The sequence below is a fragment of the Chlorocebus sabaeus genome, chromosome 6 (assembly GCF_047675955.1).
Source record: "Chlorocebus sabaeus isolate Y175 chromosome 6, mChlSab1.0.hap1, whole genome shotgun sequence".
In the NCBI taxonomy this organism is placed as follows: Eukaryota; Metazoa; Chordata; class Mammalia; order Primates; family Cercopithecidae; genus Chlorocebus; species Chlorocebus sabaeus.
The window spans coordinates 15,192,550-15,264,129 of record NC_132909.1 but is presented as its reverse complement, the minus strand read 5'-3'; the positions used below and the strand labels follow the sequence as shown (position 1 = coordinate 15,264,129).

Here is a 71,580-nt window from a genome sequence, read left to right as displayed (position 1 = left end):
CACTAAAAGAAAAATCCGTCCTAAAATTTATATTAAATCTCATGACTCTAAATAGACAAACAACTTTGAAGAGGAACAATGAGGCTGGAGGACTCACACTTCCTGATCTCAGCATTTACTACAAAGCCCCAGTAACCAATACAGTGTGGTACTGGCATAAAGGAGGACGTAGAAATTAATGAGATAGAACAGAGAGCCCAGAAAGAAATTCTTACACATATGGCCAAATGATTTTCATCGACTGTGCCAAGATCGTTCAATGGGGAAAGGACAGTGTTCTCACCAAATGATATTGGGAAAGCTGGATATCCAAGGGCAAGAATAAGTGGAACCTTTACCTAACATCATATACAAAAATTAACCCACAATAGCTCAAAGATCTAAATGTAAGAGCAAAATCTATACAACTCTTAAAAGAAAACATAGGAGAAAACCTTCATGATATTGGATTTCACAATGATTTCTTGGCTGTAACAACAAAAGCATAGGCAACAAATAAAATGGATAAATTGAACTTCATAAAAATCAAAATCTTTTATATATTGAAGAACATTATCAAGAAAGTAAAAAGGCAACCCATGAAATGAGAAAAATAATTGCAAATTATGAGTGTGAAAAGAAATTAATTTCCAGAATACATGAAAAACTACAAGTCAACAACAGCAAACATCCAGAAACCCAATTAAAAAATGAACAAACGATTAAAATAGAGTTTTCTCCAAGGAAGATATGCAAATATCCAATAAGCCCATGCAGAATTCCTCAGCGTCATGAATACGTAGAGATATGCAAATCAAAACCACAATGTGACACCACTTCACACACTTTAGGATGGCTTTGATAAACAACAATGACAACAACACAAAACAACAAGTGTTTTCAAATAGATGGAAAAATTGGAGCTCTAGTGCATTGCTGATGGGAATGAAAAATGTTATAGCCACTGTAAAAAGTGGTGTGGCTGTTTCTCAAAAAATTAAACAATAAATTACCATTCGACCCAGCAATTCCACTTCTGGACATACTGCCTATAGAATGGAAGGAAATTTGAACAAATATTTGCACATTGATGTTCAGAGAAGCATTACTCACAGTAGCCAAAAAATGGAAACAACAGAAAAGTCCATTGAAAGATAAGTGGGTAGGCCAAATGAGGTATATGTATACATCAAAATGTTATTCAAACTTAACAAGGAATAAAATTCCAATATATCGTGCAAAGTGGATGAACCTTGAAGACATTATGCTCACTGATATAAGCCAGACACAAAAGGATAATTATTCTATAATTCCATTTATAAAAGATAGAATAGCCAGTTACATAGAGACAGAAAGTAGAATGGTATGTGCTAAGGCATAGGGGGAGAAGAAGTGAGAGTTACTGTTTATAGGGTATAGAGGTTTAATATGGTAAAAGGAAAAAGCTCTGGAAATAGATAGTGTGATGGTTACACAACACTAAATTGCACATTTAGAAATAGTTAATGATAAGTCTTAATATTAATACATATAAAGTGTCCTGGTAGTCTTACACTCTATAAATACACACTTTTTTCATTGCCCCTTTCCTGCCATGAAGAGCCCCAGAAGTGAATCTCACTATTTCTCCAAGTGTGCATCACTCACTGTCCTCTGTGCTGTGTCCCACATGCAGTGCCCACAGCCTCATACAGCCGGTGACTTCAGAGCCAGGACACAACTCAAGAGTCTGCCCCGAGGTTCCCTCTCTTCTTAATTCCCTGCAACCTAGGCTTCACTTCAACTGGCAGCTCGATTTAGCTGAATTCAGAACAGGCCACCAGGGCTCTTTCTCCATACATGCTGGTCTCACCCCAGGTGGAGTCAGGCAGGGCCAGTCACCAGAGAAGCCCGGAGCAGAGAAGGGAGCAGTCTGAGCTGCTCCTCCCTCATCCAAGGGGCTTCCTCCTCTCATTTGGGGGAAAAATGTGAGCTTGTTTCAAAACCTCAGATGTTCCCTGTAGCTCATGGAGTAGGTAAAAGAAAACAAAGACGTGGTGGACAGGGATGTGTGGCTGACAGCAAGAAGCAACTTGATCTTGAGGACTCTCCTTCTTGTCCCTCTGTGAAGCCTCTTCCACCACATAGGGCTCAGGGCTGACAAAGCCCCCTCCCTACCTTTCTCAGGCTGGACACAAGGTCAACCATGAGAAAACAGAAAAACAAGGAGAAAAGAGTCTGTAGAGACAAATTGGGAGGGTTCAGGAGGAGAATTTAGGATTTGCTTCTACCTATGGGGCACAGGCTGGGAATAAAAATGTTTTCCTGACTCTTCTCTGAAAGCCAGATAGACTCCACCTAAAACACTGTTGACAATGATGCAGGGATCCACTTACGTAAGACTTTGATCCTCCTGAATCTGTAACGTTCCCTGCCAGTGGCTGAGTTACGAGCAGCGCAACGATAGATCCCACTATGCTCTGTAGTAATTTGGGGGATAGAGAGCTCTGATCCTGATTGCAGAAATTTCCCATTAACCGTCCAAGAATACTCTGCCGGTGGGTTAGAGTCCGCGAAGCAGGACAAGTAGAGGGTTGTTCCTGCATCGTAATAGGTAGTTGCAGGCAAAACCAAGGGGACGTCTGGACCATCTAGAGTAAAGAGAATAAAGCCACAGGTGATGTTGTCCGAGGGAAGGGGATACTCCTGGTCTCTTAAAGGGACACAGTGTCCCTCTGAGTCAAGACGCACCCTCAAGGCCCAGCCAAAACCCTTCTGTCTTCACTGAGACAAGGCCTGAGGTATTCACCTGTTCCTCCCATCACAGGCTGTAGACCCCAAGTCTCCCATGATGAGCAGCCCCTCCCCTTATATTCTTGGTTAAGGCTGTGCCTACCCAGATTTCCCCAGGGCAGGGAGTCATGGCCACCTCGTGTGTCCAGAAATAAAATGTCTGTACTTGAACCTGAGAGACTGAGATGCCTGGCCTCTGGTTGTTTGGATTTTAGCTGGTGGCCTGGCCCACCAAACATACAAAGGACATCTAGGGTGACTGGGTCACTGCAGATGCTACCAACTCGGTCCCATATTTCACATTCATAGGGTCCTGTGTCATTTCTTATGACATTGGTTAGAATAAGGATCCTGTTTTTACCGGGTTCCTTTAGCCTAGGACTGACCGGGAGGCTCTGACCATTTACCCTCCACAAGTAGGTGTAGCCCTCAGTCTTAGGTTCACAGGTTAAGGCTACAACATTCTTATTCTCCATGGGATTGAAGTTGTTGCTGGTGATGTAGGGCTTGGGCAGCTCCGCTGTGTGGATAACAGAAGTTTTTCCTGTGTGGCACCTTTGATTCCTCCACAGGCATCCTTCAATCAGAGTTAACATCTCCCACCTCTCAGCCCACCCGAGTCCTTGAAAGTCAATAGCTGGTGCGTGTGTCACGAGACAGATGCATGATGATCTAAGGGCTCAAAGACTGTGAGGCCACCTGCTCTGTCTTAGGGAAGCACAGATTTTCTCAAGTGTGAATTCATCAGCAGTGTTGGGTCATGGACAGACACTTCAGTGGGAGTCACAGCCCCTGGTACCCCTACCAGTCCCTCTCCAATGAACTGACTGGCTGGCTCACCTTGGGTTCCTTACCTGGAATGTGCAACTGCTGAGTCCCTTCCAAATTCCATCCTACTTTGCCCCCCTAGATGTGATTTCTCTACGGCTTCCATTTCCAAGGACATTCTAGAGATGAGTAATAATGGGACTTCCCATTGGCCTGAAACCCTGAAGATACTGAGCAGCCTGGCCTGGGACTGGATGTTTCAGCAGAAAGAAGACAGGAGAGACTAGAGTCAAGCCTGGAGGTCAGTTCAGTCATCAGGCCATGGAGGCACAAGGTGGGGCAGTTTTTTGCAGGTGTTTCATGATGACTTACTTGAGCCAGTGACCTCCAAAGATAGAGCAGAGTGCAAGGAATGATCTAGAAAGAGTGAAGGGGACAGACAACAGCTGGTGACCCTGGAGCAGAACCATGTTCCCTGTTCTGGGTTCTTTAAGTTTCCTCTCCTTCTGCAGAGGGCAGGTGAGGACTATGTGGATCTTTCCAGAAATACATGTGGATATTTGCAAATGCAGAACTGACTGGTGGAAAGGGTGGGAATGAACTGCTGGAAATCTGGTCCTCATGGACCATGTGTGTTTGATGGATATGAGACAAATTTGGGGAGAAGTTTTGGAAATATTTTCTTTTATTGTACGCTCTACTCTCTGATTCCATGGGTTTGACTACTCTAGGGACCTCATGGAAGTGAATTCTAGAGTGAATCTGAGAAGAGACTGCTGGTTGCCAGGAGCTGGGAGTGGGGAGAATCAGAAGTTGTTCATGGGTGTGCAGTTTCAGTTATGCATGACAGGGAGGTTCTAGAGATCTACTGTACAGCTCGATGCCTACAGTTCACACAGATTGAGTGTTTCTTATGCATAAGGCTTAGGACAAAAAGTGTTTTGGATTTCTGACATTTCTTGATTCTGAACTATTTGTCATATACTTACTCGTTTAGCATCCCAAATCTGAAGGATTCAAAATCTAAAATGCTCCAGTGAACATTTCTTTTCAACATCAGATTACTATGCCAAAGTGGGAGGTGATAGGCCAAATACATTCCTGCCCTTTTTTTTCTCTCACCATGATTGTAGCTCGGTAATTAGTTTTTGGTCAGTTCCATACTGCCCAAGCTGCACTCATATTTTTGAAGGCTTTGGGATGTGAGAGAGGCTGAGTGCTACTTTCTATGTCATGAAAACTTTCCGACTTTTCATGGTTGTATCTTTTTCTCAGTAACTCTGTTGTGGCCATCATTAATAAGAGCCTGTCAGGTCAGATTTAATACAGATGTTTGTAATTCTGCAAAAATTGTTACTGGGATTCGGGTAGGGGTTGCATTGAATCTGCAGCTCACTTTGGGTAGTATTGCCATCCTAACAATATTGATTTTTCCAATCCATGAAAGTGAAATATCTTTCCATATATTGATGTCATCTTTAATTTCTTTCAGTAATGTTTTGGAGTTATCAGGGTATAACACTTTGACCTCTTTCGTTAAACTTATTCCAAAATATTTTATTCCTTTTGATGTTAATGTGAATTGAAATTCTTTTCTTAATTTCCTTTCAGATTGTTCACTGTTAGTGTATAGTCTAAAGAATGATCTAGAAAGAGTCAAAGGGACAGGCAAAAGATGGTGGGTTTGAAGTAGAAACATATTCCCTGTCCTGGGTTTTTGATTTTCCCTCTCCCTTAGCAGAGGGCAGGTGGCTCTTCCCTGATAGGCAGATAGAATTCACTGGAAAACATATTGCCAGTGCTCCAGGGATCCACTTACAAGGGACTACGATCCTTTTTATTATGAGATTTGTCCCACCAGCGGCTGAGTTATGGATGAAACAGACATAGACCCCTGTATGTTTTAGTGATCTGGGGGATAAAGAACACTTGTGCTGATTGCTGGAACATCCCATCAATCAGCCAAGAATGCTCTGCCAGTGAGTGAGAGTCTGTGAGGCAGGAGAGCTTGGGGACTTCCCCTGTGTGCTAATAGGTGTACGAAGAAGAAATGGTGGGGGCATCCAGGCCATCTGGAGCAAAGAGAATAAAGGCACAGCTGATGTTGTCAGAAGGAAGGGAAAATCCTGGTGTGTGGAAGGGCCACAGTGACCCTGTGAGCTAAGTCACAACACTGAACTCCCAGCCAAATCTCTGCTGTGTTCACTGATCTGGAGCCTGAGACATTCACCTGTTTTTCCCATCGTAAGCTGTAGACCCTGAGTCTCCCATGACAGGAGCAGCCTCTTCTCTCCCATTGGTGATCAAGCCAAAGACTAGTCTTAGTAGTCATGGCCAGCTTTGATATCCAGGGGTAAAGGTCTCTGTACTTGCACCTGAGAGGGACTGGGAGGCCTGGCCTCTGGTCATGTGTATTTGGGATGGCAGCCTGGCTCACAGAGGAACAGAAGATACTCACAGAGGAGATTCAGGGTGACTGGGTCACTGCGGCTGGAACTCACTGGGTTCTTCATTTCACATTCATAGGGTCCTGCAGTATCCTTTGTGACACCAAATAGACTGAGGGTCCTGTTGTTTTCGGACAGCTGCAACTTGCGACTGATAGGGAGGCTCTGACCATTTATCCACCACAGGTAGCTTACATCCTGAGTGTCAGGATCACAGGATAAGATCACAGTCTCCGCGCCCCCCTTGGGGTTTAAGTTGCTGCTGGAGATGTAGGGCTTGGGAATATCCACTGTGCAGATAACAGAGAGAAGATTGCCCTGTGTGGCACCTTTGATTCCTCCAAAGACATTTTTCAATCAGAGATGACATTTCCCACCTCTCAGCCCACCCAAGTCCCTAAAAGCCCACAGCAGGTGTGTGTGTTACAAGACAGATGCATGGCAATCTGAGGGCTCAGAGATTGTGAGGCTGCCTGTTTTATGTGGGAGAAGCACAGATTTTCTCAAGTGAGAATTGAGCAGCAGCATTGAGTCATGGAAGGACATATGACCAGCAGTCACAGCCCCTGGTGCCTCTCTGAGTCCTTCCCTCTCCAACTGCCTGCCTGGCCCACCCTGTGGTCCTCACCTGCAGCATGCAGTGCTGGAATCTTCTTAGTTTCAGTCTTACTTTGTCCCCAAGGTATGCTTTCTCTGCAGTTTCCCTTTCAAGGACATCCTAGAGATGGATGATGGAACTTCCCATTGTCCTTAAACCCTTTGGGTACTGGGAAGCCTAGCCTGGACTGGGTACTTCAGCAGAAATAACACAGGGGAGACCAGAGTCAAGCCTGGAGGTCAGTTCAATCATCAGGCAGTGGAGCCACAAGGTGGGGCGGTTTTCCCAGCTGTCTCATAGTGACTGACTTGAGCCAGTGACCTCTAAAGATAGAGCAGAGTCCAAGGAATGACCTACAAAGAGTGAAGGGGACAGGCAAGAGCTGATAGCTTTGGACCAAGACCATGTTCCCTGTTCTGTGTCCATGATGTTCCCTTCCCCCTGTAGAAGGCAGGTGAGGACCATGTGGATCTTTCTAGAAATACATGGGGATGTTTGCAAATGCGGAACTGACTGGTGGAAAGGGCGAACATGAACTGATGGTGGAAGTCTGGCCTCCATGGACCATATGTGTTTGGTGGCTATTAGAACAATATTTGGGAAGAAGTCTTGCAGATGCTTTCTCTCATTAGACGTTCAATTTTTTGATTCTATGAGTTTGACTACTCCATGTACCTCATCTCACTGGATTCCAGAGTGAATCAGAGAGTAGAATAGTAATTTCCAGGAGCTGGGGTCAGGGGAATAGGGCATTGTTCCATGGCTGTGTGGTTTCAGTTAGGCAGGTTGAGGATGTTCTAGAGATCTCCTGTACAGCTTCATGCCTATAGTTCATGCAGATAAAGTGTTCCTTATGCAGAAAGTTTAAAACCAAGTGTTTTGGATTTCTAAATTTTTTTTTTTTTTTTTTGGGAATATTTGCAGTAGATATACTGGGTCAGCATCCCACATCTGAAAAATTTAAAATCCAAAATGCTCCAGTAAGCACTTCTTTTTAGCATCACATCAGCGGTTAGAAGTGTTGGATTTTGGAGCATTTCAGATTTTGAATTTCCGGATTTGGGATGCTCAATTTGTAATACTGCAATTTTCCCGAAAAAGTTCTCTGGAGTTTAGACCTCATGTTATGTTCTGACTCTAGTAACAAAAAAAAAAAAAAAATTGGAGGAAACATTAAAATGTTGTCATAAGTGGAAATTTTTACTGATGGTCCAAACATCTAAGATCAATTGCTGGTAGGAGTATTTCTCTTGACACCCAATTAAGGTTTAGGTGTGGGGTGAATTCCAGCAGGATCACATTATGCTCAAAGAAAGATACCAACCATGATTTGAAATTAGCAACTCCTTAAGTAGAGAGAATCCCGTTAAAAGGACAGAACTGGTCAGTGTGTCAATTACATAAAGGAGGAATGATGCCGAATTAAAAGAAGTGATGTGTGTTATGGTAGTAAATATAGAAGGAACTTCCTGTTTCTAATTTCTGTGCAGAGTTAGGAAAAATGGGGAGGAGCCCAGAATAGGTATGTGAGATGCTTACTTCATTTTCTATTCATCTCAGAAAATACAACTCGAGTTTCAGTTTGTGTGAATTAGGAAGAGTCTAAGTGAGACGCCAATGGCTCATGTGTCCCCAACACGAAGAACCCCACCTTATGAAAATGGCATCATCATGAGGAAACAGTTGTATGTGGCACAGGCAGTAAAAGCACCAGATAGCACCCACCTGGCCACCTGCAACAGCTCCCCGAAACCACCAGTATTCCCATTACGTGTATTTTAGAGCCTTGGTAGTAATCCCACAACTACAAAGTTTAAATTGTCAATACAAAATGTTGAATATGAAGTAGAACATGTCGTTCCACTTTTTTCCCCCACACTTTTTGAACTTTCCTGTTTCACTTTTGGAAGTTTCTATTGACACATCCTCAAGCTAGGGATTCTTTCCTCAGCTGTGTGGAGTCTACCAGAAAGCATCAAAAGCATTCTTCATTTCTCTAACAGCTCTTTTTTTTTTTTTTTTTTTTTTTTTCTGAGATGGAGTCTCGCTCTGCTGTCCAGGTTGGAGTGTACTGGCATGATCTTGGCTCACTGCAAGCTCCGCCTCCCTGGTTCAGGCCACTCTTCTGCCTCAGCCTCCCGAGGAGCTGGGACTACAGGCGCCTGACACCACGCCTGGCTAATTTCTTTGTATTTTTAGTAGAGACGGGGTTTCACCGTGTTAGCCAGGTTGGTCTCGATCTCCTGACCTTGTGATTTGCCCGCCTCAGACTCCCAAAGTGCTGGGATTACAGATGTGAGCCACTGTGCCTGGCCATCTCTGAGGGATTTTAATGAGTTGTTGACTTTTGAGATTGTTCAGCTTTTTACTTACTGTTAGAACCGAGTGACAAATTTCAAGCTTCTTATATACCTGTTAGGAAAGCAGAAGTCTCTAGGAAGTGACTGGGAATGTGAGCTCCACAGTAGGTTGAGGATGGAGTCACGAGTGAAATGGGTGAAATCAGCCCATGGGCTTTGGAGACTGCAGGCCTGCCCAGCCTCTGACACCCTGGTGAGTCAGTACAAAGATTACAACAGTAACAGCAAACTGGCATGGCTGACTCCATCTGGCATCTAGTCTCGGGCTGGCTGTCCTCACTCATTCCTGGACATAGGCCAGGCTAACCATGGGAGGAATTTAGTCTATGGCTTAACTTTGAAGCAACAATAATACCAGTTCCTCCATAACACTAATTCCCTTATTTTGCCCAGGGATTGCCTTTGTAAAACTGGTGAAAGACCATGAGACTAAGATTATAGGAGGGAACTGAATTCTGTTAAAATGGAGGCACAGTTTCTCTAATCCCTTACTGCTCAAATGTCATTTGACCAGAGTTTACAAAATTTGTAACTCATTGCTCCTCTAGATAACATCACTATTGTAGAACCTGAGATTGGTCTTCTGAGATGTTTCTCATTCTTTGCATTCTGGTAACCCACTGACCTCATCCATACCCATGACTAATGGCCCAGCCAGTCACATGGTCCCCACCTAGAGTCAGATTTGAGCACAAACAGATCATTTCCCTCCGCCCGCATGATTCCATCCCCAAACAATCAGCAGTACATATTTTTTAGTCCTGTGCCCCTGAAACTATCCTTGAAAATCTCTAACCCCTGATCCACTAGGGAGGCTGATTTGAGTAATAATAAACCTCCGTCCTCCTGTTTGGCAGACTTGGAGTCATTAAAATCTTCATTTACTGCAAATCACCATCTGGATAAATTGGTTTTGTTTGTGCAGGAGGCCAGAAGAACTTGTCTGGGAATTATAAGAGTGGATGGAGGAGCTGCCTATCCCTGTCCCATGGTCTTGTCCACAGATCAGCCTCACAAAGGAAAGAGCCCTGGGTGGGGATACAGTGGAAGCTCATTCTCTTAGCGACCTGGGGACATTGGCTTGTGATGAAGCCTGGCAGGAGTGCAACTCAAGGTGATTTCTGTGTCTTTCCTATTTCCTGGGAGGTGGGTCAGGCCACAGTGTTAGCAGGAAGGGAACAGAACAGTCAGCCTAGTTAGAGGGAGTGTCTGGGGGAGGCCTAGGGGTGGAGGAAGAAGCTGTGCAGGACAGGGTTTGCCAGTTAGAATGAAGTGGGAGGAAGATGAGGGACACAGAGAAGCAGAGAGAGGCAGAGACAGCATGGCAGTGAACAGTGGGGCCTACAGTGACTTCAGAGACCCCAAGGACCAGGTACCCCCAGTTCCACAGTCCAGGACTAGGGAATCCAGAAAACCCTCCAGTGACCAAAGAGCTTCAGAGTTACACATGAGGTGGGGTGGCTTTAGGGGCAAGAGGTAGTGGGGGCATGAAACATGGGTGTCAGCCTCTGAAGGACAAGGGACAGGTGTGGCTAGAACTTCCTAGGATTCTGCATCCAAGATTCAGCCTCTAAAGAGGTTATCGGTCATTCATTTCTTCATTCAATTCCTTCATTTGTTATGTGAGAGCTCCTGAGTGTGTGTCTCTCACTGGGCCTGTGCTGGTGCGGGGTGTGAGTGCGGAAGGAAAACAAGGTCCTGTCCTTTATCCTGTTATGCCAGTGACATGGACACTTTGGTAAACAGAGGATTTCGGGTTCAGTGATAGGAGTTAAGATCTGAGGGGGAGGCCTGGACATTTTTTGCACTGACTCTGACAGTTGAGGCAGGTAATTTAGTTCTGGAGTGCAGACTAATCAGCTGAACAATTGCTCTCACTCCTCTGAGGTTTGGATGCCGAACATGAGAGGATTTGAGCCAATAAATGACTATGGGGTCCTTGGAATCCAATAAGCCCTCACTTCTGGTGGAGGAGAGGATGGGCCTGTGACTGCAGACAGACCTCATGTGACCCTGATCTGCCTTTTGTGTTTGTGTGACTCTGGTTCAGTGACTGTATCTTCCTGTGCCTCAGTTTTCTCTCAGTCAAATAAGCTAAATGGCAAATGGACTGTGGCTTTTCATGCTATCGTTGAATAAATTGTAAATTCTTCACAGTCATCGGACCTAATGCGTGGCACAGTGGAGGTGTTCACACAAACAGCATTTATTATTATTCACTTTCATGAGAGAGCACCTTTAGGTCAGATCCCTGTGGACAAACTGCTGCCAGGTACATTTTCTCTCTTCTGTTTCTGCTTCTGGGGACATTAGAGTTTCTATGGAGTGTCCTAAGACTCATAAAGCAGTTGGCTGATGGCCTATAAAGCTTGTCTTTCTGTCCTCTCCACTCTGAGTCTCAGGTGAAGGAAGCCCTGTCCTTGCCCAGATGAGGCTCTGAGGGCTGAGCCCTGGCAGTGAGCAGCTCCAGGAGACACAGTCCTCAGACAGCTGGTAAATGCTTGGTCCCAGTAAGCCCTGCCACAACTGAGCCGTGGCACAGGCTCCTCAGCTTTATCTGGAGTAGGGATTTAGGGACAGGGGTCTGGGGTTGAGGTTTCTAGGGCTGAGCTTTTCTGAGAGTATCTCAGGGGGCCTCTTAGGCAAAGCCCTACTCAGTTCTCCAGGGTCTTTCTCAGGGTCAAGTTTATGAAGAGGACATGAGGTGCTTGGCTGAGACTGGTCTCCTCCTGCTGAGCACCCCCCCCCCCCCATCAGACTGTCCTTCCTGTGCAGCAAGTGTCTGCAGGGTCTGGAGGCAGGAAAGGAATTCTGATCTGTTGAGGATTGTCTCCTCTGTGTGTGTCCTGCACTAAATGCCAAAATCCCAACATGGGACATAACGCAGAGAGGGACACAGGCACAGTCCAGGCCTGACTATCCTGTGTGTGCAAAGTAGAAGTGACCCCCACCCCCCAACACCCAGGGATCATGTGGAATCACTCACCGTATAAGGTGAAATGTCCAGTTACTCCTTTAGTCTCATCACCTTGCTTTATGATTTCTATGGTGTAGGATCCTGTGTCCTTCTGGGTGACATTCTGGATCAGCAGGGATGCATTGGAATATACTGTTTCTCGTCCACTGTATGCAGGCCCAACTGTAATATTTTTACTGTCTATTGCATATGCAATAATGAATTGATGGTAGTTCGTTATTTGCCCTTTGAACCAGACGTAGCCAGTAAGATTCTGGGGCAAATTCTGGACAAGTAGAAGAATATCTTTCCCCTCGGAAACTTTGGTTGGCTGGGCTTCAATCGTGACTTGGGCAGTGGTGGGCGGGTTCCAGAAGATGAAAAGTAATACTAGGAGGTGGAGAGAGTATCAGTCAATATTGAGAACTATGTATTGGGGTGAAAAGATGGGGCCCTGGGTACTGAGATGATCTCTTCAATCATCAACCTTGAAGACACACACATACACACACACACGCCCATTTTGTGTGTGTGTGTTATTGTGTTTGTGTCCTACTGTCCTACTTGGTCAAGGTCAGTGGCACCACCCTCATTCCTTCAATGCTTCTGACCTCGGCATTTTTCTCTTTGGAAATCCTCTTCCCCAGAGGTCTGCACGGCTCCCTCCACACTGCCCTCAGGTCCTGCTCACATCAGGACATCCTCAGACTTCTTTCCTGACACCTCCTTCAGAGATCCTGGGTCTTCCCTTTCTGACCTTTCCCTGCTCTGCTCCCTCCGGAACTCTTGTCAACACCTGACCTCACATTCTAGATCTCTTTGCTTGTCTGTCTTCCTGCCCATGAGAGCGTGAGTTCCGTGAGGACAGGGACTTTTGTGATCTTCGTTGCACCCCAGTGCCTCAGAGAGACTGTAGACTCCTGTACATGTGAGAGGGCCCTCCATGCCCAGGGTGTTTTGTTTGCTTTTCTTCTTTGTTTCCCCAGTTGTTGAGGTTTTTTGCTGTGGACAATGTTTCATGCCCTGCTTATATGTTCATTTGAAGTGTCATCTGATAATAGTTATTATTATCATTTTTCAAAATGTGGTGACCAGTGATGATCAACCAGCAAAACAGAACACTTGAGAATTTCCTATCTCTTACCAATTCCCAGTTCAATGTGATTTTCCTGTTTTGACCCCTATCCCTCTCTGGCATATTTTCCCCTATCCAGGCTCCAACAGTGCCTTCTTTCCTTTTTTTTTTTTTTTTTTTTTGAGACGGACTCTCGTACTGTCGCCCAGGCTGGCGTGCAGTGGCGCGATCTCGGCTCACTGTAATCTCTGCCTCTCAGGTTCATGCAATTCTCCTGCCTCAAATTCCCCAGTAGCTAGGATTACAGGAGCACACCACCACACCTGCTAATTTTTTGTATTTTTAGTAGAGACTGGGCTTCACTGTGTTGAGCAGACTGCCCTTGAACTCCTGACCTCATGATCCACCCACCTCAGCCTCTCAAAGTGCTGGCTTATTTCATTTTTTAGAACCCCATCCTCTCCAGGAGACCCCATCCAATCATTCTGCTTCCTCCTCCTGTCCTCTCCCAGGAAGTTCTCTCCTCACCTGTGAGCAGGAGCTCCTTCCAGGTGATGTGCAGTGTGCAGGGAGGCGCTGACAGGGGCCCCATGGCTTGGGCCGCCTGCGTGTTCTCCTCTGTAGAGATGAGCCTGAGATCCAGAAACTTTCTGAGCACGGCTGTCAGCTGTGCTGTCCTTCCTCCTTCTGTGCTGAGCCTCTTCCCGGGGCAGGAGCACTTCTCAGGCTCATGGGTGGGGTCTGTTCCCAGGGCATCTCTCTGTCCCCTCCCCTCTCAGTCCTGCCTCCTTGTCCCTCCTTCTCTTTTTCCTTTTGTCTGTATATCAGGTCCCCGGGAATTGTGGAGGCCTCTGTCTTTTTCAGCACTGATTCTGTCACCAAACCTCGGCACACACTGTGTGCAGAAACACAAACACACACACAAAAGAGACACGCACAGACACACACAGTCACACACATACCCTGTAGGTTGGGCAAGCGCAGTCCTGGGCCTCAGCCTCCTGTTATCCCCATGGCTCTGGGTCGCGTGAACATTCACGCCCTTTGCCCTCTTCAATCCCATCTGGCTCTCCCCTTCAGTGAAGGAGGCTGGAGCTCTACCAGGTCCGTGTCACAGTGACACCCCATTGTGCTGTGGGTGAGCTGTGTGTCGTCTGGTGAGAGGGACGTTTCCTTTCTCTAATTGTGTCTAGCTTGGCTGCAGCTTCCAAGGATGGACATTCAGGAACTGGGTGTCTCAGAGGAAAGTGTCCTTCCTGGAGGTGTGCAGGGTGAATCTCTCATGCCTCTTAGGAGGAGAGGCCTGTGCTGGTTGCTCAGTGGGGGCTGTGAGTCCCACGGTCAAAGGGACAGTTCTCAGTCACTCTATTGCTCCCTGGGGACTGGTGGCTGAGCTGGGGCTCAGGGTTTCTCGTTTCTTCCTGACCATCTTTGGTGTCATCTCTTCTCTGCCCATCTGATTGACCCCGTGGTGGTGCAGGAGGAAGTGGGGAGTTACCCAGGAACCCCGTGGAAGATGGTTCCTTGAGACACACGAAGGAGAGCCTGGGACAGAGCAGGGGTTCAGAGCTGGAGAGATTCATCCCGACTTACTCCGTGGTCGTGATGGGCTCAGCCCTCCATGTGCTGACATACCCAGGGGTCTGTCCTGAAGGTTTTCACCCGGCCAAGATGTTTTCTGTAGAGGAGGAACAGGCAGTCACCAGAGAGCCTGTCTGGAGGGACGTTCCTCAAACCTGAGAAGGCGGGTGGGGGTGAGTTGTGCCAAGAGCAATAATACCCCCCTTCTACTGGCAGGGACACAGGAGATGTCTGTCTTCCCAAGGGACAGCCGGGGGCAGGCGGCTACATACTATGTGGTGCCTGTGTGATCATCATACGGGCTCTGAGCCCCACGGGGTGCAGCGGGCAGGCAGGTCACAGGGTGCCTGACTGATTCCCCGGAGGCTGTGGGCCCTCAGGCAGCCGCTGTTCTGTGTCAGCGCTAGGCTTGGCCTAGGATGCCCCACAGAACAGGACAGATGGAGCAGAGGCGGACATTTAGGGAGCAGTGACAGAAAGAGTTGATGAGGATGGAGGGAGGTCACGAGGGGAAAGTGCGCAGTGTGGCGTCGCGTGCACCAGCGCTGCCCTGGGAGATATCTGTTTAACTGAGCCCAGGGAAGGAGCAGGTGTGTGGGGCAGGAGCTGCCTGCAGAGGGAGTGGTGTTAGGTTGGCGGCCGCCAGGTCAGGGAGGAACTGACAGAATCCGTGTGGGGAGTATGGAAGACATTGAGGACTTGGGCCGAGGTGACCCTGGGGAGCGTGGACCCTGTTTGCTTACAGGTTCTGCTGAGGGAGGTCGGCATCCCCTGGGAAGGCTCCAGGCTGGAGGGACTCTGCCGCCCTCTGGTGGACTGGAAGGGAAGTGTGGGTGGTCGAAGTCCCTGGCCAGGCTACCTGTTTTATTCCGCAAGGATCTGCAAGTTTCAAACGAGGTCATACATATGTTATGTTACAGCTCCATCACCTTCCAGTCATGTGAGTCCCAGTCTCTGTGACTCTACATTCACTGTTCTCCCTCTTTCACGATCGGATGTCCCGAACGCAGATGTTTGTCACCTTCTGTGAGTTTGTGTGTGTGTGCAGTAGGCGGCACTGTGTATACCCTGGGGACAGCGATGTCTGGGTCTGAGCACTGCACATGGGCTTGGGAACAGAAGACGGAGCAGCAGGGCGGGAGGGTCAATGCCAGGGGAGTAGGGATAAGTCATTTTCATTTTTTCACTCCCAGGAACTAGAACCCAGGATTCTGACTCCAGGGCAGAGTACCACACCCTGCTGGTGTCCCTGGATGTCAGGAGTGCTCATAGTGTCATGCTGCCTTGGCATTCATTTTTTAAGGTCTAAATTTATTTGCCTCACATCAGAGGCAGGCCTTGCTCACCATGGCACTTTTCAATACTGTATCTGGTTCAAGTGGCTGCAGTTGGTGGCCAGCGATAAAATCTAAGAAGCATCTCTCCTGCTTGGTGTGCTGGGCTCCTCTCTCTCCATCTACTTTCTTTAAACTTATATTCTGACATTTGCTCTTACATTTAAAGTGACCACTTCTCAATCACAGCATGATCTCCTGATCCCAGTGTTTGCTGCTTGCGTTAAACACGTCCATTAAAGCTCCCTGCTGGAAACCTGTCAGATAACACCTGGACTTACTAAAGACATTGGCTTACCATTCTCTTCTCTCCTCCCTGCCAGGGGTCGCTGACCTCTGTATCTGTGGTCTCCAGGTGTGCCGAGTGCTCCCTAGTGTCTCTAAGTACTAAAAACACTTACACTTTCACATTGTGGTTCTATCATTATAGCCTCACATGCCATCCAGGGCCTCACATCGAGGCTGCTCTGTGGGACCTGTGCTGGTTGAACCCCTGCTGGAGCTCTTGTTTCAGGACCTGCAGTTCTTCTGGGGAGAGGAGCTTCCAGCTAACTTGACTGAAAAAATGATATGTTTCATGGAAAACACTGGGTCAGATGATGTATTCATGGGCTTCAGCTGCCATAACGAACACCTTAGCCTGGGTGAATTAAATAATAGAAATCCATTTTTCACAGTTCTGTGAATAATGTGCTATTTTAACCACTTTAAAATGTGCAATCAAATGCAATTAACCACAAACACAGTGTTAAGTTACCATCACCACTATTTTTCCTAGAAAATTTTTATCATTTTAAACTGAAACTTTGTATCTTTGAAACTATAATAACTCCCTGTATTTTCCACCCTAGACCTTGATCATCTCTACTCTGTCTCTGTGAATTTGCCTATTCTTGATGTTTCATATAAATGGAATTATATATACATATGTTATTTAGTTTCTGACATATTTCACTTAGCATAATGTTTCCAAAGTCCATGCATCTTCCAGTGGATGTCAGAGCTTCATTCCTCTTTATGGCAGATTAACATTCTCTTATATGTGTGACCACATTTGTTTATTCATGTGCTGATGAACACTTGGATTGTTTTTATATTTTATCTTTTGTGAGTAATGCTACAATCAACATTCCCATGTGAGTACCTGTTTCAGTCCTTGGATTCAATTCTTTGGGTATATACCTAGGAATGGATGCTGTTACACATGAGCATTCTTTTTTTTAATTTTTTTTTTTTTTTTTTTTGAGATGGAGTCTCGCTCTGTGGCCCAGGCTGGAGTGCAGTGGCGCAATCTCGGCTCACTGCAAGCTCCGCCTCCCGGGTTCACGCCATTCTCCTACCTCAGCCTCCCGAGTAGCTGGGACTACAGGCGCCCGCCACTGCGCCCAGCTAATTTTTTCTATTTTTTAGTAGAGACGGGGTTTCACCATGGTCTCGATCTCCTGACCTTGTGATCCGCCCGCCTCGGCCTCCCAAAGTGCTGGGATTACAGGCGTGAGCCACCGTGCCCGGCCTACACATGAGAATTCTAAGATTAGCTTCTTGAGGAACAGCACAACTATTTCTCCTAGTGGCTGCACAGTTTTATAATCTCACCAGCAATGTATGAGGATTCCAAATTCTACATAAGGCTTTCACTTGTTATTTAACATTTGAAAAGAATGGTAGCCATATTTGTAGGTTTAGTGTGGGATCCCATTGTGGCTTTAACTTTATGTTTTCCTAATGACTAATGATGTTGACTTTCTTTTCATGTCCCTCTTGATGATTTGTATATCTTCTTTGAAGAAATGCCTATTTGCGTCCTTTGCCCATTTATATAAATTGGGCGGTTTGTCTCTTTGTTATTGAGTTGTAGCAGTTCTTTATATATTCTGGGCATGAAACCATTGTCTATGTGATTTGCAACTGTTATGTCTCATTGTGTGTTTGGTCTTTTTATTATCTTGATAATATCCTTTGATGCACAAAAGGCTTGCATCTTTAGCCCAATTTATCTATTTTTCCTTTTTCTTTCTCATGCATTTGGGTCATACCTGAGAATCCACTGCACATTTGAGGTCATTAAGTTTTTCCCCTATGTCTTTTTCTAAGATGTTTTTGTGGTTATAGATCTTATAATTAACTCACTCATCCCTTTTTAGATAATTGTTTGATATGGTTGGAAGCATAGTGCTCTAAGTTTATTGTATTGCATGTGGTTATCTAGTTGTTTCTGCACCATTATTTGAGAGAATGATTGTTCCACCATTAAATTATCTTGAAACCCTTATGCAAGAGCAATGAACCATAAGGGTGAGAGATTATTTCTGGACTCTCAATTCTATCCCTTTGGTCCCTATTTGTATTCTTATGCCAGCAGTTTCTGTTTTTAGTACTTGTAATGTTTTGTGAGATTTCAAATAAGAAAGTTCAAGTTCTGCAATTTATTTTGGCAAAATTGTTTTGGCTCTTTCAGGGGTACTTTTTTTAACAGCAAGGAGGCCAATGTTTTGCAATTGGAAAGCTTTTTCTGTCATATTTTGCAGGGGAATTTTGCAGTCTAGGGATCTTTTCAGGAACTTTATCACAAATAGGTAAATTATCACCACTTCCTTTGCTGAGGTACTGGGTTAAAATGTGTGTTGCCTCCCGTTGAGGAATTGAGAGACCCTGGAAGCACTTGCTTATGTGGTGAGAGACAGTGAGCTCCTTAATGAGGGGCACAGAAGACATTGCTTTGGGACACAATGTTGTCAGGGGAGCTGTGTGCATCTCTACTTCTTTATTTTTTTGTGCAGTTTAGATTTCTGCTGGACACACTAGATATTGAAATCTTTGTTGATTCTATTGGACACACTAGATATTGAAATCTTTGTTGATTCTTTGGCTGACCTGTCAGCTGGAGCTGGAGGACATGCCTGGAAGAGAAGTGACCCCCATGGGAAAGAGCAGGGCTCAGCAGAGTAAAAGCAGCTGGGACCCAGAGAAGCCAGTGAGGTCTGACTCTTAAAAGCCAGAGACCAGCAGGTGGGTGTCCTCAGGGGCAAATGGACTGCACTGGTACCCATTCAAGCAGACTGGAGAAAGGTAAGAGGCTTTGGATATTCCATTTTCTCTCTCAGCTCTTCAGCAGGAGATTTAGGCCCTGGGCTGGTACTGTCCTGCAGCAGGGGCACGGTGGACAGAAATGGCTGCATATCAGGCCTAAGTCCATGTCATCCTCTCAGGCATTGCCCCTGAAGATGGAGAATTTTGTTCAGAGTCCCAGCCTGGGCACATGGGAGGAACCACCTTATTAAAATTAATTTAATAAAACAGTATGCATGCTTTATTCTTCTAGAATAATTATTAATGTCATGTTTTACTATATATCTTTTAAAAGAATGGTGAGAATCATCTACATAATGTATGTTTTACATGGTCTTTTCTATAATTGCCGCTTTCACATGTTCTTATAGAATCCATTTCCTTTGGGAACACACAGGCAGTATCTCTGTGTTAATTTCTACTGGGAAATCTTTATGCAGGGTGGAGAGAGTCACATTTCCTAATGAGAGGTGGAAAGCATCTGATTACCAGAAAAAGTGTCCAAATTCTGCTCGTATGATCATGGTGCTGCAGGTGGAGGTCAGTTTAAGGAGGATTCAGGCAAAGCAATTTTGAAAGTCTTTTTCATTGTTTCTGTTTGTTTGTTTTGTGTTTTGTTTTTTTGCTTTTTGCAAAACCATGGGCAGAAGCCACCACCTGGACCCACCACATGTTGGAATGGATGAGGGACAGAAATGGAGCTCAGTAAATTGAGAATGAAATTCAGGAGTGGGGAAGAGGTTTGAGAGGTCAACGGGTGTGAGAGGTGAATGGGTGAATGATGAGAATGTTCAAAACATCTTTCTCCATAATAAGAGAGCATTTAGACCCCTGAGTCAGACAGTGTCCAGGCCAGGGGGAGCAGGATGTTGTCAGCTCTCCTGGGCAAAAGTGAGACTCCAGCAGAGTCCAGTTACCTCATCCAGTTTGGGATTTATTCCTATTTTTAAAATGATCCAACAGTATACCATTTTGGAAATATACAAAAATCTCTGTGCTACCATTCATAGATAGACAAGATGGCCCTAAGATGGTGAGAGAATCAGAATGGGGTTTGGGTTTACATTATGTATTTTTTTCTCCCAATATCTACAGAATTCCCTACATCAATTTTTTAATGTAACCCAGTGGGTGTCATTCCCTTTCACAATTACAGACATTTCCAGTTCACAGTTAAAACCCTCGGAAAACCCACACCCTTTCTGCTGTGAGGTGCAGGCAGCCATGTGGCATCACCGCTAAACATGCCTTCTGGGACATCAAATTGCTGATTAAGTAAAAGTCATTTCAGTAGATATTGAAGACTTCCATTTTACCCCCTCACACTTGTAATTCTTCTACCAAGAGGTGATGAATTTTAGTGGTGATTTGCTTTTATAGATTAGTGTAGATTAATGCTTCTGCCAGGGTAAAGTTTTTCATTGGGAAAAGCATTCCACAAAGTCTGGAGACATTGCTGGTTGTCAGAGCTGGGGGAGGGAGTCCTGCTGGCCTTGAGTGGGTAGAGTCCCCAGATAGTGTTGAACATTCTAGAGCTCATAGAGCCCCACCAGCATGACCACTACAAAGTTCAATGCTGAGGAGGAGTGGAGAACCCTGATGTGCCTCCCCTAACTTCCCTGGAGCTTTTTACCTTCTCCTTCCATCAGTCTCTACCACTGTCTCACCTCAGCTTTCTCCTTGAAACTTAGTGCCCTCCACTTGAACTTTCCCCCAGTTAAAGACCTGCTGTAATCTCTGGACTTCCTTGGCCCCTTTCTGATCCTTAGCTGGGTGTCCTCTAGAGGGGATCCTCACCTTTCCTGGAGCTTCCCAGGATCCAGATGCCCCTGCCCTGTGTGGGCACCAGGGATATGGCCATGTGCCTGTGTCCCTAAACGTCCTGTCACTCAGGACTTTTGTGTGAGAGCAGCTGAGGTGATATTACCCTCCCCTACTTTTCTTGGAACATAAAAATATGTACAAACCTTGGAGAGTAAAATTTCTTAATGCATGTCAAAATTTTAAAAATATATATTTTTGCCTCCCAAACTTTACTGGGAAAAATTTATCACACTACCAGCCATGAAAAATGACACCTAATCAGGGTTATTCACTGTATTGTTTGTTTAACAGCAAAATGTTGGGAACAACCTAGACTTTCACCAGCACGATGCTAATTCAACAGATTACCTTATATCTACACAATAGAGTATGATGCAGCTGCATAAAAAATGTAGCATCTGTCAGCTATTCATATGGAAACACCTCCATGTTCTATTTTAATTATAGCATCTAAACATCACAGAATAAGATGCAGTTTTTGTACTAGATCTCACCTTAGAACATTATTGTTACTGGTTTTTTTTGTTTTTAATTTTAAGAGCGATTGTCTCACTCTCATACCCAGGCTGAAGTGCAGTGGTGGGATCATAATTGACTGCAACCTCAACCTTGTGAGCTCAAGCGATCCTCCTGCCTTGGCCTCCTGAGTAGCTGGAATCACAGGCACATGCCCCCATGCTTACCTAATATTTTGTGTTTGTTTCTGTAGAGATGGGGTTTCACCCAGGCTGGTGAAATCCCAGGCTTTTCTCAAACTTCTGGGCCCAAGTGATCTATCTGCCCACTTTCACTCCCAAAATGCTGGAATTACAAGCAAGTGTCACCACACCTGATTCTGCCTTTTCCTTATTTAATTGGACTGCAGTCTACTCATGCGTCTCTTTCCCCATCAGGTGATTTCTATTTTTCCTCAATGTCTCAACCATATGTCCATGCCAAAATCCACATGTATTTGCTTTTGTTTAGAATTAGATATTTTTTTTAAGAGAAACCTTAGGAATGGTCTCCTAGCTGATTTTCAGGATTCTAATCTTCACTGTCTAAGCCATAGGTTTGCATTTCCAGATATTGATTACAGTCACTTGTAGAGCATTTAAAGCCTACCAATGCCTGTACCATCCCTCAAGCCTATCTGATTTGGCTGATGGGTGGTGTAGCCCAGAGATTGGTTGTTTAAAACTGCTTTGAAGGAAAAGGGTCATTTTGCAGTGGAGGAACTTTAACCCAGTGATCAAAGTTAATGTCTCCAGTAGTCAGAGATAACGACATATTAGGGCATTCTAATATAATGGATGGAGAAGGTGCAGCATCATCCCTGTGGTATTCTTCTACAAACTGTATAACCTGAGTTTAATCGGGAGAAAATATTAGAAAAGTCCAAAATGAGGGTCATGCTACAAAATAAGTAAGCTCTTAAAGGTAAATGCTAACTTTCCCAGATTAAAGAAGACTGAGAGAACAGTACAATGAAGAGCAATATGTGATACTAGATTGTATTCTGGTCCAGAAAAAGGACATTAGTCAGAATATAGAGGGGATTTGGATAAGGTCTTTACAGGTATTCATTTTACAGTGTTAATAATCATTAATTGATTTTGATTATTAGGTGCATATCTATAATGTTAATATTTGGGGAAGTTGAATGAAAAGCATATGAGGACTTTGCCTATTTTTTGAACATTTTAGAAAGCTTGAAATTATTTCAAAATTAAACATGAAAAGGAAAGTAAAGAAATATAGATCTTTTAGATATTTCTATTAAGTGTCCAAAGTTGAAGCTCATTTCCCAACTTCTCTTGCCTAGTGCTGGTCACAGTAATCTTCCTGGAAATGCTGTTTGTCATGTTTGTGACCTTCTCAAAGCTTTCCAGTGACTTTTCTTATCTGTGGGATGAAGTTCCCATTACTTAGGCTGCCATTCAGTGTCCTCATAGCATGGCCCTAATCTCCCTTTTTCTTTTATCTGTGTTGAAAGAACTGACCAACATTTTACGTTCTTATGGCCAAACTTGTTCTAATTTTTTCAGGCTTGTTTGATGCCCTTCCCTGTCTTCTCAACTTGGGGACTTCAGTCAAGGTGGTGGGAAATATTGTAGAAGAAATATTATAAAGATAGTTATAGGAAATAGTCACAAACCTTCTTGGAAGTCTGGGGTTTGCATAGCTTCAGTAAAAGGTGTGGCTGAAGGCAGCAGAATTATCTTAAAAGCTTAGGGCGTACATACACAGGAATGTAGAGGAGTTTATCTAAATAGCTTGTTTACTCAGTCTGTCCTAAAGCCAACATTTAATCTTATGCTGGGGGAACTACACTCCGGGAGGTCGGCAATGTCAATTACCTTCTAGAGGTGTATACTCTAGACCTTTGTTATTTTATCTGTACTAAATAAATGCGAATTTCACTGGCAGATCAGGGCCACTGCTGTTAACTCTTTAACTGGCCCTTCTAGGTATCCGTGAGTGACTTGGCCACCTAGCCTGCTCTTTCACTGGATATTAGTGTCTGAGTATATTTGTTCATCCATTGCTGGGTCAGGGTCTGCCGGATGGACCCAGACAGTTGGTGTCCAATGTGAGGACCTGGCATGTTGGTGCCCAGGTCTGAGGTATACCTGCAAATAATCATGACAGAACCTTTGAAAACTAAGGAGGAGACTGTGTGGTTGGTAAGCCAGTAAGTCGATAAGTCAGTAAGTCAGTAGGTCATCGGTGCCCGCTTGGGATGTCCAATTTCGAGGGAATTGTTCAGGATAGGCTTTTGTCACGGGACAATAGTTATCAGCACAACAGGAGCAGTATCTAAAAGTGTTCAAACAGCTGCTTCAAGCCACTGGAGCCTCGGTTTTGCAGACTCAATTAAGGGACCCAATGCAAATTGTATCACTTAACCCATGGTTCCCGAAAGAAGGTAAGCTAGACATAGAGCTTTAGGAACAAGGGGGGAGAAATCTTTTGTTTTGTTCTGTTTTGTTTTGTTTTGAGAGAGACACAAGAAACAGAAAAGCGGGAGATGTGGGAGTTCAGTCAGGGTGGTGGAAACGATTTTAGAGGAAAAATTATAAAGATAGTTATAGGAAATAGTCACAAACCTTCTTGGAAGGCGGGGAGGTTGCATAGCTTTAGTAAAACATTTGGCTGAAGGCAGCTGAATTCTCTTAAAAGGTATAGATACAAAGGATTGTAGAGGAGTTTACTCAGGTGGTCTTAAGAAAAACATTTGATTGTCTGCAGGTGTATGATTGCTCTCTACTCGGGAGGTCGGTAATGTCAATTACGCTCTAGTGGTCATATGTCCTTGAGGACTTGATTTGTGACCAAATCAGAGCACTCACTCTTGGTCTCCACCATCAGGGGGAGGAATCATTTTTGAGTCACATTAGGTGACCAGCCTTAACATGGCTGAGAACCTGAGGTTTTTTTTTTTTTCTTTTGTTTTCCAAATGTGTTAAGCTCCCAGGAGGGCTTGTCATAAGAAATCCCATCCATCTTGGACTTTGGTGATCCCAAGTCTTTTTGCTTGGATAGGGCTGTGGCAACAGGAGTCTTTTGCTTTCCTAAGCCTGTTCCTGAGAGTACATATTTTATTTTGTTGGGGTGGGGGAAAAGATCATTGGGGTTGGTTTTTCACCAAAGAGGCTGTTGGATTGAGTCATTTAGACTCAATACATCACTGGAAATTCTAATTGTCCATGGCCAGAAGATGGATTCTTTACATTGAGACTTCTAAGTTAAAAAATATTTTAGAGCTCTCTTATTCCAAACGGTTGATCAGAGGATTCAATTTCAAAGAAAGATACCTACCTAATAGTGTTATGGCTAGCCTTAAATTTTCTTTAACGAAATTACAGAGCAAAAATCTGACCTAAAACAAAGTTAATTTTTTTTATAAACTCAAACTGCTTGCCTTAGAACCTATGAGAAAATAAGAATAAAATCCACTTTACCTTGTCATCGAATAGTTAAAAATTTTATACTTTTACTGCTGTATCCTGGATTTAATTTCAGATGAAGGAATCAGCCTTATTTCTTTTGATATTTGTGTGATTTTTCAGTTTTTGAGGTGCTCCTTCACCTCTTTGGAGAAGCCTCATAGATGCTTGGCTAAGACATAATCTTGGTTAAGGCTTATTACTTTCATTTGGGAACTAACATTTTTGGTTAAAAAAAAAAATGAAAAGCCAGAAATATCAGCTGTTTGTCCTACCTAAAATCTGATAATAAGAAATCTGAGGCCCAGTGCAGTGGCTCATGCCTGTAATCCCAGCACTTGGGGAGGCCGAGGCGGGCGGATCACTAGGTCTGGAGATGGAGACCATCCTGGTTAACACAGTGAAACCCCGTCTCTGTTAAAAATACAAAAAATTAGCTGGACATAGTGGCGAGCGCCAGTAGTCCCAGCTACAGGGGAGGCTGAGGCAGGAGAATGGTGTGAATCCGGGAGGAAGAGGTTGCGGTGAGTTGAGATTGCACCACTACATTCCAGCCTGTGTAAGAGAGCGAGACTCCATCTTTAAAAAAAAAAAAAAAAATCTGAAAGCATTGCAGTAGGTAGCTGGTCAGACATGAGCAGGGCAGGAGAGATCCTTCCACCTTCACACACTAGAAATGTCAAGTGTTCATCACCAGGTGATGGCCAAGTAAAGTGGTTGTTAATTCTAAAGTAATATTGGTTGCAGTTAGGTACAGGGAGATATAGTCTCACAATAGATAGAAAACACCTGAAACACGTGATCAGCAGCTTCCTGATAAGTTCTCAGAAGTTGAGGAAGTGGGCTCATATATACACATTAAGAGGCAACATAATAGAGTTTCTGGTATATGACCTTCAGGAACTTTTTTTATTTTTTTTATTTTTTTTACATTTTCTAAGAATTTTTTAGTAACTATGTTTTTAAATTTTTTATTGTTTTGTTTTATTTTAAATCTTTTCTTTCCATAGGATTTTGGGGATTTGGTATGTAATTACATAAATTATCTAGTGGTGATTTGTGAGATTTTGGTGCACCCATCACCAGAGCAGTAGACACTGAACTCAATTTGCAGTCTTTTGTCCCTCACCCCCTTCACACCCTTTTCCCCAAGTCTATTTTATCATTCTTATGCCTTTGCATCCTCGTAGCTTAGCTCCCACTTATGAGTGAGAATATTCAGTGTTTGGTTTTCCTTTCCTGAGTTACGTCACTTAGAATAATAGTCTCCAGTTTCTTCCAGGTTGCTGTGAAATGCATTAATTCATTCTTTTCATGGCTCAGTAGTATTCAATCGTATATATACCACAAATTCTTTATCCACTCATTTGTAGTTTACATTCCCACCAGCGGTGTAGACGTGTTCCCTTTTCACCGCTTCCACATCAACATCTATTATTTTTATTTATTTATTTTTGAGATGGATGGAGTCTTGCTCTTTCACCCAGGTTGGAGTGCAGTGGCAGGAACTTGGCTCACTGTAACTTCTGCCTCCCAGGTTCAAGCCGTTCTTCTGCCTCACCCTCTGGAGTATCTGAGATTACAGGCATGTGCCACCTCACCCAGGTAATTTTTTTGTATTTTTAGTAGAGACAGGGTTTCACCATGTTTCAGCATGTTGTACACGCTGGTGTCAAACTCCTGACCTTAAGTGACCCGCCCATCTTGGCCACCTTGGATTACAGGTGTAAGCCACTGTGCCCGCCCAACAACTATTATTTTTTCATTTTTTGATTATGAACATTCTTGCAGGAGTAAGGTAATATCACATTGTGGTTTTCATTTGCATTTCCCTCATCGTTAGTGATATTGAGCATTTTTTCATATGTTTGTTAGCCGTTTGTATATCTTCTTTTGAGAATTGTTTATTCACATCCTTAGCCCACTTTTTCATGGCATTGTTTGTTTGCTAATTTGGTTGAGCTTCTTGTAGATTCTGGATATTGGTTATCTTTCAGATGTATAGATTGTGAAAATTTTCTTTCCCTCTGTGGATATATGTTTACTCCACTGACTGTTGCTTTGCTGTGCAGAAGCTCTTTAGTTTAATTCTCACCTATTTATTTTTGCTTTTGTTGCATTTGCTTTTGGGTTCTTGATCATAAACATTTCGTCTAAGCCAATGTCCAGAAGGATTTTTCCAATATCATCTTCTAGAATTTTTATAGTTTCAGGCCTTAGATTTAAGTCCTTGATTCATCTGGAGTTCATTTTTGTATAAGTTGAAAGATGGGGATCTAGTTTTATTCTCCTACTTTCGGTTTGCCAATTATTTCAGCACCGTTTGTTGAATAAGGTGTCCTTTACCCATTTTATGTTTTGGTTTGCTTTGTCAAAGATAAGTTGGCTGTAAGTATTTAGGTTTATTTCTGGGATCCGTATTCTGTTCCGTTGGTCTATGTGCCTATTTTTATACCAGTACCATGCTATTTGGTGACTATGGACCCAGAGAATTATTTGAAGTCAGGTGATGTGACACCACCAGATTTGTTCTTTTTGCTTAGTCTCACTTTGGGTATGTTGGCTCTTGTTTGGTTCCATATGAATTTTAGAATTGTTTTTTCTAGTTCTGTGAAGAATGATGGTGGCGTTTTAATTGAATGTGTAGATTGCTTTTGTCAGTGTGGCCATTTTCACAATAATGATTCTATTCATCCATGAGCATGGGGTGCATTTTCATTTTTTGCGTCATCTATGATTTCTTTCAGCAGTGTTTTGTAGCTTTTCTTGAGGTCTTTCACCTCCTTGCTTAGATATATTCTGAGTTATTATTTCTTTAAAACTGCTGTCATAAAAGGGGTTCAGTTCTTGATTCTCTGCTTGGTCACCGTTGGTGTGTAGCAGAGCTTCTGATTTGTGCACATTAATTTTGTATACTGAAACTTTGCTGAGTTCATTTATCTGTTCTAGCAGCTTTTTGGAGGAGTCCTTAGGGTCTTCTAGGTATGTAGTTATATCATCAGCACACAGTGACAGTTTTATTTCTTCTTTACCAGTTTGGATGCCCTTTATTTATTTCCCTTGTTTGATTGATTTGGCTAGGACTTTCAGTACTCTGTTGAATAAAAGTGGTGAGAGTGGCCATCCTTGTTTTGATCCCCTGCTGAGAGTGGATGCTTTCAACTTTTTCTCACTCAGTATTATGTTGGCTGTGGGTTTGTGTGCCAATTTTGCTGAGCGTTGTAATCATAAAACGATGTTGGATGTTGTTGAGTACCTTTTCAGTGTCTACTGAGAGGATCATGAGATTTTTAAATTCTGTTTATGTGGTGTACCACATTTATTGACTCGTGTATGGGGAACCATTCCTGCATCCCTAATGTGAAACCTACTTGATCACGGTGGGTTATATTTCTGATTCAGTTAGCTAGTCTTTCATTAAGAATTTCTGCATCTGTGTGCATCAGGGATTTTGGTCTGTAGTTTTCTTTGTTATGTCCTTTTCTGGGTTTGGTATTAGGGTGATACTGGCTTCATAGAATGATTTAGGGAGAATTCCATCTTTTTCTAGCATATGGAATAGTGTCAAATGAATTGGTACCAACTCTTCTTTGAATGTCTGGTAGAATTCAGCTGTGAATCTGTCTGGTCGTGGAATTTGTTTTGTTGTTAATTTTTAAATTATCTTTTCCATCTTGTTGCTTTTTGTCGGTCTGTTCAGGGTTTTGAATTCTTCCTGATTTAATCTAGGAGGGTTTTACATTTCCAGGAATTTATTCATCCCCTCTAGGTTTTCTAGTTTATGCACATAAATGTGTTCATACTACTTTTGAATGATCTTTTGTATTTCTATGGCATTGGTGGTAATAACTCCCATTTCATTTCTAAATGAGCTTATTTGGTTCATCTCTCTTCTTTTCTTGGTTAATCTTGCCAATGGTCTATCAATTTTATTTATTTTTCCAAAAAGCAAGCTTTACATTTTATTTATAGTGTGTATTATTTTGTTTCAACTTCATTTAGTTCTGCTCTGATCTTGGTTATTTTCTTTCTTCTGCTGGGTTTGGCTTTGGTGTCTTCTTGTTTCTTGAATTTCAAGAAATGTAACCTTAGACTGTCTATTTGTGCTCTTTCAGTCATTTTTATGTAGGCAATTAAAGCAATGAACATTTAGCACACTCTTTGCAGAATGCCAGAGGTTTTGATAGGATGTGTCACTATTGTTCAGATCAAATAGTTTTTAAATTTCCATCTTTATTTCACATTTGACCCAGTGATCATTCAGGAGCAAGTTATTTAATTTCCATGTGTTTGCATGGTTTTGAAGGTTCCTTTTGGAGTTGATGTCCAGTTTAATTCTACTGTTGTCTGATAGATTACTTCATATGATTTCAATTTTCTTAAATTTTTTGAGACTTGTTTTGTCGCCTATTCTATGGCCTAATTGAAGAAAGTTCCATGTGCTGATGAATAGAATGTATATTCTGGGTTGTTGGGTAGAATATCCTGTAAATATTTCTTAAGTCTCTTGGCTCTAGGGCATAGTTTAAATCCCTTGTTTCTTTCTTGTCTTTCTGTCTTGGAGACGTGTCTAGTGCTCTCAGTAGAGTACTGAGGTCCTTCACTATTACTGTGTTACTCTCCATCTCATTTCCTAGTTCTAGTAGTAATAGTTATATAAATTTGGGAGATCCAGTGTCAGGTGCATATGTATTTAGGATTGTGATATTTTTCTGTTGGACAAGTCGTTTTATTGTTATATAATGTCCTTCTTTGTCTTTTTTAACTGCTGTTGCTTTAAAGTTAGTTTTTTCTGATATAAGAATAGTTACTCCTGCTCACTTTTGTGGCAATTTGCATGGGGTATCTTTATCTACCCTTTTACCTTAAGTTTGTATGATCCTTTATGGTTAGGAGAGTCTCTTGAGGGCAGCAGATACTTGCTTGGTGCATTATTATCAATTCTGCAATTCTGTATCTTTTAAGTGGAGCATTTAGACCACTTACATTCAATGTTAGTATTGAGATGTGAGGTACTGTTCCATTCATCCTGCTATTTGTTGCCTGAATACATTGGCTTTTTTCATTTATTTATTGTGTTTTTGTTTTATAAGTCCTGTGAGATTCATGCTTAAAGAGGTTCTGTGTTGATGTATTTCCAGGATTTGTTTCAAGATTTGGAGCTCCTTTGAGCAGTTATTGTAGTGCTGGCTCGGTAGTGGCAAATTCTCTCAGCATTTGTTTGTCTGAAAAAGACTGTTATCTTTCCTTTATTTATGAACTTTAGTTTTGTTGGATATAAAATTCTTGGCTGATAATTTCTTTTAAGGAGGCTGCAGTTAGGTATGCATGCCCATTTAGGGTATTCTTCCATTATTGAAGATTACTAATATCACATGTGTTGAAAAGCATTTGGGATTATTCACTTAATTGATGAGTACTCATTTCGTTTTACATTAATTTGATACCATGTGCAAACAATATATAAACATAGGTACAGACATATACATATATGTGATACCACATAGAACATGTGCATGTACACATAAAGATAGAGGGAGACAGCAATACTTTAGATTTTTGATTTTAAAACTTTATGCTTGGAACCCATAAAACTCATTTTTTAAAAAAAAAAGTTGTATTTAAGTTGTGGTTTTGTAAATTGAAAAAGGTAACATTTATCTGAGGAAGCGCTTGCTGAGTTTTAGAGAAAGTAGGTAGTAAATTTACATCTTAAATCAGAGGGAGAGAGAGAGAAGGAATTTGGGTGTGTTCAAAGAAGATTAAAAATAGATGCCAAGGTAACACAATAATGATAGGAATTTGTAACCGAATTTTATAAGGAGACCGATTTTGTTGACATACATGGCTTTTATTTTGGTCTGTGTTTTCCAATTGTACTCCAGGAAACTTACTACACAGGCTCCCTTCTTAAGTGCTGGTGGGCCACTACACATGCAGACAGCCCGCTTTAAGGGAAGAATCAAAGGAGAAGAGATGCAGACCCCAGAATTATGCCAACATAGAAAAGCCTAAGTCAAAGGTCAAACCACACACATGAAATCTCATCACCGGTTTGGCCCTGTTTTGAGTATACTTTACTTTCCTTAATTTTTGCTCTAAGGCTTTTAAATAAACTTTCACTTCTGCTGTAAAACTTGCCTCAGTCTCTTCTTCTGCCTTATGACCCTTAGTTGAATTCTTTCCTCTGAAGAAACAAGAGTTCAGGCTACTGCAGACTTGTACAGATTTGCTAATATATTTTAGTGCCATTTTACAGAAAGAATATATATATATTCCTATATGTGTGTGTATATATATATAACATATATGTATTCATAGAGACCTTGAATCTACATTCTTGCTGCACTTTCTGTAAACAATCCAGGTATAAGACTAAAACTTATTTTGGAAATACATTGGTCCCATATGATTTCTATTTCATAAAAATGGGAAACAGGAGGGGGAAGATTATTTTTCAGAAGAAAACAACAGAGCAACAGTTATTATATTTTAGATGTATTCATTTATTTTTTGAATTTTGTTATTTACCTACAATTTGGACTTAATCCTAAATTTCTTCCGGGCTACAAGTTTCAAAACTAATGGTTTCAGAATTTTCTTCCATTTTTCTTCCATTTTGGTATATTATAAATTAAAACTGCTTTTAAAATTTGTATCATTTTTTTAAATTACACTTTTAAGTTCTGGGATACATGTGCAGAACCTACAGGTTTGTTATATAGGTATACACGTGCCATGGTGTTTTGCTGCACCCACTAACCCATCAGCTACATTAGGTATTTCTCCTAATGCTATCCCTCCTCTAGCCTCCCAGCCCTCAACAGGCCCCAGTGCATGATGTTCCCCTCCCTGTGTCCATGTGTTCTCATTGTTCAACTCCCACTTATAAGTGAGAACATGCAGTGTTTGGTTTTCTGTTCCTGTGTTAGTTTGCTGAGAATGATGGTTTCCAGCTGCATCCATGTCCCTGCAAAGGACATGAACTCATCCTTTATTATGGCTGCATCAAATTCCATGGTGTATATGTACCACATTTTCTTTATTCAGTCTCTCATTGATAGGCATTTGGGTTGGTTCCAAGTTTTTGCTATTGAGAATGGTGTTGCAATAAACATATGCATGCATGTGTCTTTATAGTAGAATGATCTATAACCCTTTGGGTATACAATCAGTAATAGGATTACTGGGTCAAATGGCATTTCTTGTTCTAGATCCCTGAGGAATCGCCACACTGTCTTCCACAATGGTTGAACTAATTTACACTCCCACCAACAGTGTAAAAGCATTCCTATTTCTCCACATCCTCTCCAGCATCTGTTGTTTCCTGACCTTTTAATGATCACCACTCTAACTGGTGTGAGATGGTGTCTCACTGTGGTTTTGATTTGCATGTCTCTAATGACCAGTGATGGTAAGCTTTTATTTATACGTTTGTTGGTTACATAAATGTCTTATTTTGAGAAGTGTCTGTTCATGTGCTTCGCCCACTTTTTGTTGGGGTTGCTTTTTCTTGTAAATGTGTTTAAGTGTCTTGTAGATTCTGGATATTAGCCTTTGTCAGATGTGTAGATTAAACGTTGCAAGCTGAAACTAGATGACTTATGTAAACTTCTGGAGAAACCATAGCAACTTATACATAAACAACCTTTATGCCTGTTGATGAGTAGACTACACAAAAGGTACACATGAACACTGGGTTCAGACTGCAATTCAGAGAATTGTGTCAGATTGTAATTGCAATTGGAAGATGCTTCAGAAACTCTAGGAAACCTAGTCTATACACTGCTCCAGACATTACAGGGGAGCCAACATACAACTGAAAGGGTTAGAGTGATGTTTGCCAAACAAATTACTCTAATTGAAGCAGCAGTTGTGTGACTTGAATACGGTTCCAAGACTATACTGTCCCTTTGTTACTGTGACTTCCCTTTGCCCTTTTCTGATTTGTCTTCATCCCCTTTTCCAATGGACATGAATTCTTAAGAATGAGCCTTCCTAGTCATATAGGATCAGATGAAACATACAGCCACAGGGGTCTTCTACAATGCTTTCTCTGAGAGCTTTTGAAGAATTGTGGGGCCAGGTGTGCTTGCACAGGCCTGTAATCCCAGCCTGAGAGTCCAAGGCAGGGGGACCACTTGAAACCAAGAGTTTAAGACCAGCCTAAGCAACAAAGGGAGATCACATCTTTACAAAACAAAATAAATGAAATTAGCCAGGTGCAGTGTACATGCCTATAGTCTCAGACACTTTGAAGGCTAAGGTGGGAGGACCACTTCAGTCCAGGAGTTCAAGGTTGCAGTGAGTACACTCTAGGCGACAGAGCAATATTGCGTCTCTTAAAAAAGAAGAAGAAGAAGAAGAAGAAGAAGAAGAAGAAGAAGAAGAAGAAGAAGAAGAAGAAGAAGAAGAAGAAGAAGAGAAGAGAAGAGAAGAGAAGAGAAGAGAAGAGAAGAGAAGAGAAGAGAAGAGAAGAGAAAAGAAAAGAAAAGAAAAGAAAAGAGGAGAAGAAGAAGAAGAAGAAGAAGAAGAAGAAGAAGAAGAAGAAGAAGAAGAAGAAGAAGAAGGAGAAAGAAGAAGAAAGAAGGAGAAAGAAGAAAGAAGAAGAAGAAGGTAAACACAAAAGCCAAAGATCTCAGGCATCTCTAGATGATTGCCTGAACAAATTGTGAGCATAGGGAGTGCTGCATCAGTGTGTGAGCTATTATAATTACAGGAATAGGCAGAAGTGCCACCCTGGCCATCCAGAGTGTGGAGGTACTTTCCAGTCAGGGTCCAGGCAAGCCAGCTGGAGATAAAGCTGAAAAATTGCCTGAAAAAAGCTTCAAACTTTTCAAGACATATATTTCTTTGTAAAAGAAAGACATGCTGATTGTAACTTTAGGTGAACAATCAAAATCTAGCTCCTAAAACTCAAGTATTTTAACTCTCATTCTGATAATATTTATTTTCTGAGGCACAGAAGAAAGACAATATTAGATCAATTGTTTTCCTGCCCACTCCATCTCTTCCTACCTGCCTTCTCTCTTTTAATCAAATGTATAAATACTAAGCCTCCTGAAACCTCTTCAGAGAGAACACAAGCCACCGAGGTTTTTTGAAACTCATATTTTCCCAAGGTGCAGCCTCAAGCTCTGGCTCAATAAAACTCGATTGTTCAAGACCCTTGTCTCAGTTAGTCATTCTGGATAACCGCCATGAGTCCTGCAAAGCCCTTCAGTAATCTGTTGCCTGCCTAGTTGATGTGTACCTAGGTGAGTCAGGTCTTCATGAGTCAAACACTCTTCTTCCATTTCTGTCTTTCCCAACCCTACCACTCAGTGCTGTGTGCTCTGATCTGACCCCAGCTCCCAGGTTGTTTGTATTAGTCTAAGAAAGCAAGACCAGGATGAGCAGGTTGAGAAGGAAGAGGCCAACAGCCATGGAACGTGGCAAGTGGGGCTGCCATTGCTCAAAGCCACACTCCCTGGGTGCATTTTATGAATTCTTCTGGATTTGGAATCTTTTCCCTGTGTGTTTATCTAGAAACTCACCCTCTTCCTGCTTTCTTCTCTTTACATTTTCTGTTTCTAATGCACTTGTTTGTCTCCAGAGGATGGTCATGAAAATAGTTGACAATAGAATAAAAAATGACCTTTTGTGAGACTTAGAACCTGGCCTTTTTTTTTTTTTCAAAAAAGATTGAGGTTTCTAAAAGCTAGCTTTTATGCAGGGCTGTGCAGTTGTGAGTGTAGTGTTAGGGAACAGGTGCATAAGTGAAGGATGAGACAGAAAACAAAATGCTGGCTGTCAAATCCTGAAAGTAAATGGGACAAAAATCATTTCTGAAGGTGGATGTCATTCAGGAGACCTTGAAAATCTTAGAGTGCCCTCTTACCAGATGAAGTGGAGGATGAGGTTAAATTATGGAGTTAGGTGACAGTGGGCACATACTTCTCTGCCACAGTTTTGTTTTTTTTTTTTTAATCTGTAAAAATGCGGAGGGTGGCACTTAGGATTTTTTTGTCAGGACGGTAGGTACATGAAAAGCTCTTAGGATAGTGCCTGGTGCATAGTGAGTGCTGCATCAGTGTGTGAGCTATTATAATTATGGGAATAGGCAGAAGTGCCACCCTGGCCATCCAGAGTGTGGAGGTACTTTCCAGTCAGGGTCCAGGCAGGCCAGCTGGAGATAAAACTGGTTAGTGGGGAAGCTTAACTTCCAGGAGTAGAAGAATTTAGGAGGAGTAACTCATGCACTACATTCCCTAAACATTCCTTTACCCAACAGTAGGAATACTCAGAGTGGGTGTGGCTTCCGTGACAATCATTATCTCCTGGGAATCTAAGAATATGTCCTAGGGTTGAATGGCTTTGATGTAAGCCAAACCCAGAAATGGGCATCAGGGCTGCCTTGCAGATAGCATTCATCTTGAAAAAGAAAACATTCATCTTCTAAAAGAATACCCTCTTCCGGCCCAGACCATTATTTTTGTTTTTGTACTATCCTAATTTTTAAGGTGTAAGGAGAAAGACTGAAGAATAAAATAATGAAGTGCATGTATGAAATAACAGGTTGAATTGAGACTGGTATGCGTAAGTTAAGAGAAATCGTGTATACATTTTTTGCGAACATAAAAAGGATTTCTTGTTGCAAACAGACCTCTCCATAAAAATAATACTCATTGCCTTTAGTGCATAGCAGACTCTATCACAAGAATACACCATCAGAGTCATGAGAGAATGGGTAGTGTGGCTTGTTTAATTGGCAGGTTAGACTGAGAAAGTTACTGAAGAGAAAGGAGATGAAGGAGAAGATAGGTGAGGGCAAGAAAAATGGGATGGTGAAAGGAAGGGACTGAAAGGATTGTTTACCGAGGGCTCATCAGGTTCCAGGCTCTGTGACTAATGTCTTACACATGTTAATTTACTCTTCCACTGTCATTTTCTGATGCAGTAAGAGTCAGCCTTACACTGCAGATGAGGAAAGAGGCTGAGGGAGGTCAAATGAGGGGCCTAGGGTCCTCCAGCCACTTCATAGCAGAGCTAGTATGTTTCACTGTGGTTTGTGCAGACAGAAAAGTGAGACACAGAAGGAAGGCAAAACATATTTTTGTTGTGGGTAATGTTTATGAAAGTCACTTGTATGAGACAGAATAATGGCCTCTTAAAAATGTCCACATCCGGGCAGGGTGCGGTGGCTCACGCCTGTAATCGCAGCCCTTTGGGAAGATAGATGGGCAAATCACGAGGTCAGGAATTCGAGACCAACCTTGCCAACATAGTGAAACACTGTTTCTACTAAAAATGCAAAAATTAGATTGGCGTGGTGGCGGGCACCTGTAATCCCAGCTACTTGGGAGGCTGAGACAGGAGAATCATTTGAACCTGGGAGGTGGAAGTTACAGTGAGCTGAGATCACCCCACTGCACTCCAGCTGGGGCAACATGAGTGAAACTCTGTTTCAAAAAAAAAAAAAAAAAATCCACATCCTAAGACTTGGAACACATGCATTTATTTTCTTGGAAAAAGCACTGTTCAACGGTGATGCAGTTGATTATCTTCAGATGGAAAGCTTATTCTCGATTATCTGGGTAGAGCTCAGTGTCATCATAAAGGTCCTCATAAGTGAAAGACAGAGGCAGGAAGGTCAGGGTGAGAATGATACCGCCTGAGAGACTCCCCTGGCCATTGCTTGCTGTGAACATGTGTGACAAGACAAAATTACAACTAATTTAGTTATATATGGAATTGGCTTTTATTTGTCATTTATGATTTGGATCAGCTCTCCATCTACAGATACAGTGATGACTCCCCCTGGGCAATACAGTAACATAAAAGTGGGTTTTGTCAAATGCAGATCAGTAAACAAAGCCATAGAAATAAATTGATTGGTTAACATCATAGTACTTCAGGTCACTTTTGTTGGTAAAAGTTAAAGCAGAGGGGATTTCCTGATTATGCTCACTCAGGTAGACTGGAATCTTTATTTTACAGAAAAATATGATCTGTTTTGAGAGCGACCTGCTTCCTTACATTTTCAGTGGCAGTGTATAACATCTAGCACGTGTGACTATTTTGGAGTGTCTGTACTTTCACTTAGGGGAGAATATGACCAAAACTTAAAGAATTATCATTAGTCTCAATAAAAGTAATTTTAGGCTTCCATCATTTCTTTTCTTTTCTTTTTAATTTCCTTTGTCTTTTACAAATTTTTTTTATACTTTATGTTCTAGGGTACATATGCATAACGTGCAGATTTGTTACATATGTATACATGTGCCATGTTGGTGTGCTGCACCTGTTAACTCGTCATTTACATTAAGTATATCTCCTAATGCTTTCCCTTCCCCTCCACCCACCCCACAACAGACCCCAGTGTGTGATGTTCCCCATCCTGTGTCTAAGTGTTCTCATTGTTCAATTCTGACCTATGAGTGAGAACATGCAGTGTTTGGTTTTCTGTTTTTGCGATAGTTTGCTGAGAATGATGGTTTCCAGCTGCATCCATCTCCCTACAAAGGACACGAACTCATGCTGTTTTATGGCTGCATAGTATTCCATGGTGTATATGTGCCACATTTTCTTAATCCAGTCTGTCATCAATAGACATTTGTGTTGGTTCCAAGTCTTTGCTATTGTGAATAGTGCCACAATAAATATATGTGTGCATGTGTCTTTATAGCAGCGTGATTTATAATCCTTTGGGATTATAAATATGTGTGTCTCTGCACATGAGCTAGGTCTTCTGAATACAGCAAGCTGATGGTTTTTGACTCTTTATCCAATTTTCCAGTCTGTGTCTTTTAATTGGACCATTTAGCTCATCTACATTTAAGATTAATATTGTTATGTGTGAACTTGATCCTTTCATTGTGATGTTAGCTGCTTATTTTGCTCGTTAGTTGATGCAGTTTCCTCCTAGCATCGATGGTCTTTACATTTTGGCATGTTTTTGCAGGGACTGGTCCTGGCTGATCCTTTCCATGTTCAGTGCTTCCTTCAGGAGCTCTTGTAGGGCAGGCCTGTTGGTGACAAAATCTCTGAGCATTTGCTTGTCTGTAAAGGATTTTATTTCTCCTTCACTTATGAAGCTTAGTTTGGCTGGATAAGAAATTCTGGGATGAAAATTCTTTTCTTTAAGAAAGTCAAATATTGGCCCCCACTCTCTTCTGTCTTGTAGAGTTTCTGCCAAGAGATCCGCTGTTAGTCTGATGGCTTCCTTTTGTGGGTAACCCGAACTTTCTCTCTGGCTGCCCTTAACATTTTTTCCTTCATTTCAACTTTGGTGAATCTGACAATTATGTGTCTTGGAATTGCACTTCTCGAGGAGTATCTTTGTGGCGTTCTCTGTATTTCCTGAATTTGAATGTTGATCTGCCTTCTAGGTTTGGGACGTTCTCCTGGATAATATCCTCCAGAGTGTTTTCCAACTTGTTCTATTCTACTAGTCACTTTCAGGTACAGGAATGTGACGTAGATTTGGTCTTTTCACATACTCCCAAATTTTCTGGAGGCCTTGTTCATTTCTTTTTACTCTTTTTTCTCTAAACTTCTCTTCTCACTTCATTTCATTCATTTGACCTTCAATAACTGATACCCTTTACCAGTTGATTGAGTTGGTTACTGAAGCTTGTATATTTGTCATGTAGTTCTCGTTTCATGGTTTTCATTTGTATCAGGTTGTTTAAGGACTTCTCTACATTGGTTATTCTAGTTAGCCATTCGTCAAATCTTTTTTCAAGGTTTCTAGTTTCTTTGCGCTGGGTTTGTACTTCCTCCTCTAGCTCGGAGAAGTTTGATTGTCTGAAGTCTTCTACTCTCAACTCGTCAAAGTCATTCTCTGTCCAGCTTTGTTCCATTGCTGGCAAGGAGCTGCGTTCCTTTGGAGGGGGAGAGGCGCTCCAAGTTTTAGAATTTTCAGCATTTCTGCACTGCTTTTTCCCCATCTTTGTGGTTTTATCTACCGTTGGTCTTTGATGGTGGCGTCGTACAGATGGGGTTTTGGTGTGGATGTCCTTTCTGTTTTTGTTAGTTTCCCTTCTAACAGTCAGGACCCTCAGCTACAGGTCTGTTGGAATTTGTGTGAGGTCCACTCCAGACCCTTTTTCCCTGGGTATCAGCAGCGGAAGCTGAGCAGCCAATGTTGCTGTCTGATCATTCCTCCGGAAGCTTCATCTCAGAGGTGTACCCGGCCATGTGAGGTGTGGGGTGTCAGTCTGCCCCTAGTGGAGATGTCTCCCAATTAGGCTACTCAGGAGTCAGGGACCCACTTGACCAGGCAGTCTGTCCGTTCTCAGATCCCAAACTCCATGCTGGGAGAACCACTACTCTCTTCAAAGCTGTCAGACAGGGACATTTACATCTGCAGAGGTTTCTGCTGCCTTTTGTTTGGCTATGACCTGTCCCCAAAGGAGGAGTCTACAGAGGCAGGCAGGCCTTCTTGAGCTGTGGTGGGCTCCACCCAGTTCAAGCTTCCTGGCCACTTTGTTTACCTATTGAAAACAATGGCAGGTGCCCCTCCCGGAGCCTTGCTGCCACCTTGCAGTTAGATCTCAGACTGCTGTGCTAGCAATGAGGAAGCCTCGATGGGCATGGAACCCAACAAGCCAGGTGCAGGATATCATCTCCTGATGTGCCATTTGCTAAGACCCTTGGTAAAGCACAGTACTAGGGTGAGAGTGACCTGATTTTCCAAGTGTTGTGTGTCACAGTTTCCCTTGGCTAGGAAAGGGAATTCCTTTCCCCCTTTTGATGCCTCACCCTGATTCCGCTCTCTTTCGTTGGGCTGCACCCACTGTCCTGCACCCATTGTCCAAGATGCCCCATCGAGGTGAACCTGGTACCTCTGCTGGAAATGCAGAAATCACCCGTCTTCTGTGTTGCTTACACTGGGATCTGGAGGCTGGTGCTGTTCCTATTTGACCATGTTGGCACCATCCCCCACTTTTCTTTTCTTTAAATGGAGTCTTGCTCTGTGGCACAAGCTGTGTCGCAGTGGCATGATCTTGGCTCACTGCAGCCTCTGTCTTGTGGGTTCAAGTGATTCTCCCATCTCAGCATCCAAAGTAGCTGGGATAAATTGCAGGATCTGACCAGCAGCCCACAATGCAACAGGCCTCTTTCTTTGTTTCCCGGTGGATTGGCTAGTCAAGATATAAAACACACACACATGATAGTGAAAGCTGGGTCCAGGGGGGTCATTGCCTTCTGGTCCTGTAGTGCCACCAATACACTGGATATACCAGCATTTATTACTAAATTTAGTGAGGGCAGGAGTAGGTTAGTAAGGGATTAAGGGACGTTTGATTCTGAGGTGATATGGTCACATGGGGATGAAGAAATTCTTTAACATAACATCGGTATACAGAAGTACAGGATACAGAGATAAGAATTCACAGGATAGTGTGGGCATCAGCAATTTCTAACACAGCTGTAAAACAGAAATATAGTCTATCTATATCCTATGATTAGGAAGATATTAATCAGCAGAACAGTTGCAGGAAAAGCTGGTTGCAAACAATCAATAGAAACAGGACGTGTAGCTACACAACCGGTTAAACCAAAAAATTCTCAGAAGGGAGTATGCCTAAACCCTAAAGAGACCTAGAAGAGCCCTGGTAAGATAAGTGCGTTTATAGCCCTATCTTATCCATATGAACTGGCACCCCTCAAGTGTCCATTAATAGGCTCTCCACAAGGGTTGCATTCCATTCCCAGAGGTATGAACATCTGCTTTTCTGGAATAGGAATCTTGGTGATGTGAAGCCTCCCTGACTACACGTCCATTTATAGGCTCTCTGCAGGGGGTAGTACATCACGTGCTGTTGGCTGATTCTGGCAGCCCATCCTGGCATTGTCTTTACACAATCCTGCATGCAATTTTGTATTTACAATAATCAGGAGCATTTCATCTTTTATTCCATAGCAATGCTTTCAGGGGTTCTCCCTACAGGACTATAGGTGAGCGCCACCACACCCGGATAATTTTTATATTTTTTGTAGAGACAGGGTTTCGCCGTATTGACAAGGCTGGTCTCCACTTCTTGACCTTGTGAATCACCTGCCTTTTCCTCCCAAAGTGCTGGGATTATGGATGTGAGCCACTGCGCCTGGCCCATAAACCACACATTTCCTTGACTTTTTGAATTCCAGCCCGAGAAACAATTTGATATTTGAAGGATGGCTGCACACAAATATTTCCATGCAAATAAAAATGGTTGTAGATTGCACCACATGAGGGAGACTACCAGTATGACTATCAGGATGAAAATACCAAGAGTTTGGAATATGCACCTTAGGCAAGATGTAAACCAACTACAATAGAATAGATCAAAGAAGAAGCCAGAAAATTCTAGTCATTTTAACCAGGCAGCACATTTGTTGATTTTTACAACTGAGTCTCTATAATGCCCGATGTATTTATCCATGTGCAACAAGAAGTGTCAGAAACTGCACAGGTTCCCACTTGTTAGCTGGTAGAGAGCAATTCTATTTTCTAGCATTGCATGTCTATGTTAAATTAAAACAGGGAGGAGAAGAATAGGCAAGTATAGAAGTAGTAGCCTAAAAAAAAAACTCCATACATTTGAGGAAAAAGTTGAGTTAAAGATGCAGCTAAGGGCAGTTTTTGGGTGGACTCAGGGATCTCTTGTTATGTAAAAATGTGTGGGCCAGGTGTAGTGGCTCACGACTGTAATCCCAGCACGTTGGGAAGCCAAGGCGTGTGGATCACCTGAGCTCGGGAGTTCGAGACCAGACTGACCAACATGTAGAAACCCCATCTCTACTAAAAATACACAATTAGCCTGGTGTCATGGTGCATGCCTATAATCCCAGCTACTAGGGAGGCTGAAGCAGGAGAATCACTTGAACCCAGGGGGAGGAGGCTGTGGTGAGCCAAGATTGTGCCATTGCACTCCAGTGTGGGCAACAAGAGAGGAACTCCATCTTTTAAAAAAAGTGTCTTTGACATGATATATCTGACACTATTAACTTACTCTCAGAAGCTACTTCTTGTGAAATCCTAAATACAGCATTATTTTGGAAAGCAAAGGAGACAGGCATAAGCAAGGACAAATTAAGAGAGGTAAGAGTCTCATCATGATTGATAGTCTTGTTCTGACATCTTCAGAAAAACTGTCCACAGTGTAAAGTCATCAACTTGCTGTCCTGGTTTGCAGTTTAAGTGTCTCTAAGTTATGGTGTTGAACATTTGGTGAGCTCTGAAGGGCCCACACCTCAGACACGAGGGTTTTCCCATGAAAATTACATTGAGTTGTCCACCTCTAGCTTATATGGCTTCAGGAACAGAGCTGTTCCTGTTCTTAATGATTTCATTGGAGAAAAATGAATTGGAAGAACTAAAAGAAATCAGGGTCCAGTCTAGTCTACCAATGGATTATAAATACTCAAAGATAATGAACAGTGGTTCAATATGGTAACAGGTGTACTACAGTTTTTCTTTTCAAAATAATGTCTCTATATAGGGGTCTCTATTTTTACCAAGGATAATCCCAGTAGGATGAATTTGTTTGCAAAATAGGTTGAGTCTCACCAAACTTGCCTAGATTTTTTACCTAAATGCAGCAAGAGTAGCAAGGGACCATAGGGCTCTTTTTAAACTTTGCTTTGCTAGAAGTTTCATAAGACTCTCAGATTAAACATTCAAAAACCTCTTGAGACTAGGAAGCCAAACCAAGGCCAACTTCAGACTTTCCCTGCATTCCCTATGGGTTTATTCTATGTATACTCTCAAATACAACATCCCAGTCAAAGCCTTAGTAATATAACCAATGTTTTCAAATGTGTCCTCTTATAAAGAGAGTAGATTCTTACTGAACTTGTGCAAAAAACTTTATTACCATAAACATGTGAATACTCATGAATAGTTTCCCAATTCTGGGGCACTCAGATTCGGAGCAAAAGCAAATGTTTCCATTTTTGTTTACAAAAGTATACTTTACCAAATTGCTGTAAAGTATAAATAGCTTAAAAGAGAAAGTTCACAAATCTGGAGATTAAAACATTCAAAGAATCAGCACATTCTCAAATAAAAAATTATGAAAACATTATCCTTTTGATTATTTAGTCCAATAAAACTGAAGTTTTATTTCTTCTTTGTCATGAATTTCATGAACATATCAGACTGTTCATTAAAAGTTTGAAAGTTCTCAGAGAGTCCAGTGGTATGATCTTGAAGTTATCAGAAACTTGTATTCAAGAGTCGTTCTCAGAGTCTTTCTCATATATTTCCTCAAAGAAAAAGCAATTTTGGACTGTAGCTGATTACAAATACTTCAAGGAAGAATCAAAGCAACTGTCTGGGAATGACAAAGATTTAAAATGGCTACGGTTAAAAATCTAATGAGGTTTTTATTAGGTTGATTATGGTAAAGACACAGCTCACATAGAAACCTAGTTACTTCTGCGGCATATGACACTGTGACTGATAACATATTCGATTTCCAGAAATTTCATATGGTTTTTAGAATACTAATTTTTTAAAATTTTTTCATTTTTATTTTTATTTTTTTGAGATGGAGTCTCGCCCTGTCACCCATGCTGGAGTGCAGTGGCACGATGTCTGCTCACTGCAAGCTCCGACTCCCAGGTTCACGCCATTTCCTGCCCCAGCCTCCGGAGTAGCTGGGACTACAAACCCCTGCCACTACGCCCGGCTAATTTTGTTTTTGTATATTTAGAAGAGCTGGGGTTTCACCATGTTAGCCAGGATGGTCTCGATCTCCTGACCTCATGATCTGCCGTCTCGGCCTCCCAAAGTGCTGGGATTACAGGCATGAGCCACCGCGCCCAGTCTAGAATATTCATATTATTAACATTCCCTTAAATATTATTTAGAGAAGGTTTAGCATCACTTATCACTCATTTGAACATGCTTTATATATATTATAACACATCAAATAAGGTGGCTTTTCCATTCAGCTTCTGTTTCCCAACTGGATCACTGAGTTCTTCGTGTAGCCCATTAATAATTAGGGCCGAAAAGTATAGTCTTATGTACATTGAAAAAGGTCCTTAGGTAATTCCTTTTTAAGTATTTTTAATTACTTTTTAACTAATTCCTTTAGAAGTAATTCCTTTTTAATTACTTTTAAGTAATTCCTTTAGAAGTAATATCAGGTACTTCTACCTGAAAATCATTGATTTAGTTTTAATTTCTACCTATTACAACAAGAGTTCTCCATCCTCTTTACATGTTTGTAGTGTCAGGGAAGACTTAAAAATTACCGGTGCCTGGGTCCCTCACCAGATCTTTAAACTGGAACTAATACATGGGGCTTGAGCATCCACTTTTAAAAATGTTTTCCAGTGATTCCAATGTGTAGCTATATTTCCCATCAGATTTCTCTGATTTCTTGTGGCCTTCACTTTTTTTCTATTTTAGTATCATGATTATTTTCAGATCTCATTTCCTATCTTAGGCTTTATATCTCCTGGGATAGGGACCTTGCCTTCTTCATTTCTGTATCTTTTTGGAACACGTGAATTGGTCATCAGGTAAAGGTTTCAATAACTCATACGTTTTGTTCTGAGTCTCAGGTTCACAGGCTAATCCTAAAGTCTTTGTTCTGCACGAGGTCAGAGATTACTTGTGATGAAGGGTGTGGTTAAGTCTGTAGTGCAGATGGTGGAGGGGAGTTCTCCCTGTTTTTAGACATAGCATTGGAACTAAGAGTATTATGTCTATGTGGCTGAAAGGGCAGAGATGTGTAGGAAGACAGTTCTAATTAGGATAGAGGAATTATACTAGGAAGTAGAGGTAAAGGAAGTGAGAAGGATTAGTAAATAGAAAAAATGTGAACTTACCAAATAGGCTAGTGTAGATGCCTGGAGATTCCTGATTAAGTGAATTAACTAGATTTTAGAAAGGTAATGAGGCAGTCCTATGCAAGGAAGGTTTCAAAGTCTGGAGACAAGAAGTCAAACAACACTTTGAGAAGTGGTTGAGCTTTATGGGAATGGAGAGAATTACACTATTGAGAGATGTGAAAAATAATGAAGAGGGTTTCACAATGTGAAATTGTGTTTCTCATTTGAATGAGCAGAGGCTGGAGATAATTATGTCTAAAAGACAGTGGGGTACAGGGAGCATAAAGGCCAGGGAGAAAGGGAACTGCAGGAATTAGTGATGAGAAGCAGGAGATTGGTGGAGGAAGGTGGAGATCCAGTCCCAGATACAGGCAAATAAGTTTTCTCCCTCTCCCAAGCATGGCAGTTAGCCCTTCAGGAAATGGGACAAGAGAAAAGGCCATCATACCTGCCAGTTTTCCCGAAATACAGAAATGACATCACGGCTGCTATATCAGATTAAGGCCAGGATGGACGTCCTATTACTGAATGAGCTGTCATGGAAAGAAAAGAAAAGAAGGAATGGAGGTGATGTTATTTTACAGGGGGGAGCCTCAGGAACAAGCATGTAACATGAGGTACTCTATAATTGTTTCTTCAAGGAATACATTATTTCTGTTGGAAAGTTGATGGGAGATGATTATATTCTTGCAGTTCTTTTCCCCTCTAACCACGTTTCTAGGTTGGTGATCAGTCCTCTGTCAATTCTCTACTGCACTCAGATATTTCAGAAAACTTTCAGATGTGAGAAAGGCTGATTGCTATTTTCTATGTCATTAGAACTTTAGACCTTCCCACCTTTTCATGGTTGCATCTTTTTCTCAGTGTCTCTGTTTTGGCAGCCATCAATGAGACCCTGCGAGGTCTCCATGGCAGGGACCTGATTGACAGAAGGCCCAGGTCAGTGCATTTCAAATTCACCACCTCCTTTGCACAGAAAGCTTCCTTCCCACAGGCTTCCAGCAAGGGTGTGAAAGCAATCCTAGTTCTCTCAGGCTCTCTTTAACTTTAATGGGTGACTGGTTGGAGGACTCCCCATCAGCCTTCCAAAAACTCTCTTAGAACTGCATTGATACCTAAAACTTCTTTCTCTTTCTCCTTCACAGGAGTCAGCTTTGCATAGTGGTCTGTGGGTTCTCCCATACTACCTTCATGTCTGCCCCACATTCCCTCACAGGTGTCTTCCATGATAAATTATCTCATATGCCCAATCCCAACCGGGATGCATCTCAGTTGGTAAAAAGTAACATACCACTCTTGTTTCTTTGCACTTAGCTTTTTTCCTTTCTCTCCCGCAAGTAGTCAGTCACCATGTCCTAGTGTTTTATGTGGTACCTCTTTTTCTATAGATATATGGAAATAGGTACTGTTCAGGGGCACGTCCTATGTGCCAGGTCCTGTGCTAAATACTTTACCTGTACCTCATTTAATTCACACAGTAACCCTGTCAGGTAGACATTATTTCCATTTTGCCAATGAAAAGACACAAGCTTAGAGTAGTGTAAAATCTCTCCTGGTGTCATATGGCTAGTAATAGGTGGATCTGAGATTTGATTCTAGGACTATTTGACCTCAAGGCTAATGATGATGGTAGTAATATAGCAGCTGACATTGGTTCGTCTGTGTGTGGCATCTTGTTTCATTGACTGCATGAAACCTTTAAAGAATGGTATGAAGCAAGCTCTCTCCTACTTCAGGATATGAAAGAAGAACAAACTAAACCCGAGCACAGTGATTGAAGGACACAATACGGATTAGAGTGGATAAAAATAAAATGGAGAATGGAAGAAGAATAGAGTAAATTAATGAAACCAAAGTTGATTCTTCAAAGTAAAATCAACAAAATTGACGACCATTAACTAGACTGACTAAGAAAAAAAGAGAGAAGATTAAAATTACTAAAATCAGAAATGAAAATGGAGTCCGAGCATGGTGGGTCATCTTTTAATCCTAGCATTTTGGAAGGTCACAATGGGAGGGTTTCTTGAGGCCAGGTGTTTGGACCAGCATAGGTAACCTGGGGAAACCCTCCGTCTACAAAAAAATTTTAAAACCAATTAGCTGGGCATAGTGGCATGCATCTGTAGTCCAAGTATCTTGGGAGGCTGAAGAAGGAGAATTGCTTGAGCCCAGGAGGTTGAGGCTGCAGTAAGCCATAATCACGCCACTGTATTTCAGCCTGGGCTGGCCTACAAAGTGAGAGCCTGTCTCTCTCTCTTAGAAAAATAAAGAAAAAGGAAAAAAGAAAATGAAGTGATTACTACCAATTCTAATAAAATAATGATTATGAAAGTACTGTAAATAATTGTATGCCAATAAATTGGATAACCTAGATGAAATAGATAAATTCCTAGAAAAATACGAAAATATGAATAGAACTATAATTAGTAATAAGATTGAATCAGTAAAAGCATTTGATGAAATTCAGTATTTTTTCATAATAAAAGCATTCTAACTAAGAATGGAAGGAAACCACCTCAACATAAAGGTAATATGGGGAAAACCCAATGCTAACATCATACTGTGTGGAGAAATACTGATAGCTTTCCCTGTATGAGCAGAAACAACACAAGGATGCTGCTTTTGACACTTCTATTCAATGTAGTATTGAAAGGTCTTGTCAGAAAAATTAGGCAAGGTTTTTAAAAAGACATTCAAATGGGAAGAAAGGAGTAAAATTATTTCTGTTTGCAGATAACTTGAACTTATATGTAGAAAATCCTAAAGATGGAACAAACCTATTAGAATTAATAAATGAATTCAGTAATGTTGCACAATACAAAATCAACGTTCAAACATCAGTCGTATTTCAATACACTAACCATGAACAATCTGAAGGGAAATTAAGAAAAACAATTTAGGGGGGCAGAGCAAGATGGCCAAATAGGAACAGCTCCAGTCTCAAACTCCCAGCGCGAGTGACACAGAAGACAGGTGATTTCTGCATTTTCAACTGAGGTACTGGGTTCATCTCACTAGGGAGTGCGGGACAATCGGTGCTGGTCAGCTGCTGCAGCCCATCCAGCGAGAACTGAAGCAGGGCGAGGCATCACCTCACCTGGGAAGCGCAAAGAGGAAGGGAATCCCTTTTCCTAGCCAGGGGAAGTTAGACACACAACACCTGGAAAATCGGGTAACTCCCAACCACTACTGCGCTTTACCAAGGATCTTAGCAAACAGGCACACCAGCAGATTATACCCCACACCTGGCCGGGAGGGTCCCACACCCACAGTGCCTCCCTCATTGCTAGTACAGCAGTCTGTGATCTACCGGCAAGGCAGCAGCCAGGCTGGGGGAGGGCTGCCCGCCATTGCTGAGGCTCAAGTAGGTAAACAAAGCCGCTAGGAACCTCGAACTGGGTGGAACTCACAGCAGCTCAAGGAGTCCTGCCTGTCTCTGTAGACTCCACCTCTGGGGACAGGGCACAGCTAAACAACAACAACAACAAAAAGAAGCAGCTGAAACCTCTGCAGATGCAAATGACTCTGTCTGACAGCTTTGAAGAGAGCAGTGGATCTCCCAACATGGACGTTGAGATCTGAGAACAGACAGACTGCCTGCTCAAGTGGGTCCCTAACCTCTGAGTAGCCTACCTGGGAGACATCCCCCACTAGGGGCAGACCTACACCCCACACCTCACACGGTGGAGTACACCCCTGAGAGGAAGCTTCCAAAGCAAGAATCAGACAGGTACACTCGCTGTTCAACAATATTCTATCTTCTGCAGCCTCTGCTGCTGATACCCAGGCAAATAGAGTCTGGAGTGGACATCAAGCAATCTCCAACAGACCTACAGCTGAGGGTCCTGACTGCTAGAAGGAAAACTAACAAACAGGAAGGACACCCACACCAAAACCCCATCAGCATGTCACCATCATCAAAGACAAGAGGCAGATAAAACCACAAAGATGGGGGAAAAGCAGGGCAGAAAAGCTGGAAATTCAAAACATAAGAGTGCATCTCCCCCTGCAAAGGAACGCAGCTCATCGCCAGCAACGGATCAAAGCTGGATGGAGAATGACTTTGACGATATGAGAGAAGAAGTCTCCACTCCATCAAACTTCTCAGAGCTAAAGGAGGAATTACGTACCCAGCACAAACAAACTAAAAATCTTGAAAAAAGAATGGAAGAATTGATAACTAGAATAATTAATGCAGAGAAGGCCATAAACGAACTGACAGAGATGAAAACCATGACACAAGAAATACGTGACAAATGCACAAGCTTCAGTAACTGACTCGATCAACTGGAAGAAAGAGTATCAGTGATTGAGGATCAAATGAATGAAATGAAGCAAGAAGAGAAATCTAAAGAAAAAAGAAGAAAAAGAAATGAACAAAGCCTGCAAGAAGTATGGGATTATGTAAAAAGACCAAATGTACGTCTGATTGGGGTGCCTGAAAGTGAGGGGGAAAATGGAACCAAGTTGGAAAACAGTCTTCAGGATATCATCCAGGAGAACTTCCCCAACCTAGTAGGGCAGGCCAACATTCAAATTCAGGAAATACAGAGAACGCCACAATGATACTCCTCGAGAAGAGCAACTCCAAGACACATAATTGTCAGATTCACCAAAGTTGAAATGAAGGAAAAAATCTTAAGGGCAGCCAGAGAGAAAGGCCGGGTTACCCACAAAGGGAAGCCCAAAAGACTAACAGCAGATCTCTCAGCAGAAACTCTACAAGCCAGAAGAGAGTGGGGGCCAATATTCAACATTCTTAAAGAAAAGAATTTTAAACCCAGAATTTCATATCCAGCCAAACTAAGTTTCATAAGTGAAGGGGAAATAAAATCCTTTACAGATAAGCAAATGCTTAGAGATTTTGTCACCACCAGGCCTGCCTTACAAGAGACCCTGAAGGAAGCACTAAACATGGAAAGGAACAACCAGTACCAGCCATTGCAAAAACATGCCAAAATGTAAAGACCATCGAGGCTAGGAAGAAACTGCATCAATTAACGAGCAAAATAACCAGTTAATATCATAATAGCAGGATCAAGTTCACACATAACAATATTAACCTTAAATGTAAATGGACTAAATGCTCCAATTAAAAGACACAGACTGGCAAACTGGATAAAGAGTTAAGACCCATCAGTTTGCCACATTCAGGAGACCCATCTCACATGCAGAGACATACATAGGCTCAAAATAAAGGGATGGAGGAAGATCTACCAAGCAAATGGAGAACAAAAAAAAGCAGGGGTTGCAATACTAGTCTCTGATAAAACAGACTTTAAACCATCAAAGATCAAAAGAGACAAAGAAGGCCATTACATAATGGTAAAGGGATCAATTCAACAGGAAGAGCTAACTATCCTAAATATATATGCACCCAATACAGGATCACCCAGATTCAGAAAGCAAGTCCTTAGAGACTTACAAAGAGACTTAGACTCCCATACAATAATAATGGGAGACTTCAACACCCCACTGTCAACATTACACAGATCAACGAGACAGAAAGTTAACAAGGATATCCAGAAATTGAACTCATCTCTGCAGCAAGCAGGCCTAATAGACATCTACAGAACTCTCCACCCCAAATCAACAGAATATACATTCTACTCAGCACCACATCACACTTATTCCAAAATTGACCACATAGTTGGAAGTAAAGCACTCCTCAGCAAATGTACAAAAACAGAAATTATGACAAAATGTCTCTCAGACCACAGTGCAATCAAACTAGAACTCAGGACTAAGAAACTCAACCAAAACCGCTCAACTATATGGAAACTGAATAACCTGCTCCTGAATGACTACTGGGTTCATAAGGAAATGAAAGAAGAAATAAAGATGTTCTTTGAAACCAATGAGAACAAAGATACAACATACCAGAATCTCTGGGACACATTTGAAGCAGTGTGTAGAGGGAAATTTAGAGCACTAAATGCCCACAAGAGAAAACTGGAAAGATCTAAAATTGACACTCTAACATCACAATTAAAAGAGTTAGAGAAACAAGAGCAAACACATTCGAAAGCTAGCAGAAGGCAAGAAATAAGTAAGATCAGAGCAGAACTGAAGGAGATAGAGACACAAAAAGCCCTCCAAAAAATCAATGAATCCAGGAGTTGGTTTTTTGAAAAGATCAACAAAATTGATAGACCGCTAGCAAGACTAATAAAGAAGAAAAGAGAGAAGAATCAAATAGGTGCAATGAAAAATGATAAAGGGATTATCATTACCGACCTCACAGAAATACAAACTACCATCAGAGAATATTATAAATACCTCTATGCAAATAAACTAGAAAATCTAGAAGAATTGGATAATTTCCTGGACACTTACACTCTTCCAAGACTAAACCAGGAAGAAGCTGAATTCCTGAATAGACCAACAGCAGGCTCTGAAATTGAGGCAATAATTAATAGCCTACCCACCAAAAAAAGTCCAGGACCAGATGGATTCACAGCTGAATTCTACCAGAGGTACAAGGAGGAGCTGGTACCATTCCTTCTGAAACTATTCCAATCAATAGAAAAAGAGGGAATCCTCCCTAACTCATTTTAGGAGGCCAACATCATCCAGATACCAAAGCCTGGCAGAGACACAACAAAAAAAGAATTTTAGACCAATATCCCTGATGAACATCGATGCAAAAATCCTCAATAAAATACTAGCAAACCAGATCCAGCAGCCCATCAAAAAGCTTATCCACCAAGATCAAGTGGGCTTCATCCCTGAGATGCAAGGCTGGTTCAACATACGCAAATCAATAAACGTAATCCAGCATATAAACAGAACCGAAGACCAAAACCACATGATTATCTCAATAGATGCAGAAAAGGCTTTTGACAAAATTCAACAGCCTTTCATGCTAAAAACTCTCAATAAATTCGGTATTGATGGAACATATCTCAAAATAATAAGAGCTATTTATGATAAACCCACAGCCAATATCATACTGCATGGGCAAAAACTGGAAAAATTCCCTTTGAAAACTGGCACAAGACAGGGATGCCCTCTGTCACCACTCTTACTCAACATAGTGTTGGAAGTTCTGGCTAGGGCAATCAGGCAAGAGAAAGAAATAAAGCGTATTCAGTTAGGAAAAGAAGAAGTCAAATTGTCCCTGTTTGCAGATGACATGATTGTATATTTAGAAAACCCCGTTGTCTCAGCCCAAAATCTCCTTAAGCTGATAAGAAACTTCAGCAAAGTCTCAGGATACAAAATCAATGTGCAAAAATCACAAGCATTCTTATACACCAGTTATGGACAAATAGATAGCCAAATCATGAATGAACTTCCATTCACAATTGCTTCAAAGAGGATAAAATACCTAGGAATCTAACTTACAAGGGATGTAAAGGACCTCTTCAAGGAGAAATACAAACCACTGCTCAGTGAAATAAAAGAGGACACAAATGGAAGAACATACCATGCTAATGGATAGGAAGAATCAATATCTTAAACATGGCCATATTGCCCAAGGTAATTTATAGATTCAATGCCATCCCCATCAAGCTACCAATGAGTTTCTTCACAGAATTGGAAAAAACTGCTTTAAAGTTCATATGGAACCAAAAAGGAGCCCGCATTGCCAAGACAATCCTAAGTCAAAAGAACAAAGCTGGAGGCATCATGCTACCTGACTTCAAACTATACTACAAGGCTACAGTAACCAAAACAGCATGGTACTGGTACCAAAACAGAGATATAGACCAATGGAACAGAACAGAGCCCTCAGAAATAATACCACACATCTATAGCCATCTGATCTTTGACAAACCTGAGAAAAACAAGAAATGGGGAAAGGATTCCCTATTTACTAAGTGGTGCTGGGAAAATTGGCTAGCCGTAAGTAGAAAGCTGAATCTGGATCCTTTCCTTACTCCTTATACAAAAATTAATTCAAGATAGATTAGAGACTTAAATGTTAGACCTAATACCATAAAAACCCTAGAAGAAAACCTAGGTAATACCATTCAGGACATAGGCAAGGGCAAGGACTTCATGTCTAAAACACCAAAAGCAGAGGCAACAAAAGCCAAAATTGACAAATGGGATCTCATTAAACTAAAGAGCTTCTGCATAGCAAAAGAAACTACCATCAGAGTGAACAGGCAACCTACAGAATGGGAGAAAATTTTTGCAATCTACTCATCTGACAAAGGGCTAATATCCAGAACCTACAAAGAACTCAAACAAATTTACAAGAAAAAAAAAAAACCATCAAAAAGTGGGCAAAGGATATGAACAGACATTTCTCAAAAGAAGACATTCATACAGCCAACAGACACATGAAAAAATGCTGATCATCACTGGCCATCAGAGAAATGCAAATCAAAACCACAATGAGATACCATCTCACACCAGTTAGAATGGCAGTCATTAAAAAGTCAGGAAACAACAGGTGTTGGAGAGGATGTGGAGAAATAGGAACACTTTTACACTGTTGGTGGGATTGTAAACTACTTCAACCATTATGGAAAACAGTATGACGATTCCTCAAGGATCTAGAACTAGAAGTACCATATGACCCACCCATCCAACTACTGGGTATATACCCAAAGGATTATAAATCATGCTGCTCTAAAGACACATGCACACGTATGCTTATTGCACAAGTATTCACAATAGCAAAGACTTGGAATCAACCCAAATGTCCATCAGTGATAGACTGGATTAAGAAAATGTGGCACATATACACTATGGAATACTATGCAGCCATAAAAATGGATGGGTTTGTGTCCTTTGTAGGGACATGGATGCAGCTGGAAACCATCATTCTCAGCAAAGTATCACAAGAACAGAAAACCAAACACCGCATGTTCTCACTCATAGGTGGGAACTGAACAATGAGATCACTTGGACTCGGGAAGGGGAACGTCACACACTGGGGCCTATCATGGGGAGGGGGGAGGGGGGAGGGATTGCACTGGGAGTTATACCTGATGTAAATGACAAGTCGATGGGTGCCGACGAGTTGATGGGTGCAGCACACCAACATGGCACAAGTATACATATGTAACAAACCTGCACGTTATGCACATGTACCCTAGAACTTAAAGTACAATAACAATAAAAAAAGGAAAACAATTTAATTTGTATTAATATCAAAGAGAATAAAATATTTAGGAATAAATTTAACCAAAGAGGTGAAATGATTATACCTGAAATCCATAAAATATTGCTTAATGATGACATCAATAAAATGAAAGACATTTTGTTTTCATGAATTAGAAGACTCACTATTGTTAGGAGGACAATGTTACCCAAAGCGAGCTGCAGATTCAATACAACTCCTTCAGAATCTCAGTGACATTTTTACACTAAAAGAAAAATCCGTCCTAAAATTTATATTAAATCTCATGACTCTAAATAGACAAACAACTTTGAAGAGGAACAATGAGGCTGGAGGACTCACACTTCCTTATGTCAGCATTTACTACAAAGCCCCAGTAACCGAAACAGTGTGGTACTGGCATAAAGGAGGACATAGAAATTAATGAGATAGAACACAGAGCCCAGAAAGAAATACTTACACATATGGCCAAATGATTTTCATCGACTGTGCCAAGATCGTTCAATGGGGAAAGGACACTGTTCTCACCAAATGATATTGGGAAAGCTGGATATCCAAGGGCAAGAATGAGTGGAACCTTTACCTAACACCATATACAAAAATTAACCCACAATAGATCAAAGATCTAAATGTAAGAGCAAAATCTATACAACTCTTAGAAGAAAACATAGGAGAAAAGCTTCACGATATTGGATTTCACAATGATTTATTGGTTGTAGCAACAAAAGCATAGGCAACAAATAAAATGGATAAATTGGACTTCATAAAAATCAAAATCTTTTATATATTGAAGAACATTATCAAGAAAGTAAAAAGGCAACCTATGAAATGAGAAAAATAATTGCAAATTATGAGTGTGAAAAGAAATTAATTTCCAGAATACATGAAAAACTACAAGTCAACAACAGCAAACATCCAGAAACCCAATTAAAAAATGAACAAATGATTAAAATAGAGTTTTCTCCAAAGAAGATATGCAAATATCCAATAAGCCCATGCAGAGTTCCTCAGCGTCATGAATACATAGAGATATGCAAATCAAAACCACAATGTGACACCACCTCACACACTTTAGGATGTCTTTGATAAACAACAATGACAGCAACACAAAACAACAAGTGTTTTCAAATAGATGGAAAAATTGGAGCTCTAGTGCATTGCTGATGGGAATGGGAAATGTTATAGCCACTGTAAAAAGTGGTGTGGCTGTTTCTCAAAAAATTAAACAATAAATTACCATTTGACCCAGCAATTCCACTTCTGGACACACTGCCTATAGAATGGAAGGAAATTTGAACAAATATTTGCACATTGATGTTCAGAGAAGCATTACTTACAATAGCCAAAAAATGGAAACAACAGAAAAGTCCATGGAAAGATAAGTAGGTAGGCAAATGAGGTATATCTATACATCGAAATGTTATTCAACCTTAACAAGGAATAAAATTCCTATACCCCGTGCAAAGTGGATGAACCTTGAAGACATCATGCTAACTGAAATAAGCCAGACACGAAACGATAATTATTCTATAATTCCATTTATAAAAGATAGAATAGCCAGTTACATAGAGACAGAAAGTAGAATGGTATGTGCTAAGGGATAGGGGGAGAAGAAGTGAGAGTTACTGTTTATAGGGTATAGAGGTTTAATATGGTAAAAGGAAAAAGTTCTGGAAATGGATAGTGTGACAGTTACACAACACTAAATTGCATACGTAGAAATAGTTAATGATAAGTCTTATATTAGATATATATAAAGTGTCCTGGTAGTCTTACACTCTATACATACACACTTTTTTCATTGCCCCTTTCCTGCTATGCAGAGTCCCAGAGGTGAATCTCCCTATTTATTCAAGTGTGCATCACTCACTGTCCTCTGTGTTATGTCCCACATGCAGTGCCCACAGCCTCATACAGCCGGTGACTTCAGAGCCAGGACACAGCTCAAGAGTCTTCCCCGAGGCTCCCTCTCTTCTTATTTCCCTGCAGCCTAGGCTTCACTTCAACTGGCAGCTCGATTTAGCCGAATTCAGAACAGGCCACCAGGGCTTTTTCTCCACACATGCTGGTCTCACCCCAGGTGGAGTCAGGCAGGGCCAGTCACCAGAGAAGCCCAGAGCAGAGAAGGCAGCAGTCTGAGCTGCTCCTCCCTCACCCAAGGGGCTTCCTCCTCTCATTTGGGGGAAAAATGTGAGCTTGTTTCAAAGCCTCAGATGTTCCTTGTAGCTCATGGAGTAGGTAAAAGGAAACAAAGACGTGGCAGAAAGGGATGTGTTGATGACAGCGAGAAGCAACGTGACCTTGAGGACTCTCCTTCTTGTCCCTCTGTGAAGCCTCTTCCACCACATAGGGCTCAGGGCTGACAAAGCCCCCTCCCTACCCTTGTCAGAATGGACACAAAGTCAACCATGAGAAAACAGGAAAACAAGGAGAAGAGAGTCTGTAGAGACAATTTAGGAGGGTTCAAAAGGAGAATTTAGGATTTGCTTCTGCCCATGGGACACAGACTGGGAATAAAAATGTTTTCCTGACTCTTCTCTGAAAACCACCTAAAACCCTGTTGACAATGATGCAGGGATCTACTTACCTGAGACTCTGATCATCTTGAATGTAGAACATTCGCTGCCAGTGGCTGAGTTACGAACAGAGCAACGATAGAGCCCGCTATGCTTTGTAGTAATTTGGGGGATATAGATCCTTGGTCCTGATTGCAGAAATCTCCCATTTATCGTCCAAGAATACTCTGCCGGTGGATTAGAGTCCGTGAGGCAGTACAAGTAGAGGTTTTGTCCTGAACGGTAGTCGGTCCGTGAAGGGAAAATGCTGGGGATGTCTGGACCATCTGGAGTAAAGGGAATAAAGCCACAGGTGATGTCGTCCAAGGGAAGGGGATGCTCCTGGTCTCTTAAATTGACACAGTGTCCCCCTGAGCCAAGACACACCCTCAAGTCCCAGCCAAACCCCTTCTGTGTTCACTGAGCCAAGGCCTGAGGTATTCACCTGTTTCTCCCATCACAGGCTGTAGACCCCAAGTCTCCCATGACAAGAGCATCCCTTCCCTTATATTCTTGGTTAAGGCTGTGCCTACCCAGGTTTTCCAGGGCAAGGAGTCATGTCCCACTCGGGTGTCCAGAAATAAAATTGTCTGTAAGTGGACCTGAGACAGACTGAGATGTCTGGTCTCTGGTAGTTTGGATTTAAGCTGGTGGCCTGACCCAGAGAGGAAACAAAGATACAGAGGACATCCAGGGTGACTGGGTCACTGCAGATGCTAGCAACTCGGTCCCATATTTCACATTCATAGGTTCCTGTGTCATTTCTTGTGACATTGGGTAGAATGAGGATCCTGTTTTTACCGGGTTGCTTTAGCCTGGGACTGACCGGGAGGCTCTGACCATTTACCCACCACATGTAGGTGTAGCCCTGAGTCTTAGGTTCACAAGTTAAGGCTACAGCGTTCTTATTCTCCATGGGGTTGATGTTGCTGGTGATGTAGGGCTTGCACAGCTCTGCTGTGTGGACAGCAGAGAGAAGATTGTCCGGTGTGGCACCTTTGATTCCTCCACAGGCATCCTTCAATCAGAGTTGGCATCTCCCACCTGTCAGCCCTCCTGAGTCCTTGAAAGTCAACAGCTGGTGCATGTGTCATTAGACAGATGCATGATGATATAAAGGCTCAAAGACTGTGAGGCCGCCTGCTCTGTCTTAGGGAAGCACAGACTTTCTCAAGTGTGAATTGAGCAGCAGTTGGGTCACGGACAGATACATCAGTGGGAGTCACAGGCCCAGGTACCCCTCCAAGTCCTTCTCTAATCAGCTGACTGGCTGGCTTACCTTGGGTTCCTTACCTGGAATGTGCAACTGCTGGGCCCCTTCCAAATTCCATCCTACTCTGCCCCCCAAGATGTGATTTCTCTGCAGTTTCCATTTCCAAGGATATTCTAGAGATGAGTAATAATGGGACTTCCCATTGTCCTGAAACCCTGAAGATACTGAGCAGCCTGGCCTGGGACTGGATGTTTCAGCAGAAATAAGACAGGGGAGACCAGAGTCAAGCCTGGAGGTCAGTTCAGTCATCAGGCAGTGGAGGCACAAGGTGGGGCAGTTTTCTGCAGGTGTTTCATGATGACTTACTTGAGCCAGTGACCTCCAAAGATAGAGCAGAGTGCAAGAAATGATCTAGAAAGAGTAAAGGGGACAGGGAAGAGCTGGTGGCTTGGGAGCAGAACCATGTTCCCTGTTTTGGGTTCTTTAAGTTTCCTCTCCTTCTGCAGAGGACAGGTAAGGACTATGTGGATCCTTCCAGAAACACATGTCGACATTTGCAAATGCAGAACGCACTGGTGGAAAGGGTGGGAATGAAGTGCTGGAAATCTGGTCCTCATGGACCATGTGTGTTTGATGGATATGAGACAAATTTGGGGAGAAGTTTTGAATATTCTCTTTCATTGGACCCTCTACTCTCTGATTCCATGGGTTTGACTACTCTAGGGACATCATGTTAGTGGATTCCAGAGTGAATCTGAGAAGAGACTGCTGCTTGCCAGGAACTGGGGGTGGGGAGAATCAGAAGTTGTCCATGGGTGTGTGGTTTCAGTTATGCAAGACAGGGAGGTTCTAGAGATCTGCTGTACAGCTCGATGCCTACAGTTCACACAGATTGAGTATTTCTTATGCAAAAGACTTAAGACAACAAGTGTGTTGGATTTTTGACATTTCTTGATTCTGAACTCTTTGTCATATACTTACTGGTTTAGCATCCCAAATCTGAAGGATTCAAAATCTAAAATGTTCTAGTGAGCATTTCTTTTCAACATCAGATTGGTACGCCAAAGTGGAAGGTGATAGGCCCAAATACATTCTTGCCCTTTTTTTTTCCTCTCATCATGTTTCTAGCTTGGTAATTAGTTTTTGGTCAGTTCCATACTGGCCAAGCTGCACTCCTATATTTTTGAGGGCTTTGGGATGTGAGAGAGGCTGATTGCTACTTTCTATGTCATCAAAACTTTCCAACTTTTCATGGTTGCACCTTTTTCTCAGTGACTCTGTTGTGGCCATCATTAATAAGAGCCTGCCAGGTCAGATTTAATACAGATTTTGGTAATTCTGCCAAAAATGTTACTGGGATTCTGGTAGGGGTTGCATTGAATCTGCAGCTCACTTTGGGTAGTATTGTCATCCTAACAATATTGATTTTTCCAATCCGTGAAAATGAAATGTCTTTCCATATATTGATGTCATCTTTAATTTCTTTCAGTAATGTTTTGGAGTTATCAGGGCATAATCCTTTGATCTTTTTGGTTAAACTTATTCCAAAATATTTTATTCCTTTTGATGTTAAAGTGAATTGAAATTCTTTTCTTAATTTCCTTTCAGATTGTTCACTGTCAGTGTGTAGTCTAAAGAATGATCTAGAAAGAGTCAAGGGGACAGGCAAAAGATGGTGGTTTTGAAGCAGAAACATATTCCCTGTCCTGGGATTTTGATTTTCCCTCTCCCTTAGCAGAGGGCAGGTGGCTCTTCCCTAATAGCCAGATAGAATTCACTGGAAAACATATTGCCAGTGCTCCAGGGATCCACTTACAAGGAACTACGATCCTTTTGATTATGAGATTTGTCCCACCAGCGACTGAGTTATGGATGAAACAGACATAGACCCCTGTATGTTTTAGTGATCTGGGGGATAAAGAACACTTGTGCTGATTGCTGAAACTTCCCATCAGTCAACCAAGAATGCTCTGCCAGTGGGTGAGAGTCTGTGAGGCAGGAGAGCTTGGGACTTCCCCTGTGTGCTAATAGGTGTATGAAGAAGAAATGGTGGGAGCATCCAGGCCATCTGGAGCAAAGAGAATAAAGGTACAGTTGATGTTGTCAGAGGGAAGGGAAAATCCTGGTCTGTGGAAGGGCCACAGTGACCCTGTGACCTAAGTCACAACACTGAAGTCCCAGCCAAATCCCTGCTGTGTTCACTGATCTGGAGCCTGAGACATTCACCTGTTTTTCCCATCATAAGCTGTGGACCCTGAGTCTCCTATGACAGGAGCAGCCTCTTCTCTCCCATTGGTGATCAAGCCAAAGCCTACTCTTAGTAGACATGGTCAGCTTTGATATCCAGGGGTAAAGGTCTCTGTACTTGCACCTGAGAGGGACTGGGTTGCACCTGAGAGGGACTGGGAGGCCTGGTCTCTGGCCATGTGTATTTGGGATGGCAGCCTGGCTCACAGAGAATTAGAAGATACTCACAGAGGAGATTCAGGGTGACTGGGTCACTGCGGCTGGAACTCACTGGGTTCTTCATTTCACATTCATAGGGTCCTGCAGTATCCTTTGTGACATTAAATAGAACGAGGGTCCTGTTGTTTTCGGACAACTGCAACTTGCGACTGATAGGGAGGCTCTGACCATTTATCCACCACAGGTAGCTTACATCCTGAGTGTCAGGATCACAGGATAAGATCACAGTCTCCGTGGCCTCCCTGGGGTTTAAGTTGCTGCTGGAGATGGAGGGCTTGGGAGTCTCCACTGTGGAGATAACAGAGAGAAGATTGTCCTGTGTGGCACCTTTGATTCCTCCAAAGACATTTTTCAATCAGAGATGGCATTTCCCACCTCTCAACCCAACCAAGTCCCTAAAAGCCCATGGCAGGTGTGTGTGTTACAAGAGTGATGCATGGCAATCTGAGGGCTCAGAGATTGTGAGGCTGCCTGTTTTATGTGGGAGAAGCACAGACATTCTCAAGTGAGAATTGAGCGGCAGCATTGGGTCATGGAAAGACACATGACCAGCAGTCACAGCCCCTGGTGCCTCTCTGAGTCTCTCCCTCTCCAACTGCCTGCCTGGCCCACCCTGTGGTCCTCACCTGCAGCATGCAGTGCTGGAATCTTCTTAGTTTCAGTCTTACTTTGTCCCCAAGGTATGTTTTCTCTGCAGCTTCCCTTTCAAGGACATCCTAGAGATGGATGATGGAACTTCCCATTGTCCTTAAACCCTTTGGGTATAGGGAAGCCTGGCCTGGACTGGGTAATTCAGCAGAAATAACACAGGGGAGACCAGAGTCAAGCCTGGAGGTCAGTTCAGTCATCAGGCAGTGGAGCCACAAGGTGGGGCAGTTTTCTCAGCTGTCTCATAGTGACTGACTTGAGCCAGTGACCTCTAAAGATAGAGCAGAGTCCAAGGAATGACCTACAAAGAGTGAAGGGTACAGGCAAGAGTTCATAGCTTTGGACCAAGACCATGTTCCCTGTTCTGTGTCCATGATGTTCCCTTCCCCCTGTAGAAGGCAGGTGAGCACCATGTGGATCTTTCTAGAAATACATGGGGATGTTTGCAAATGCAGAACTGACTGGTGGAAAGGGCGAACATGAACTGATGGAAGTCTGGCCCTCATGGACCCTATGTGTTTGGTGGCTATTAGACCAATATTTGGGAAGAAGTCTTGCAGATGCTTTCTCTCATTAGATATTCTACTCTCTGATTCTATGAGTTTGACTACTCTATGTACCTCATTTCAGCAGATTCCAGACTGAATCAGAGAGTAGAATAGTAATTTACAGGAGCTGTGGTCAGGGGAATAGGGCATTGTTCCATGGTTGTGTGGTTTCAGTTAGGCAGGTTGAGGATGTTCTAGAGATCTCCTGTACAGCTTCATGCCTATAGTTCATGCAGATAAAGTGTTCCTTATGCAGAAAGCTTAAAACCAAGTGTTTTGGAATTCTAACTTTTTTTTATTTTGGAATATTTGCAGTAGATGTACTGGGTTAGCATCCCACATCTGAAAAATTTGAAATCCAAAATGCTCCAGTGAGCACTTCTTTTTAGCATCACATCAGTGGTCAGAAGTGTTGGATTTTGGAGCATTTCAGATTTTGAATTTGCAGATTTGGGATGCTCAATTTGTAATACTGTAATTTTCCTAAAAAAGTTCTCTGGAGTTTAGACCTCATGTTATGTTCTGACTCTAGTAACAAAAAAAACAAAAACAAAAACAAAAACACTTTTGGAGGAAACATTAAAATGTTGTCATAAGTGGAAATTTTTACTGATGATCCAAACATCTAAGATCAATTGCCGGTAGTAGTATTTCTCTTGATACCCAATTAAGGTTTAGGTGTGGGGTGAATTCCAGCAGGATCACATTATGCTCAAAGAAAGATACCAACCGTGATTTGAAATTAGCAAGTCCTTAAGTAGAGAGAGTCCCGTTAAAAGGACAGAACTGGTCAGAGTGTCAATTACATAAAGGGAGGAATGATGCCGAATTAAAAGAAGTGATGTGTGTTATGGTAGTAAATATAGAAGGAACTTCCTGTTTCTAATTTCTGTGCAGAGTTAGGAAAAATGGGGAGGAGCCCAGAACAGGTATGTGAAATGCTGTCTTCATTTTCTCTTAACCTCAGGAAATACAACTTGAGTTTCAGTTTGTGTGAATTAGGAAGAGTCTAAGTGAGACGCCAATGGCTCATGTGTCCCCAACACGAAGAACCCCACCTTATGAAAATGGCATCATCATGAGGAAACAGTTGTATGTGGCACAGGCACTAAAACCACCAGATAGCACCCACCTGGCCACCTGCAACAGGTCCCCGAAACTACCAGTATTCCCATTACGTGTATGTTACAGCCTTGGTAGTTGTCCTGCAACTACAAAGTTTAAAAATTGCTATAATCAATGCAAAATGTTGAATATGAAGTAGAATATGTTGTTCCACTTTTTGCCCCCCACTCTTTTTGAACTTTCCTGTTTCACTTTTGGAGGTTTCTATCGACACATCCTCAAGCTAGGGATTCTTTCCTCAGCTGTGTGGAGTCTACCAGTAAGCATCAAAAGCATTCTTCATTTCTCTAACAGCACTTTTTGTTGTTTTTTTTTTTTCTGAGACGCAGTCTCGCTCTGCTGCCCAGGTTGCAGTGTAATGGCATGATCTTGGCTCACTGCAAGCTCCGCCTCCCTGGTTCACGCCATTCTTCCGCCTCAGCCTCCCAAGGAGCTGGGACTACAGGCGCCCGACACCACGCCTGGCTAATTTTTTTGTATTTTTAGTAGAGACGGGGTTTCACCGTGTTAGCCAGGATGGTCTCGATCTCCTGACCTTGTGATCTGCTCGCCTCAGACTCCCAAAGTGCTGGGATTACAGGCGTGAGCCACTGTGCCTGGCCATCTCTGAGGGATTTTAACGAGTTGTTGACTTTTGAGATTGTTCAGCTTTTTACTTACTGTTAGAACCGAGTGACAAATTTCAAGCTTCTTTTTTTTTTTTTTTTTCTTTTTGAGACGGAGTCCCGCTCTGTCGCCCAGGCTGGAGTGCAGTGGCCAGATCCCAGCTCACTAAAGCTCCGCCTCCCTGGTGTACGCCATTCTCCTGCCTCAGCCTCCCCGAGTAGCTGGGACTACAGGCGCCCGCCACCTCGCCCGGCTAGTTTTTTGTATTTTTAGTAGAGACGGGGTTTCACTGTGTTAGCCAGGATGATCTCCATCTTCTGACCTCGTGATCCACCCGTCTCGGCCTCCCAAAGTGCTGGGATTACAGGCTTGAGCCACCGCGCCCAGCCTCAAGCTTCTTTATGCCTGACAGGAAACCAGAAAACTCTAGGAAGTGAGTGGGAATGTGAGCTCCATAGTAGGTTGAGGATGGAGTCACGAGTGAAATGGGTGAAATCAGCCCGGGGGCTTTGGAGACTGCAGGACTGTCCAGCCTCTGACACCCTGGTGAGTCAGTGCAAAGATTACAACAGTGAGAGCAAACTGGCATGGCTGACTCCATCTGGCATCTAGTCTCAGGCTGGCTGTCCTCACTCATTCCTGGACATAGGCCAGGCTAACCATGGGAGGAATTTAGTTTATGCATTAACTTTGAAGAAACAATGATAATAGTTTCTCCATAAAACTAATTCCCTTATTTTGTCCAGGGATTGCCTTTGTAAAACTGGTGAAAGACCATGAGACTAAGATTATAGGAGGGAACTGAATTCTGCTAAAATGGAGGCACAGTTTCTATAATCCCTTACTGCTCAAATGTCATTTGACCAGAGTTTACAAAATTTGTAACTCATTGCTCCTATAGATAACATCACTATTGTAGAACCTGAGATTGGTCTTTTGAGATGTTTCTCATTCTTTGCATTCTGGTAACCCACTGACCTCATCCATACCCATGACTAATGGCTCAGCCAGTCACGTGGTCCCCACCTAGAGTCAGATTCGAGCACAAACAGATCATTTCCCTCCCCGCATGATTCCATCCCCAAACAATCAGCAGTACCCATTTTTTAGTCCTGTGCCCCTGAAACTATCCTTGAAAATCTCTAACCCCTGATCCACTAGGGAGGCTGATTTGAGTAATAATAAACCTCCGTCCTCCTGTTTGGCAGACTTGGAGTCATTAAAATCTTCATTTACTGCAAATCACCATCAGGATAAATTGGTTTTGTTTGTGCAGGAGGCCAGAAGAACATGTCTGGGAATTATAAGAGTGGATGGAGGAGCTGCCTATCCCTGTTTCATGGTCTTGTCCACAGATCAGCCTCACAAAAGAAAGAGCCCTGGGTGGGGATACAGTGGAAGCTTATTCTCTTAGTGACCTGGGGACATTGGCTTGAGATGAAGCCTGGCAGGAGTGGCAACTCAAGGTGGTTTCTGTGTCTTTCCTATTTCCTGGGAGGTGGACCAGGCCACACTGTTAGCAGGAAGGGAACAGAACAGTCAGCCTAGTTGGAGGGATTGTCTGGGGAAGAGCTAGGGGTGGAGGAAGAAGCTGTGCAGGACAGGGCTTGCCAGTTAGAATGAAGTGGGAGGAAGATGAGGGACCAGAGAAGCAGAGAGAGGCAGAGATAGCATGGCAGTGAACAGCGGGGGTTACAGTGACTTCAGAGAACCCAGGGACCAGGTGCCCCCATTTCCACAGTCCAGCACCAGGGAGCCCTGATAACCCTCCAGTGACCAAAGAGCTTCAGAGTTATACATGAGGTGGGGTGGCTTTAGGGGCAAGAGGTAGTGGGGGCATGAAACATGGTTGTCAGCCTCTGAAGGACAAGGGACAGGTGTGGCTAGAACTTCCTAGGATTCTGCATCCAAGATACAGTCTAAAGAGGTTATGGATCATTCATTTCTTCATTCAATTCCTTCATTTGTTATGTGAGAGCTCCTGAGTGTGTGTCTCTCACTGGGCCTGTGCTGGTGCGGGGTGTGTGTCGGGGGAACGGAAACAAGGTCTTCTCCTTTATCCTGTTCTGCCAGTGACACAGACACTTTGGGAAACAGGATTTCAGGTTCAGTGATAGGGGTTAAGATCTGAGGGGGAGGCCTGGACATTTTTTGCACTGACTCTGACAGTTAAGGCAGGTGATTTAGTTCTGGAGAACAGACTAATCAGCTGACCATTTGCTCTCACTCCTCTGAGGTTTGGATGCCAAAGATGAGAGGATTTGAGCCAATAAATGACTATGGGGTCCTTGGAATCCAATAAGATGTCACTTCTGGTGGAGGAGAGGATGGGCCTGTAGCTGCAGACAGACCTCATGTGACCCTGATCTGTCTTTTTTGTTTGTGTGACTCTGGTTCAGTGACTGTACCTTTCTGTGCCTCAGTTTTCTCTCAGTCATATAAGCTAAATGGCAAATGGACTGTGGCTTTTCATGCTATCAGTGAATAAATTGAAAATTCTTCACAGTCACCTGACCTAATGCTTGACACAGTGGAGGTGTTCACACAAACAGCATTTATTATTATTCACTCTCATGAGAGAGCACCTTTAGGTCAGATCCCTGTGGACAAGCTGCTGCCAGGTATATTTTCTCTCTTCTGTTTCTGCTTCGGGGACATTAGAGTTTCTATGTCGTGTCCTAAGCCTTGCAAAGCAGTTGGCTGATGGTCTAGAAAGCTTGTCTTTCTGTCCTCTCCACTCTGAGTCTCAGGTGAAGAAAGCTCTGTCCTTGCCCAGATGAGGTTCTGAGGGCTGAGCCCTGGCAGTGAGCAGCTCCAGGAGACACAGTCCTCAGATCGCTGGTGAATCCCCGGTTCCAGTAAGCCCTGCCACAACCCAGCCCTGGTGCAGGCTCCTCAGCTTTATCTGGAGTAAGGATTTAGGGACAGGGGTCTGGGGTTGAGGCCTCTCAGGCTGAGCTTCTCTGAGAGTATCTCAGGGGGCCTCTTAGGCAAAGCCCTACTCAGTTCTCCAGGGTCTTTCTCAGGGTCAAGTTTATGAAGAGGACATGAGGTGCTTGGCTGAGACTGATCTCCTCCTGCTGAGCACCCCCCCCCCCCTTCAGACTGTCCTTCCTGTGCAGCAAGTGTCTGCAGGCTCTGGAGGCAGGAAAGGAATTCTGATCTGTTGAGGTTTCTCTTCTCTGTGTGTGTCCTGCACTAAATGCCAAAACCCCAACATGGGACATAATGCAGAGAGGGACACAGGCACAGTCCAGGCCTGACAATCCTGTGTGTGCAAAGTAGAATTGACCCCACCCCCCAACACCCAGGGATCATGTGGAATCACTCACGGTATAAGGTGAAATGTCCAGTTACTCCTTCAGTCCCTTCACCTCGCTTTATGATTTCTACGGTGTAGGATCCTGCATCCTTCTGGTTGACACTCTGGATCAGCAGGGATGCATTGGAATATACTGTTTCTCGTCCACTGTATGCAGACCCAAATATAAGCATTTCAGTGTCTATTGCATATGCTGTAATGTAATACTGGAGGTCCATTATTTGCCCTTTGTACCAGATGTAGCCAGCAACATTCTGGGGCAAATTGTGGACAAGTAGAAGAATATCCTTCCCCTCAGAAACTTTGGTTGGCTGAGCTTCAATCCTGACTTGTGCAGTGGTGGGCGGGTTCCAGAAGATTAAAAGTGATGCTAGGAGGTGGAGAGAGCATCAGTCAATATTGAGACCTATGTATTGGGATGAAAAGATGGGGCCCTGGGTCCTGAGATGATCTCTTCAATCATCAGCCTTGAAGACACACACAGACACAAACACACACACACACACACACCTTTTTTTGTGTGTGTGTGATTGTATGTTTGTGTCCTACTGTCCTACTGGGTCAAGGTCAGCGGCACGACCCCCATTCCTTCAACCCTTCTGACCTCGGCATTTTTCTCTTTGGAATCCTCTTCCCCAAGGGTCTGCATGACTCCCTCCACACTGCCCTCAGGTCCTGCTCACATCAGGGCATCGTTAGACTTCTTTCCTGACACTTCCTTCAGAGACTCTGGGTCTTCCCTTTCTGACTTTTCCGTGCTCTGCTCCCTCCGGAGCTCTTGTCAACACCTGACCTCACATTCCAGATCTCTTTGCATGTCTGTTTTCCTGCCCATGAGAGCATGAACTCCATGAGGACAGGGATGTTTGTGATCTTGGTTGCACCCCAGTGCCTGGGACAGGCTGCAGACTCCTGTGGATGTGAGAGTTCCAAGGACCCTCCATGCCTGGGTTTTTTTTTTTCTTTACCCAGTGGTTGATGTTTTTTGCTGAGGACAGTGTTTCATGCCCTCCTTATATTTTCATTTAAAGTGTCATCTCATAATAGTTATTATTATCATTTTCCAAAATGTGGTGGCCAGTGATGATTAACCAGGAAAAGGGAGCACTTCAGATTTTCCTACCTCTTACCAATTCCAGTTCAATGTGATTTTCCTGTTTTGACCCCTGTCCCTCTGTGTTATATTTTCCCCCATCCAGACTCCAACAAAGCCTTCTTTCCTGTTTTTTTTTTTTTTTTTTTTTTTTCTTTTGAGATGGAGTCTCATACTGTCGCCCAGGCTGGCGTGCTGTGGTGCAATCTCGGCTCACTGCAACTTCTGCCTCCCAGGTTCGTGCAATTCTCCTGCCTCAGCCTCCCAAGTAGCTAGGATTACAGGAGCACACCACCACATCTGGTTAATTTTTTGTATTTTTAGTAGAGACGGGGCTTCACTGTGTTGACCAGACTGGTGTTGAACTCCTGAACTCATGATCCACCCACCTCAGCCTCCCAAAGTGCTGACTTTTATTTTTTAGAACCCCATCCTCTCCAGGAAATCCCATCCAATCATTCTGCTTCCTCCTCCTGTCCTCTCCCAGGAAGTTCTCTCCTCACCTGTGAGCAGGAGCTCCTTCCAGGTGATGTGCAGTGTACAGGGAGGTGCTGAGAGGGGCCCCATGGTCTGTGCTGCCTGCGTGTTCTCCTCTGTGGAGATGAGCCTGGGATCCAGAAACTTTCTGAGCACGGCTGTCAGCTGTGCTGTCCTTCCTCTTTCTGTGCTGAGCCTCTTCCCGGGGCAGGAGCACTTCTCAGGCTCATGGGCGGCGTCTGTGCCCAGGACACCTCTCTGTCCCCTCCCCTCTCAGTCCTGCCTCCTTGTCCCTCCTTCTCTTTTTCCTTTTGTCTGTGTGTCAGGTCCCTGGGAATTGTGGAGGCCTCTGCCTTTTTCAGCACTGATTCTGTCACCAAACCTCGGCAGACACTATCTGCAGAAACACAAACATACACACACAAAAGAGACACACACAGGCACACACATACCTTGTAGGTTGGGCAACCACAGTCCTGGGCCTCAGTCTCCTGCTGTTCCCATGGCTCTGGGTCGGGGTACACGTTCGCGTCCTTTGCCCTCTTTCATCCCCATCTGGCTCTCCCCTTCAGTGCAGGAGGCTGGAGCTGCACCAGATCCCTGTCACAGGGACATCCCATTGTGCTGTGGGTGAGCTGTGTGTTGCCTGGTGACAGGGACCCTTCCTTTCTCTAATTGTGTCTAGCTTGGCTGCAGCTTCCAGGGATGGACATTCAGGACCTGGGTGTCCCAGAGGAAACTGTCCTTCCTGGAGGTGTGCAGAGTGAATCTCTCATGCCTCTTGGGAGGAGAGGCCTGTGCTGGTTGCTCAGTGGGGGCTGTGAGTCCCACGGTCAAATGGACAATTCTCAGTCACTCTGTTGCTCTCTGGGGTCTGGTGGCTGAGCTGGGGCTCAAGGTTTCTCATTTCTTCCTGACCATTTTTGGTGTCCTCTCTTCTCTGCCCAGCTGATTGTCCTGTGATCACCATACCTTCCCCGTAGTGGTGCAGGAGGAAGTGGGGAGTTACCCAATAAGCCCTTGGTACATGGCTGGTTGAGACACAGGAAAGAGAGCCTGGGACAGAGCAGGGGTTCAGAGCTGGAGAGATTTCATCCCGACTTACTCCGTGCTCATGATGGGCTCAGCCCTCCATGTGCTGACATACCCAAGGGTCTGTCCTGAGGGTTTTGACCTGGCCAAGTTGCTCTCTGTAGAGGAGGAGCAGGCAGTCACCAGAGAATCTGTTTGGAGGGACGTTGCTCACCCAGGAGAGGGTGGGTGGGGGTGAGTTTTGTTCTGGAACAAAGAGCAATAATACTCCCTTCTCCCAGCAGGGACACAGGAGAGGTCTGTCTTCCCAAGGGACAGCCAGGGGTAGGTGCCCACATCCTGGATCTTGCCTGTATGTGAGCATCACACGGGCTCTGAGCCCACGGGGTGCAGCGGGCAGACAGGTCACAGGGTGCCTGACTGATTCCCAGGAGGCTGTGGGCCCTCAGGCAGCCGCTGTTCTGTGTCAGCGCTAGGCTTGGCCTGGGATGCCCCAGAGAACAGGACAGATGGAGCACGGGCGGACATTTAGGGAGCAGTGACAGAAAGAGTTGATGAGAATGGAGGGAGGTCACCAGGGGAAAGCGCACAGTGTGGTGTCACCTGCACCAGAGCTGCCCTGGGAAATGTCTTTTTACCTGAGCCCAGGGAAGGAGCAGGTGTGTAGGGCAGGGGCTGCCTGCAGAGGGAGTGGTGTTAGGTTGGCGGCCGCCAGGTCAGGGAGGAGATGACACAGTCCGTGTGGGGAGCATGGAGGATGTTGAGGACTTGGGCCGAGGTGACCCTGGTGAGGGTGGACCCTGCTTGGCTATGCGTTCTGCTGAGGTTGGTCGGCATCCCCTGGGAAGGCTTCAGCCTGGGGGGACTCTGCCGCCCTCTGGTGGACTGGAAGGGAAGTGTGGGTGGCCGAAGTCCCAGGCCAGGCTGCGAGTTTTATTCCACAAGCATCTGCGTAATTTCACTCGAGGTCACACATATGTTATGTTACAGCTCCATCACCTTCCAGTCCCGTGAGTCCCATTCTCTGTGGCTCCACGTTCACTGTTCTCCCTCTTTCACAATCGAGTGTCCTGAACGCAGATGTTTGTCACCTTCGGTGAGTTTGTGTGTGTGTGCAGTAGGCGGCACTGTGTATGCCCTGGGGGCAGTGATGTCTGGGGCTGAGCACTGCACATGGGCTTGGGAACAGAAGACGGAACAGCAGGGCGGGAGGATCAATGGCAGGGGAGCAGGGACAAGTCATTTTCATTTTCTCACTCCCAGGGACCAGAACCCAGAATTCTGAGTCCAGGGCGCAGTACCACACCCTGCTGGTGTCCCTGGATGTCAGGAGTGCTCATAGTGTCATGCTGCCTTGGCTTTACTTTTTTAAGGTGTAAAATTATTTTCCTCACATCAGAGGCAGGCCTTGCTCACCATGGTAGTTTTCAATACTGTATCTGGTTCAAGTTTCTCCAGTTACACTTTCAAGTTGTGGTCGTATCATTATAGCCTCACACGCCATCCAGGGCCTGACATCGAGGCTGCCCTATGGGACCTGTGCTAGTTGAGCCCCTGCTGGAGCTCTTGTTTTGGGGCCTCTGGTTCTTCTGGGGACAGGAGCTTCCAGCTAACTTGATTGAAAAAGTTATACGTTTCATGGAAATCACTGGGTCAGATGATGGACTTCAGCTGCCATAAGAAAGACCTTAGCCTGGGTGAATTAAATAATAGAAACCTATTTTTCACAGTTCTGTGAATAATGTGCTATTTTAACCACTTTAAAATGTGCACTCAAGTGGAGTTAACCACATACACAGTGTTAAGTTACCATCACCACTATTTTTCCTAGAAAACTTTTATCTTTTTAAACTGAAACTTTGTATCTTTGAATCTATAATAACTCCCTGCATTTTCCACCCTAGACCTTGATCATCTCTACTCTGTCTCTATGACTCTGCCTATTCTTGATGTTTCATATAAATGCAACTTTATATATATATATGCTTTGTAGTTTCTGACATATTTCATTTAGCATAATGTTTCCAAAGTTGATGCATGTTCCAGCATATGTCAGAGCTTCATTCCTCTTTATGGCAGATTGACATTCTGTTGCATGTGTCACCACATTTGTTTATTCATGTGTTGATGAACACTTGGATTGTTTTCATATTTTATCTTTTGTGAGTAATGCTGCAATCAACATTCCCATGTGAGTACCTGTTTGAGTCCCTGGATTCAATTCTTTGGGTATATACCTAGGAATGGATGCTGTTTCACATGGGAATTCTATGATTGGCTTATTGAGGAACAGCACAACTGTTTCTCCTAGTGCCTGTACCTTTTTATAATCTCACCAGCAATGTATGAGGATTCCAAATTCTACATAATGCTTTCACTTGTTATTTAACATTTTAAAAGAATGGTGGCCATATTTGTAGGTGCAGTGTGGTATCTCATTGTGGCTTTGACTTTGTATTTTCCTAATGACTAATGCGGTTGAGTTTCTTTTCTTGCCCCTCTTGATGATTTGCATATCTACTTTGAAGAAATGTCTATTTGCGTCCTTTGCCGATTTATGTAAATTGGTGGTTTGCCTTTTCATTATCGAGTTGTAGCAGTTCTTTATATATTCTGGGCGTGAAACCATTGTCTTTGTGTTTTGCAACCATTATGTCTCATTCTGTGTTTGGTCTTTTTATTTTCCTGATAATATATTTGATACACAAAAGGCTTGCATCTTTAACCCTATTTATCTATTTTTCGTTTTTGTTTCTCATGCATTTGAGTCATACCTGAGAATCTATTGCACATTTGAGGTCATTAAGTTTCACCCCATGTCTTTTTCTAAGATTTTTTATGGTTATAGATCTTATAATTAATTCACTCATCCATTTTTAGATAATTGTTTGATATTGTTGGAAGTATAGTTC

The 71,580-nt window shown here is 43.0% G+C and overlaps 2 protein-coding genes across 3 annotated transcripts; both read right to left on the bottom strand.

The window, feature by feature from the left end:
- Positions 1-2,316: 2,316 nt before the first annotated feature.
- Positions 2,317-13,635, bottom strand: LOC140711767 (pregnancy-specific beta-1-glycoprotein 2-like). The gene is made up of 4 exons (XM_073015733.1): positions 13,484-13,635; positions 11,911-12,270; positions 5,978-6,256; positions 2,317-2,609 (listed from the first exon to the last, which is right to left on the bottom strand). Exons 1-4 carry the CDS (start codon positions 13,545-13,547, stop codon positions 2,317-2,319), a joined length of 996 nt encoding a protein of 331 aa, XP_072871834.1. The 5' UTR covers positions 13,548-13,635.
- A 32,877-nt stretch (positions 13,636-46,512) lies between these two features.
- LOC140711964 (pregnancy-specific beta-1-glycoprotein 2-like) lies at positions 46,513-67,726 on the bottom strand. 2 transcript variants are annotated; one of them, XM_073017258.1, is made up of 6 exons: positions 67,663-67,726; positions 66,077-66,436; positions 59,827-60,105; positions 56,820-57,095; positions 56,171-56,425; positions 46,513-46,580 (listed from the first exon to the last, which is right to left on the bottom strand). In XM_073017258.1, exons 1-6 carry the CDS (start codon positions 67,724-67,726, stop codon positions 46,513-46,515), a joined length of 1,302 nt encoding a protein of 433 aa, XP_072873359.1. The 2 variants fall into 2 exon arrangements, with proteins under 2 accessions (XP_072873359.1, XP_072873360.1); XM_073017259.1 differs by lacking the exons at positions 46,513-46,580; positions 56,820-57,095 and having other exon boundaries at positions 56,163-56,425.
- Between the last annotated feature and the right edge of the window lie 3,854 nt (positions 67,727-71,580).

Bases quoted from the DNA above. Each gene is read 5' to 3' on its own strand.
- LOC140711767 (XM_073015733.1), bottom strand. From the start codon at position 13,547: ATGGGGCCCCTGTCAGCGCCTCCCTGCACACTGCACATCACCTGGAAG. The intron at 12,271-13,483 runs GTGAGGAGAGAA...TCCACCTCCTAG, and splicing joins GAAGGAGCTCCTGCTCACAG to TATTACTTTTCATCTTCTGG. The intron at 2,610-5,977 runs GTGAGTATCTTC...TCTTTACTCTAG, and splicing joins AGTCACCCTGAATCTCCTCT to ATGGTCCAGACGTCCCCTTG.
- LOC140711964 (XM_073017258.1), bottom strand. From the start codon at position 67,726: ATGGGGCCCCTCTCAGCACCTCCCTGTACACTGCACATCACCTGGAAG. The intron at 66,437-67,662 runs GTGAGGAGAGAA...TCCACCTCCTAG, and splicing joins GAAGGAGCTCCTGCTCACAG to CATCACTTTTAATCTTCTGG. The intron at 57,096-59,826 runs GTGAGTATCTTC...CTGTCCACACAG, and splicing joins AGTCACCCTGAATCTCCTCT to CAGAGCTGTGCAAGCCCTAC.